Raw genomic sequence first — 72089 nt, 5'->3', positions numbered from 1 at the left:
ACAAAATAGGTGAGCAGCAATAACCAGTGTGATGCCAAGTGGAGCTTTTCTTGCCTCAAAGGGCAAGGCCTAGCAGGCGAAAGGGCATTTCTTGCCTCTGGGAATGCTTCATGCCTCTGGGGGCATCTCTTGCCTCAAAGGGCATTTCTTGCCTCTGGGAATGCTTCATGCCTCTGGGGGCATCTCTTGCCTCAAAGGGCATTTCCTGCCTCTGTGGGCATCTCTTGCCTCTTGGGGCGCTTCATGCCTCTGTGGGCATAACCTAATAAAGAGGGGGAGCTTTCTGCCTCTGGGACAGAGCCTGCAGGCGAGGGGACATGGTCTATAAAGTTTCAAGGCAATTGGCTGAAGTTAGTCTTTGAGAAACACAGCAGTGTGTACCAGTAAGTCCGATGGAGGTGTCAGTCCAAAGTAGCTGACCACAGAAGAAAATGCCGGAGGATGAAACGCTGCACGTCTGTCTCGATGGGGAATGTTGGCCACCAGAATTTTGCTTTTCTGTAGAGAGTGATCTTTGGAGTCTGTGAATCTGTTTCTTCAGGTCGTGCCAGGTCACCTCATTGGTTTCCGGGGGCGATGTCAGAGAACAGGATCCAAATGGATTTCCAGGAATTCCATTTGAGTAGATGCTTTTTCATGTGAAGATTTTGACAGCTGAAATTCACTTACTTGTCAAACAAAACTTGTAGCAGATTAGAAATTTACTATAATTGGTAACTCCATTATAATTGGAAGTCGTTTCTAGTATGATTTTAAGGTTGTTTAAACAGTTTAAACTCAATAATATGTGGAAAGGTAAACAGAAGAACCACGGTTAAAAGCCTCAAGCATGAGAATAATTAACATAATCATTGCACTATCTGCCCCACCCATAACTCATACAGTTTTCAGGATTAAACGTTTCAGATTCATGTCAAGACGTAAAAGAGAAATCAAAGGAGGAAAAAACAATTTTTTGGATTGTTTCTGGATGTCTCTAGAAATCATGGCTGTGTCCAGCATTTTTTTTAAGTCAATGTCAAACAAAAATTCAGTCATTCAAATCATTCTCTTATGAAACGCAACTTGAACCAGATTATCAAGATCTCACCATGTAGGATTAAGAATCCCCGGAGGGCGACCTAGTCCAAAAAGGTCCTCGAAATTCCATTTAGGGTGTTTCTGACTGTTCCTGCTGGATTGCTTCAGGCACCCATTTTTAAAAGCGTCTTCCCATCGAAGAAAGAATCCAATCAGGAGAGTAGAACTAACCACGTGTCTCCATACTTGGGAACTGCCAGGGTACTCGAGAATGCTCCTCAAACTAGAGTAGTCCTTCTCCACGGGAAACATTCGAGAAGAAGTCCAGAAAGTCCCAGGGGAAATCTCCATGCATATCCCAAGGTCTACGATCACGGTCATAAAGAACGAAATTATGGCCTGGAGCAAAAGGTAGTCCTTTTCCTCGGGAAACATGAGAGAGGGAATCCAGAAAGTCCAAGGAGAAATCTCCGTGCATCTCCCAAGCTCTATGATCCTGGTCATAAGAAACCAAAGTTCCCGGTCAGGGAACCGAAATGTGGCCCAGAGTAAAATGTTCCAGAGACAGACTAACTGTCTCATGATGAAACAATAGAGGCTTTGGCAAACCTCTTCATAAGTAGAAAGACAACCCATGGTGGATGGGTAGCCAAGTTTACTTATCTGGACGATGGGTGGGTAGGGTCCCACGTTGATGCTGGTCCATATTTCAGGGCTTATTTCAGTCCCTGTTCAGGCACCATATGTTGTTTTCGACGGGTTAGGTTGTTTTCGCCGGGCTGGCTTCACAGGCAGGTAACAGACGACCAGGGACTCATAGTTGAGCTGTAGGCAGTATCTCTTTATTCATGCAGGACGCAGCACAATCTAAGACGAGCTAAGTTAAACTCAAAAGTACAGTACAGTACTCTAAAACTCACAATGCTGTCTTTAAATATACTTCCCAAGTAGGGTGGAAACAAGATGTGACGACGTAGAGAGGGTGGAGAGAAAAGTGACTGGTGAAAATCAGAGTGTGACAAAGAGGGGATCAGGGTGTGACAAGGAGGGGGGGTGGAGCAAAAACATATCATGAAACAGTGGGGATTGAACCAATGCCCTGGAGGGAGGTGCTTGTTAACAGCAGTTATATAAATAGAATAGTGTTAAGCAGGGGGGATTTAAACCAAATGAAACAGAAGGGGTCTCATGCATACCAACAATCTGTAGGTGACTCTTTGTTTTTCTCTTGCAGCCTTCAGGATCCTTTCTTTATCCTTATTCCTTTCCACTTTCTTGATGTCTTTAATTCTGGGTTAAACTCCAGATCAGAGCAAATCAATGGGGTTTATAGTCAACAACATTTAAACAACTTTCCCATATTTGGGAGCTACTGTCTTCCCTGATACAGCTTTCTGTTCCTTTTTCCAGCCATGACATCATCTCCCCAGACAATAACTTGGTTCCACCTGCATATTAGATGTCAGGCTCAGAAAAACAAACAAACAAAAAACCAGACAAAACAGTAATACAGTCATGGGTCCTTTGGAATATAACTAAAATATGCCTACTAACTATCTATAAAACGGAGACCCCCCAAATCTTCACCTGCACTATTCCAGCCTTTAGGTTCCTGATTAGTTAACAATTTGTTCTGCTTTATTTGTTAACTCTTCTTTTAGCCACCAGGTTCCAGATGCTAGCATGATGCCAACTGGACTTCCCTGGAGAGGCAACTCCACTAATGTGTCCTGGAACTCCGATTCCCCAGAGCCCTACCCCATTAAGGAAAGAAAGAGGCAGGCTGGAAGTATGGGTCCACCTGTCAATGCCCATGTTCAGTGAGGAAGCAATTACAGAAGCCAGACCTCCCATGTTCTGCATCCCACAGTGACCTTGGGTCCATACTCCCAGAGGGTTAAAGAATAGGAAAGCTATCAGGGGAGAGAATAGGATACAGAATTCTGATGGTGGGAATTGTGTGGAGTTGTACCCCTCTTATCCTATGTTTTTTGTTAGTGTTTCTTTTTTATAAATAAAATTATATATATATATATATATATATATATATATATATATATATATATGTAAAAGAAAACCTAGCTCTTACTCCTACATCGATTTGTCTAACTCCACTCATGTAAATTAATTTTAGGTTTGTCAATTTCTATCCCTGTTTTTTTTAAGTTTACCAGTTAACTAATACTAATACAAAACTTGTGTCTGTCTTATAATTCTGGTAAAATATTGCTTTTCATAGTTATGCCAGTCACTTTATTCTCTACTCCCTTTCCTATAAATTTACAGTTTGTTTTATATTCAGATTGATTTGTCACAGTCTACATGTATTTTTGGTTCTCCCACATTTTAGTTGATTTAAAAATTTAAATACAGGGAGTCGGGCTGTAGCGCAGCAGGTTAAGCGCAGGTAGCGCAAAGCACAAGGACCGGCATAAGGATCCTGGTTCAAACCCCGGCTCCCCACCTGCAGGGGAGTCGCTTCACAGGCGGTGAAGCAGGTCTGCAGGTGTCTATCTTTCTCTCCTCCTCTCTGTCTTCCCCTCCTCTCTCCATTTCTCTCTGTCCTATCCAACAACGACAACAACAATAATAACTACAACAATAAAACAACAAGGGCAACAAAAGGGAATAAATAAATAAAATAAATATTAACATCACCCTGATACCAAAAGCTGATAGGGACAGAACAAAAAAGGAAAACTACAGACCAATATCTCTGATGAACATAGATGCCAAAATATTAAACAATATCTTGGCCAACCGGATACAGCAACACATCAAAAAGATTATTCATCATGACCAAGTAGGATTCATCCCAGGAATGCAAGGCTGGTTCAACATCCGTAAGTCAATCAATGTCATTCACCACATCAATAAAAGCAAAGCCAAAAACCACATGATTATCTCAATAGATGCTATCATCAAAATGAATATTCTCCCCAGAGCCATATACAAATTTAATGCAATACCCATAAAAGTTCCACCAAGCTTCTTTAAGAGAATAGAACAAACACTACAATCATTTATCTGGAACCTGAAAACACCTAGAATTGCCAAAACCATCTTAAGGAAAAGAAACAGAAATGGAGGCATCACACTCCCAGACCTTAAACTATATTATAAAGCCATCATCATCAAAACAGCATGGTACTGGAACAAAAATAGGCTCACAGACCAGTGGAACAGAATTGAAAGCCCAGAAGTAAATCCCAACACCTATGGGCATCTAATCTTTGATAAGGGGGCCCCAAGGATTAAATGGAAAAAGGAGGCTCTCTTCAATAAATGGTGCTGGGAAAACTGGGTTGAAACATGAAGAAGAATGAAATTGAACCACTTTATCTCACCAGAAACAAAAATCAACTCCAAATGGATCAAAGACCTAGATGTCAGACCAGAAACAATCAAATACTTAGAGGAAAACATTGGTAAAACAGTTTCCCACCTATACCTCCAGGACATCTTTGATGAATCAAACCCAATTGCAAGGAAGACTAAAGCAGAAACAAACCAATGGGACTACATCAAATTGAAAAGCTTCTGCACATCCAAAGAAACTATTAAACAAACAGAGAGACCCCTCACAGAATGGGAGAAGATCTTCACATGCCAGACATCAGACAAGAAACTAGTCACCAAAATATATAAAGAGCTCAGCAAACTTAGCACCAAAAAAGCAAATGACCCCATGCAAAAATGGGCAGAGGATATGAACAAAACATTCACCTCAGAGGAGATCCAAAAGGCTAACAAACATATGAAAAACTGCTCTAGGTCACTGATTGTCAGAGAAATGCAAATTAAGACAACACTAAGATACCACCTCACTCCTGTAAGAATGGCATACATCAAAAAGGACAGCAGCAACAAATGCTGGAGAGGATGTGGGGACAGAGGAACCCTTTTACATTGCTGATGGGAATGTAAATTGGTACAGCCTCTGTGGAGAGCAGTCTGGAAAACTCTCAGAAGGCTAGACATGGACCTTCCATATGATCCAGTAATTCCTCTCCTGGGCTTATACCCCAAGGACTCCATAACACCCAACCAAAAAGAGGTGTGTACTCCTATGTTCATAGCAGCACAATTCATAATAGCTAAAACCTGGAAGCACCCCAGGTGCCCAACAACAGATGAGTGGCTGAGAAAGCTGTGGTATATATACACAATGCAATACTATGCAGCTATCAAGAACAATGAACCCACCTTCTCTGACCCATCTTGGACAGAGCTAGAAGAAATTATGTTAAGTGAACTAAGTCAGAAAGATAAAGATGAGTATGGGATGATCCCACTCATCAACAGAAGTTGACTAAGAAGATCTGAAAGGGAAACTAAAAGCAGGACCTGATCAAATTGTAAGTAGGGCACCAAAGTAAAAACCCAGTGGTGATGGGTAGACATGCATCTTCCTGGGCCAGTGGGGGGTGGGAGTGGGTGGGAGGGATGGGTCACAGTCTTTTGGTGGTGGGAATGGTGTTTATGTACACTCCTAGCAAAATGTAGACATATAAATCATTAGTTAATTAATATGAGAGGGGGAAAATCAATTGTATGTCTCAAAGTTTCTCAAAACACAAACTGAATCTTTTTAATATATAGGCTGTGTATTTGATATGCGGACTCTCTCAAAAGCCTAGACCAAGTAGATTAGAAGCAACCAATAGCACAGCTATATACAATATACTGGATACTGTACAGCAAACCATAACAAAAGGACTTTTCAAAGTTAACCCAATTAACAAATAATGTGATGATAACATTAACTATCGATTGTCTTTTTGAACCCTAAGACAGCAGGAACCTCACATCTCCACTATAGAGCCCCTACTTCTCCCAGTCCTGGAACCCTTGGATAGGGCCCACTTTCCAGTATGCATCTCCCAATCCAAACCAAATAATATTGCATCCGCCGATCACAACCTAACCAACGCAACGATTGCCACCTCAACATGCTTCACCTCAGACTGCGTCCAGAGACTTCACATGTGGAATGACAACCCTTCGGCTTCATTACTCGGGTGAGACCTTTCCTTTTATAGTACACTCTAATTTCATCTCAGGTAGTTCACTTTCTAACAAAGTCCCATAACCTAGATATACACCAGTTTCTGTGAGAGAGAGCTTATGTGCACACGTATCCATAAACTACTGCAAAATATATACCTGAAAGCAGAAGTACACTAGAGTTTGCAGTGAGTACCTCCCTAACACTTCCTCTCCACTATTCCAAGCTTGGGATCCATGATTGCTCAACAAATTGTTTGGCTTCTTATGTTAACTCTCTTTTCAATCACCAAGTTCCAGATGCCACCAGGATGCTGGCCAGGCTTCCCTGGATAGAAGACCCCACCAATGTGTCCTGGAGCTCAGCTTCCTCAGAGACACACCTTACTAGGGAAAGAGAGGGCAGACTGGGAGTATGGACCGACCAGTCAACGCCCATGTTCAGCGGGGAAGCAATTACAGAAGCCAGACCTTCTACCTTCTGCAACCCACAATGACCCTGGGTCCATGCTCCCAGAGGGCTAGAGAATGGGAAAGCTATCATGGGAGGGGGTGGGTTATGGAGATTGGGTGGTGGGAATTGTGTGGAGTTGTACCCCTTCTACCTTATGTTTTTGTTCATTAATCCTTTCTTAAATAAAAAATTAAAAAAAATAAATATTAAAAAATTTAAATACAATATGTTCACCTCACAATGTACAGTTACATTAATTTTGACAAGTGCATAGTTTTGTACACACACAGATACACACACACACACACACAGCAGTAGTTATTTATATAATTCTTTCATCACCCCTCCATATTCCCTTGTGCTGTTTCTTTATAGTCATGCCAAAAAGCATTATTTTAACTATTAGGAAATCAATTTTTGAGAGCATCAGTTTCTACCAGTATTTTTGCACTCTAGGTGCTTATTCTTAATAGCTGCTCAAAAGATATTTGAATAGTCTGTGCCTTAACTGCTAGTATATATCTGGCACTAAAGTATTCTAAGTGAATGGCATATATATAGATGTATATGTATATGTATATGTATATGTATATGTATATGTATATGTATATGTATATGTATATGTATATGTATATGTATATGTATATGTATATGTATATGTATATGTATATGTATATGTATATGTATATGTATATGTATATGTATATGTATATGTATATGTATATGTATATGTATATGTATACACACACATATATATATATATGCTGCATTTTTATTTAGTGACTGAACAACTCAATTATTATTTCTACCAAGCCATACAAAAATTTAATGACTTAGAAGAAGACACATTTATTTAGTTTAGGTGTCTGTGGGTTGACTATATAGTTCTGGCCTTGGCCATGTTTGATTGATCTTGACTGACTTCATCCATGTACTCATAATCAAACTGCTGATTATCTGGATGCTGGCTATTCTAGATTAACCTTGCTCATCTGCTCTGAGCAGGATAGACCAGGCTTGTTTTATTTTGGCAGAATTAATAGAGTGAGTTATTGACGTTGTGTAAAATCTCTTGAGTCATAACTTTCAAGCTCCACGAAATCACTTTCACTGCTTTCTAATGGTCAAAGCAAATCACAATGTAAGCTAAGATTCAAGAGGTGAGAAATAATCTTTCTTATAAGTGGGAAGGGCTTCAGTGTCTGATTTCCACTAACAAGGGTACAGAGAGGAGTGGGGAATTACAGTCAGATTTATTTATTTATTTATTTTTAAATATCCTTTTTTTTTTACTTATTTACTTATTCCCTTTTGTTGCCCTTGTTGTTTTATTGTTGTAGTTATTGATGTCATCATCGTTGTTGGATATCCCTTTTGTTGCCCTTGTTTTATTGTTGTAGTTATTATTGTTGTTGTTGTAGGTGTCGTCGTTGTTGGAGAGGACAGAGAGAAATGAGAGAGGAGGGGAAGACAGAGAAGGGGAGAGAAAGATAGACACCTGAAGACCTGCTTCACGCTTGTGAAGTGACTCCCCTGCAAGTAGGGATCTGGATACTTGAACCGGGATCCTTAAGCAGGTCCTTAAGCTTCGTGCCACGTGCACTTAACCGCTGCACTACCACCCAACTCCCTACAGTTAGATTTATAACCAGTATACCACAGAGTATTTGAGATCCTCTTTTAGACAGACTCTTAAAAACAAAGCCATCCTGCCTATCTTGGTTTTGTGTATCGACTTTTCACAACTCGCTTTCCCTATTTCTTTCTTGTCTAAGGTGATACCCAAAGAAAATAAAATTGATTTTACAAAGGTTCATCAAGTTTGAAAAAATAATTTCTGTTTGTCCATCTTACTTCGTTCCTGTTGCTTACCCCATGAATTCTGTCTCCCTTTGGTTGTGTGCAGCTCTTTAAATGTAAATTCATAAGCTTACTGAAGATATAGTGAAGTGATAGGAATTTTCAGCAGTTGAGATCTTAGAGTTGAACTATATCTGAAAATGTAAAAGTTTTGTCTCATATTTTCTTTTATTGGTGATCACTTATCTACCAATGAGCTTAATTATTTGTACCCAGTCAGTTGCATGAATTAAATCATGTTGTGTGACATTATTTTTGTTATTTAAACTGATTTCCTCATAGTCACTCCTTCCTAATCTAGTTTCTCATAATGTTCATGTGTAGTCTTTAGGGTTCTCACCTTAACCCACAGCTCTTCTTACTGTGCAGTCAGCTCTGCTTTAGTGGTTATTTTAAGTGTTGACTGATAACAATAGATATAGCAGGGCCGACATGTTCCATCAAAATGAGATACTTGCAAAAGAATGGTTAAATCGATACCCCAAAGTTTGATTTCTGCTTCAATACTTTTTGTTGGTTTCAGCAAACTGCTAGGAACAGATGTCTCAAAGTCCCTAGATAGCCTCTGGGAAATTCAGCACATCCTGAATAAAAATGTTTTGGAAAAAAAAAAAAAAGAAAGTGATCCAAAGAGTCCAAACAGGTGCATCAGGCAATGCATTTAATGAAGCTGCTAAATTTTGATTGTATAAAAACAAAGCTTCAGCAGGGGAAGAAAAAGAGCCTCCAGGAAAGATGATAACTATATGATTTTTAACAACTGAAATATATGTATACTGCTGTCTTTAGGGAGCAATGAATTATCCTAATAAATCTCACATCTATCATGGAGAAATAATCCATTTTAACTATAGTTAATAGTATTAGTTTAGAGGCAAATGATATTAAAATGACTGAACATTTGGGAATAAAAACAAAAATGCCCTACACTTTAGATCTCTAGTCATTTGCTAAAAAGAAAAGTCTTTCTTATGCTAAAGCCATCCAGGAATTATACCTTTAAGAAACGAAGAAGAAAAAGCAACTGAGGCAGCATGATAGTTATTCATACAAGAGTAGGGTTATTATTTTTTTTTGTTATTTTTTTTAACTGAACTATAGGAAACCCTAGGGTGTTAAATCTTAGGGACAGTAATGTAGGGGTTATGTTGAAGATTCCCCTACTCATATTCCTCAGTTTTACCCACTAACCAACATCTTCAATAGAGAATGGGAAGTATAATTATTGGTTTGCATTTACATTTCTTTGAAAAAGTTTAAAAAGAGAGAAAGAATGAAACTTTCTATTTTGGAGTTATCAAAAACAATCTGAAGTCCCAATAGGCAATTCATCTAGTCTAATTATTTTATTTAATAAAGTTGGATAAAACCTGAAACATAGACAAATGTAAATAATAACATGGAAGAAATGTTCTTTTTCTTCACCAGAGCACAGTCAGCAGAAGTCATGGTCAGTGCACAAATGAAGAGCAGCTCTCCATTTAAAACCTTCCTATAGAGAATAAGTGCAGGAAGATTCAAGACTAGAGGAAATTTGAGAAATAATTTTAAAAGTCATTACAAGGGAAATTAAAAAATTAAAATAGAGGGGGAGTCAGGCGGTAGCACAGGGGGATAAGCACACATGGTGCAAAGTGCAGGGACCTGTGTAAGGATCCCGGTTTGAGCCCCCGGCTCCCCACCTGCAGGGGAGTCGCTTCACAGGCGGTGAAGCAGGTCTGCAGGTGTCTATCTTTCTCTCCCCCTCTCTGTCTTCCCCTCCTTTCTCCATTTAACAACAAGGGTAACAAAAGGGAGTAAATAAATAAATATTTTTTAAAAAGACTATTCATTTAAAAAATTTAAAATAGAGGTGGGGGTAGATAGTATAATGATTATGCAAATAGACTCTTATGCCTGAGGCTCTCACGTCCTCAGTATAATTCCCCACACCACCATAAGCCAGAACTGAGCAGTGCTCTGGTAAAATAATAATAATAATTAAAATATAAATTTTATTACATCAAATTGAAAAGCTTCTGCACATCCAAAGAAACTATTAAACAAACAGAGAGACCCCTCACAGAATGGGAGAAGATCTTCACATGCCAGTCATCAGACAAGAAACTAATCACCAAAATATATAAAGAGCTCAGCAAACTTAGCACCAAAAAAGCAAATGACCCCATGCAAAAATGGGCAGAGGATATGAACAAAACATTCACCTCAGAGGAGATCCAAAAGGCTAACAAACATATGAAAAACTGCTCTAGGTCACTGATTGTCAGAGAAATGCAAATTAAGACAACACTAAGATACCACCTCACTCCTGTAAGAATGGCATACATCAAAAAGGACAGCAGCAACAAATGCTGGAGAGGATGTGAGAACAGAGGAACCCTTTTACATTGCTGGTGGGAATGTAAATTGGTACAGCCTCTGTGGAGAGCAGTCTGGAAAACTCTCAGAAGGCTAGACATGGACCTTCCATATGATCCAGTAATTCCTCTCCTGGGCTTATACCCCAAGGACTCCATAACACCCAACCAAAAAGAGGTGTGTACTCCTATGTTCATAGCAGCACAATTCATAATAGCTAAAACCTGGAAGCACCCCAGGTGCCCAACAACAGATGAGTGGCTGAGAAAGCTGTGGTATATATACACAATGCAATACTATGCAGCTATCAAGAACAATGAACCCACCTTCTCTGACCCATCTTGGACAGAGCTAGAAGGAATTATGTTAAGTGAACTAAGTCAGAAAGATAAAGATGAGTATGGGATGATCCCACTCATCAATAGAAGTTGAGTAAGAAGATCTGAAAGAGAAACTAAAAGCAGGACCTGATCAACTTGTAAGTAGGGCACCAAAGTAAAAACCCAGTGGTGAGGGGTAGACCTGCAGCTTCCTGGGCCAGTGGGGGGTGGGAGTGGGTGGGAGGGATGGGTCACAGTCTTTTGGTGGTGGGAATGGTGTTTATGTACACTCCTAGCAAAATGTAGACATATAAATCATTAGTTAATTAATATGAGAGGGGGAAAATCAGTTGTATGTCTCAAAGTTTTTCAAAACACAAACTGAATCTTTTTAATATATAGGCTGTGTATTTGATATGCGGACTCTCTCAAAAGCCTAGACCAAGTAGATTAGAAGCATCCAATAGCACAGCTATATACAAGATACTGGATACTGTACAGCAAACCATAACAAAAGGACTTTTCAAAGTTAACCCAATTAACAAATAATGTGATGATAACATTAACTATCGATTGTCTTTTTGAACCCTAAGACAGCAGGAACCTCACATCTCCACTATAGAGCCCCTACTTCTCCCAGTCCTGGAACCCTTGGATAGGGCCCACTTTCCAGTATGCATCTCCCAATCCAAACCAAATAATATTGCATCCGCCGATCACAACCTAACCAAAGCAACGATTGCCACCTCAACATGCTTCACCTCAGACTGCGTCCAGAGACTTCACATGTGGAATGACAATCCTTCGGCTTCATTACTCGGGTGAGACCTTTCCTTTTATAGTACACTCTAATTTCATCTCAGGTAGTTCACTTTCTAACAAAGTCCCATAACTTAGATATGCACCAGTTTCTGTGAGAGAGAGCTTATGTTCACACGTATCCATAAACTACTGCAAAATCTATACCTGAAAGCAGAAGTACACTAGAGTTTGCAGTGAGTACCTCCCTAACACTTCCTCTCCACTATTCCAAGCTTGGGATCCATGATTGCCCAACAAATTGTTTGGCTTCTTATGTTAACTCTCTTTTCGATCACCAGGTTCCAGATGCCACCAGGATGCTGGCCAGGCTTCCCTGGATTGAAGACCCCACCAATATGTCCTGGAGCTCAGCTTCCTCAGAGACACACCTTACTAGGGAAAGAGAGAGGCAGACTGGGAGTATGGACCGACCAGTCAACGCCCATGTTCAGCGGGGAAGCAATTACAGAAGCCAGACCTTCTACCTTCTGCAACCCTCAACGACCCTGGGTCCATGCTCCCAGAGGGCTAGAGAATGGGAAAGCTATCATGGGAGGGGTGGCTTATGGAGATTGGGTGGTGGTAATTGTATGGAGTTGTACCCCTCCTACCTTATGTTTTTGTTCATTAATCCTTTCTTAAATAAAAAATTAAAAATATATATAAAATATAAATTTTAAAATGGAGAAATAGATTCAAGGTCAAAATAAAGATATAGACACTCAAAATTTCCTTCACCAAGCCTGCAGAAGATACAAAGTAAAAACATTTCCAACAATTACTAGGAGTGGGGTATATTTAATGGATTCCAGGATCAAAATGTAAGCCTGAAAGGTAGATTCTGTCATGCAGAAAAGAGGCGATCATGACTAGAGGAAGAAACGATTCCAACCTCAGAAAAGAAAGACTAGAAAAAATGTTTAGGAAACATGAAGCAACTGCGTGAGAAATAACAGACACAACTGAAAAAGGAAAAACAGATAGAAAGAAACAGAGGCCATATTCAAAGAAATAAAAGCTCTTTCCCCTGCTCCCCCCCCCCATTCAGTGGTACACACAGAATAAAGAAATCCAGGGAGTTGAGAGAACCTGTAAATTCCTGAATTTAAAGTAACCCACACCAAAACACATCATCATTAAATTATCAAAAGTCAAGGGCAGAGGCTGGATGACGGCTCACCCAGTAGAGTGTACACAGTCTCATGTTCAAATACCCAGTCCCCACTTTTGGGGGGGGGCTTCATGAATGGTGGAGCAGTGCTGCAGATGTCTCTTCTCCTGTCTTTATCCCTTCTCTTTTTGTTTCTATGCCTCTATCATAGGAAAAAGGAAAGAAAGAAAGAGAAAGAGAGAGAGAGAGGAAGAAAGGAAGAGAGGAAGAGATAATAAAAGAGGAAGAGGGAGTTGGACGGTAGCGCAGCGGCTTAGGGGCACATGGCACAAAGCACAAGGACCGGCTTAAGGATCCCGGTTGAGCATCCGGCTCCCCACCTGCAGGGGAGTCGCTTCACAGGCGGTGAAGCAGGTCTGCAGGTGTCTGTCTTTCTCTCCCCCTCTCTGCCTTCCTCTCCTCTCTCCATTTCTCTCTGCCCTATCCAACAACGACGACATCAATAACAACAACAACTACAACAACAAAAAAGGTCAACAAAAGGGAAAATAAATAAATAAAATAAAATAAAAATTTTTTTAAAAAGAGGAAGGAAGGAAAGAAGAAAGAAAGTGAGGAAGGAAGGAGTTAAGAAAAAGTCGTTAGGAATGATGGAGCTGTATAGGCACCAAGCTCCAATAATAACTCTGCTAACAGTAACTAACTAGATAAATAAAATGAGCCAGACCAAGGAGAACATTAAAATATTGAAGGTTTTGTTCCAGAGAAAGGAAGAAAGTGATAGATAAGGCAAGAGCTATCAAACTTTCATCAGATTTCTTGAATATATGGAAGGGCATATTCAAAGTACTAAAGGATAAGAATTGGCAATCACAGATACTCTACAATACTATTATTCAAAGATTCGGGAGAAATGAAAGTTTTCTCAGATATACAAAAGTTAGAGGAGGGGCTGGGTGGTGGCACACCTGGTTGAATGCACATGTTACAATGCATCAGGACCCAGGTTCAAGCCCCTGGTCCCCACTTGCAGACAGGAGGCGTCACGAGTGGTGAAGCAGGTCTGCAGGTGTCTCTCTCCCTCTCTATCACCTCTTTCCCTCTCAGTTTCTGACTTTCTATTCAATAAATAAATAAAGATAAAAAAGCTAGAGAAAATTTTAAATCAGAATTTTATCCGAATTTTTAAAGGTATCCCACAAGAAAAAAGCAAGGGAACACAAACAGAAAGATGATAAACAAAAGAACAAAAAAAGAACCAGAAACACACAAAGGTAACAAGAATGAACAATGAGATATTAAAAAAGAAGAAATCAACAGCAGCAGTACAATCTTATACGACAATGAGATGAGGCCTATTTTGAAAAGACTGTTGTAGATAGTATGTTGGACACAATACCAGTGGTAACCACAAACAAAATATGAAGACTCACAGAAGGTACAAATAAAGACAATGAGAAATATATTATAGAAAACCATCCATTTGCAATTATAGATAAGAATAAACAGGGAATGAAATATCAACAAAAAATATTTTCCTTTTTGTTGAAGTTGATTCTTCAATGATCTTTCTGAAGCAAACATCATGAAGTGTTCTACTGATGTTTGCTTCCATGTATTTGGTGGTTTCTAGTCTACATCCATGGCTTTGATCCATGTGGAGTTGACTCTGGTGCATGGTAATATATGGGGTCCTGTTTCATCAATTGGCACGTTTCAGCTCAACTTCCCCAGTTGAAAACACTTTGCCTTCTCTACTTGATGTTTGGATCTTCTTGTCAAAAATTAGTTGTCCAGGGGGGCCAGGTGGTGGTGCACCTGGTTGAGTGCATGTATTATAGTGTTCAAGGACCCTGATTCAAGTTCCTGATTTCCAGCTGTGAGGGTAGGAACATGGGTGGGGGTGTTACACAAGTGGTGAAACAGTGCTGTAGATGTTTCTCTCTCTTCCACTCTCTCTCTCCCTCTTCCTTCTCAATTTCTAACTCTATTCCAAAATAAATAAATATATTTGTGCATTGAACCCTCCACCAAAGCTTTGTTCTCCCACCCTCTCAGATATAATCATCATATTTCTCATAAATACTGTCTTGGAGACAGTTTGTTTACTTTGTTTTTCCAATGTGTTCCAGTTCTCTAGATTCAGCATATGAGTGAAACCATTTGTAATTATTTTTCACTTCTGTACTTATTTTGCTTAGCATAATAATCTCTAGTTCCATCTATTTTATTCCAAAGAACATAATATCTTTTATATTTTAATTTCAAAGTAGTATTCTATGGAGTATATATCCCATAACTTCTTTATCCATCCAGCTGATGGATAAAGGTTGCTTATATTCTGTCTACCCACTAGCTTTCTTTCTTTCTTTTTTTGAATGTTAAAAGGATTTTATTTAAACTAAGGTTATTATTTTGTAGATTACAATGTACTATTTTGTAGAGGAAATGTATATCAAGAAATGCTATCAAAATTCACAGAAAATAACTTTTTAAAAAGTTTTTATTTATAAAATGGAAGCACTAACAAAACCATAGGATAAGAGAGGTACAACTCCACACAATTCCCACCCCCAAAACTCCATATCCCCTCCTCTCCCCTGATACCTTTCCTATTCTTTGTCCCTCTGGGAGTATGGACCCAAGGCCATTGTGGGATACAGAAGGTGTAAGGTCTGGCTTCTGAAATTAAGCTTCTCTGCTGAACATGAGCACTGAGGGGTTGATCCATACTCTCAGCCTGTCTCTCTTTCCCTAGTGGGGAGGGGCTCTGGGGAAGTCGGGTTCCAGGACACGTTGGTGGAGTCCTCTGCTCTGGGAAGTCCGGTTGACATCATGGTAGCATCTGGTGGTTGCAAATCCTGCCCTTACTACACTCCCAGTGCTCAAGCCAGCTGCTGCTTTGCAGAGAGAAAGTCAAGAGTTGTAGTCACACCACCATCTTGACTCTGCCCCCTGCCCCCCATGCTTCCTTTAGTAGCCTTTACCTTACATACAGAGCCTTTCACATCCTGAATTTCCATCTGTTATTTTCTTTTTTAAGACTTCAATTTTTATCTTCTGCTTGGTACTTTTTATTTCTGAACTCATTAACTTTCTGACTTTTCTTGTATTTCCTTGGTTAGTTTTTCCAAGTTCTGTCAGTTTGACCTGATTTCCTGAGTTTTCTTTTATAGCAGTTTTGAATTCCATTTGAAGCTACAGTCTTCAAGTTGTTGAGGCTGGATTCTGGAGTTGTTCTCTCCCTCTGTTGTCTTATTCTCTTGAGGCTTCTGGTTGGCCTGTGAATATAGTCTGCCCATTTTGCTCCTTTTATTTTCACAGTTACATATTTATTCCTCTCTGGATCAGTAATTAGAGAGTTAAAACTTCTTTAACTTTTCTGTGGTGCTGCCTTAGATGAGATTAGATCCTACTTTTGGCCTTTGCTGACTGCAATAATTGATGCTTATTTCTATGGTTGCTGTGTCAATAGGATGGGGGTGGGGAAGGACCTTTATGAGTTCAGGGACTCTGGAGAACATGCTGGAGGAAGGGGACTGGTTTATATTTGTGATACTGCCATTATCCCTCTTCTGTAGGGACCCATATCTGAGACTCCAGCAGTCTCTTGTCAGTACATTTCACAATACCAGTACTCATCCTGAGGGATGTAGAAAGAAAAGTGTAGGCTAGATGGTTTTCTCTGTTGTCTTCCTTGCCATGGTCCTGACCTGCATGAAGCAACTCAACACCTCTAAATGTATTCTTTTGGATCTAGAGTGCTTACTTCAATGCCATTCATCTTCTCCCTGCTTTAGGGCCCCTGGCTGGGCTGACTGCTCTGCTCTCTGTGCTACCCACATTGGACGTCAACCTCCATGCATCTCCTTCTATCTACTTTCTGTCTAATAAAACATGAATCTGCTCACTCTTCAGTATGTCTCTATAGCACTCTGAGTAATTAGACTCTCTCAGTGTCTTGTGCTCTTGGTGAATTTTGAGTGGTTTTTCATGAGAGCTTGGCAAGAAACCTTCCCTGTTGCCATCTAAGTCTGAATATTCAGAATAATTTACATAATAGACTAAATTCTACACTTTTATTTCTATTTGTGACATAATCATGTGACTATATATCAGGAGAAAAAAAAACTGCCATCGCTTCAATGTGGACCTTGCTCATCTGATCTGTGAGGAGTACTCAATGTTTAGACTTTTTTTTTTTAAACCGAGGAATTTGTTTATATATCAATATATTTTTGTCAGTTTTTGATTCCATACCTTATTTCTTTGATATTTATTTTATGTTCTATCTATGTTCACTACCAAATCATAGTAATTATCTAATTATTTATTATGTCTGTTGAATTTTCTGTCCTAATAACAGATTTCCTCACATGAAAACTTGGACTGTGAAATAATAGTTGGGCTTTATCTTTGGGATAAGACAGAAGAAGAAGAAGAAGAAGAAGAAGAAGAAGAAGGAGAAGAAGAAGAAGGAGAAGAAGGACAAATCAATATTAGAATAGTCACACTGAATAGCTGAAACTTAAGAAACAAGGACAGAAATGGACAAGACAAAGTGAAACTTGGCTTGGGTGTGATGTCTTGCATCAAAGCAAAGGACTCTGGGTGAATTGGGGATGGGAGAGACTGGGAAGGGTTTTGAGCTCTTAGTGCACTATGGCAGAAAAAAAAAAGGAACTCAGTTGGGTCCTTCATTGGAGTAATGAGAAATTGTACCCATGTGTTAACAACTGTACTATAAGCCATTATCTCCCCAGTAAAATGACTTAGAAAAAACATGAATTGACTTCTGAGTAATTTGTATCCTTTAAATATTGGAAGAGATCCAGTTAAATTATAAACACAAACTCTTGACTAACAGGCATTTTTTTTGTCTTTGCATACAGTCTGATATGTGCATGTTATTGGTGAAATATTTTCTGAATACTCAATTCTGCTTTAAATAACTCTTGCAATGACCTTCTAGGTGAAAGTTTCTATCAGTAGAATTCTAGTGAGGTATTATTGCTGGAGTTTGCTGGAGAAGGGCAGAGACCATGCTCACAACTGTCTTTCCTGTATCTAGTAATGTGAAGTCTAAGTTGAATATTTAACCTACCCATACAGGAGTCGATGAATAAAATGATTTGGTGGCAGTTTTCCTTTTAGTGTGCCTCTGAAAATTAAATGTAAAAAAGAAGCTGATATTGGGCTGGCACAGAAGGGCCTACCTAAAAATAAAAAAGAGTTAAGTAGACAATAAAGTGCCTATGCTATAGTTTTTATATTTATTTATTTTTAATTAAAATTTTTATCGTATTTATTTATTTATTTATTTATTGGATAGAGACATCCAGAAATCAAGAGGGAAGGGGGTGACAGAGAGGGGAGAGAGACAGAGAAACACCTACAACACTGCTTCACCCCTCGAAAAGTTTTCCCCCTGCAGGTGGGGACTCAGTTCTTGATTCCCGGTCCCTGCACGTTGTAACAGATACACTCAGCCAGGTGTACTACTACCCGGCCCCTGTATTTATTTATTTAATTTCCACTAGAGTTATCACTGGGGCTGGGTGCCTGCACTTGAATCCACTTCTCCTGGTGACCATTTTTTCTTTTTTAATTTTTTCCTTTTATTTGATAGGTCAGAGAGAAATTGAGAGGGGAGGGAAAGATAGGGAGAGATAAAAAAGAGACACCTGCATTCCTGTTTTACCACTTGTGAAATATGCCCCCTGCAGGTGGGGGCCAGAAACTTGAACCTAGACCCTTACACACTGTAATGTGTGCACTCTACCAGGTGCACCACTTCCCGGCCCCTATTATATGTATTTTTTTATGCAAAGAGGATGCCTGTATAAAATCTGCTGTGGTCATCTTAATGTAGTAATAACAGTGATTTTTAAGTTATATAAAGATTAATGCTTTGTGTGATGCTTAATGTCAACCAACATAATTTCACCACCTTTATCTTTCCAACAAGGGAGAAATAAAACTGAACTAAGTTCTTCAGTTTAACAGGTGTCTTAAAATATCTGCCATATGAAATTCACCCTGTTGTGTCATGTTCCGAAATGAAAAACTGACAGTGTTCTCAGACTTTCGGCTATCTTGGCTTATTTTCAATAGGATAATTTTGAAGCTAGTAACTTCCAGAATTAGCAAAGGGTTGTGACTTTTAAAGAGGAATCTCAACTTATTATTAGTAGTAGGAGTTATTGTTATTATTTTAGCAAGACTGCTAACACATCAGGAGGTGGCTTACAGTGATTTCAAAGGATATTGACTTATTTTGTATTTCCAACGCACAGCTGACTTGAACTAAGATGTTGAGTTCTGGCTGAAGTTACTTAGCTAATGTCATTGTAGCCATTTCCTTCTCACAGCATAGCTTGCACTGGAAAACTGAACTTTACGTGCCACTTGATTATTTTTGGAAAAGCCTGAAACTCAACACATACAAAATAATAGAGAAGTGAAATTATACAGTAAGCAAACAAAATTTTCTACTGGACAATAAAGGCTTTTCAAACTGGAAAAGTACTTACCAATTAGGCCATTTACATTTTCCATGGTAATCCTTATAGGGACTAACCTAGGCTGAGTTTTACCTAACTTTATAAACATTTGAGGAACTATGTATGACAGATAATTTCATACATTATTCCATTTATAAATTCACTGACATAGCATTTATTATATCATAAGAGATCCTGTTTTGTACTTTAGCAAGTCTTATTGTTAAAATTCATTGTACTGTATGTTGTTTATCAATATAGGTCTTCTTGAAAATTACAATCATTAGTCCTAATTCCAATAGATTTAATTCTTCTGTTAGGTATTATATATTTAGCAAGAGTTATCAAAATGTACACTCTTTGAATTCTGACTAATTACATGTTTTGGAGCTCCCTAGAATAATATTAAAATTAGTATAGAAAGGATATAATGAATTATGGATTTTTACTTTTGACATGTTAAAAGAACACCTTTTAGAGAAAGGACTGAAGTCTATAAATGGGGAAAAAATCCGATATTCTGAAAACAAATACTGCTATATTTCAAATGTGCTGCCATTTTAAGCATCAATAAGCAGGTTTAGTAGCATGCAAACCAGAGATTATACCATTCTTTTATGATTATTCTTCTGTGAAATATGACAGACCTTGAATTGTCACTGACCCAAATGTTGTTCTTTTTTTTCTTTTATTTAAAAATAAGTTGGAAACTAGTTAGAGTACATTTCTTATTATCATGGATATCAAAAATGATAAAAATCTTTCTACACTTAACCTCTAAGAAAGATGGAAAATATTTAAATAAGGCAGGTGGATAGAGGGGAAAATGTTAGGGGAAGAGAAGCAGGTGACTCTGACCCTGATTCCACTGGCGCCTGGAACATTTGTGGCATGGAAAATTTGTTTCTGCACCATCATTTAGAGGGAAGAGATTCTGAGAACACTTGAATTTAAGTGTTGCTTCTTTTATCTGAGAAGAAAAAAGAAGGTCAACTATGGGATGATTTCACTAATAAGTGTAATATAGAGAATTGAAAAACTTAAACTTAAAAAAGAAAACAAATATACACACACACACACACACACATACACACACACACACACACACACACACACACACATATATATATATATATATATATATATATTACACCCATAATTATGATCTTGAGACAAATATGGTGGTTACTGTTGGGGCAGGGTGAGCACAGAATTTTGGTGGTGGAAATGGTACGGAATTATACCCCTATTGGCTTGTACTCTTGCAAATCATTAAAAGTAAAAATTGAAAAAAAATAGTAAGAGGGCAGGGGTAGATAGCATAATGGTCATGCAAAGAGATTCTTGTGCCTGAGGCTCTGAAATCCTAGGTTCAATCCCCCTCACCACCACCATAAGCCAGAGCTGAGCAGTGCTCTGGTGTTTCTGTGTCTTTCTGTCTCTGAAATAATAAGGCATGTGGTTCTGCTCACTCTTCCATGCTAGATATCAGGCATAGTTTGCTCTTCTCTTTGTGGGCTATAGTAATCTTGAAACTCTCAAAGTTTTGGTCTCACATTACACTATTTTAAAAATGAAGTAGACTGAATTGTTTTCCTCACATGCTTCCTAAACACAAGTCAGCTCACTCACATGATATTTATTGAGAAAATAATTATATCAGAGTTGGTGCAAAAGTACTTGCATTGGCCTTACTGGAGTATTAATGAACTGAATTTTACTTTGTGGCTAATTTGTAGGAATTTTATATTTTTAGGTGGTTTTGATTTTATCACCTCTTTCTTTTTGAAGCTTCCCCACAATTAAAAAAAGCTTTAATCTAAAGGTAAATGACTCCCCCTCCCCCTTTAAGTGATTAGATAGGGAAGCATGCCTCTAAAAACAAAACTGTGTTTAAAAACCCCACATCAAGGGGGCCGGGTGAGGGAGCACTAGGTTGAGTGCAAAGGTTACCATGCTCAAGGTCTCCACCTGCAGGGGGCCACTTTGTCGGAGGTGAAGCAGGTCTGCTGGTGTCTGTCTTTCTCTCTCCCTCTCTAGTTCCTCTTCCCTTCTCAATTTCTCTCTGTCCTATCAAATAAAAAAAAAGGAAAAAACAAAAACAAAAACATGAGGAGTGGTGGATTCTTAGCACCGACTTCCAGCCCCAGTGATAACTCTGGTGGCAGTAAAAACAAAAACCAAAAGCAAATAAACAATGCTTCTTGTAGAAATCATACAAAAGGATGTGACGATTGTTCTTATAATCATTAAAAGTGTGAACCTAAAAAAAAAAATAAAAAAAATAAAAGTGTGAACCTAAGTATTCGAGTCCTGGTTAAATCAGAGGAAGACGATCCCCCCCACACTTGAATCCAATATCATTTTATTTATTTACTTTTAATTTTAAAAAATATATCTTTATTTATTTACTGGATAGAGATAGCCACAAACCAAGAAGGAAGGAGGATGATAGGGAGAAGGAGCCAGACAGAAAGATACCTGCATCCCTGCTTCACCACTCATGAAGCTTTCCCCCTGCAGGTGGGGACTGGGGGCTTGAACCTGGGTCCTTGTGCACTGTAACATGTGTGCTCAGCGAGGTGCTTCACCGCCTGCCCCCCCATATCACTTTACTGAGAAAATGTTCATTTACAGAAATTTGGCTGTCACAAGGGTGCATTTTCACATCTCCCCAAGATAGGTATCAGTACATTTCACCTTCAGTCGAATAAGCATCCTACTGCCACCATCGGGATTCAGGTCTCCAAGCTTCTTTTAGTGCTACTCCCTATTGCCCTGGTCCCTGGATCTTCTGTGATGATCTACTAAGGACTGAGCCTGTTTTGTCCTTTGCTTTGCTTCTTGAGGTCATCTGAGAGTAAGATTATCCAGTATTTGTCCTTCTCCTTCTGTCTTATCTTGCTCAACAAGAGGAAGAGGTTTTATAAAGTTTCACATATTTATGAGAGCGACTGAAACTTTGTCTTTCTTTTTTTTCCCTAAAAAATGCAGAAATTTGTGGATTGGTGGCTGCCTTGGCATATTCCTTGAGAAGTTACTCTTCGGGATACAACGCTGGATGATATACTTCAAAAAGCAATATGCCAAAGTGGTTGCTCCAGGAAAGTTGGAAGATAACAAAAGAAGAAAGTACCTTCAATTCTTAAATGTCATTTCCTTTTGGGACTTGTGTATATCTTAGGAACTCTCAGCACTTCTCTGAGTGAGAAATGGAGACATGTCACTTTACTTGTCATTGTAATTTTTTGCTTATAGGAATTTGAGACATGTAAGTGACAAAGTGAGTATATAGGATAAAGAAGAGAAGTGTTGTTGAGTGATGAGAAGTGAATGGAGTGTTGTTTACATGCTTTAACCCAAAGGTTTTAAAGAAAAAATATTTCAGTTCTTTGTTTCATCCTTTATCTTTGTAGGACACCCAGGTTTTTAAAAGCAAAGTTCAATATCTTCGTTTTACATGCACATTAATGTACTTAATGACATTTTCTTTTTTATTTTGATATAATGAGCATTTAACAGTGTTTATCAGGTATCAGTCACAATTCTAAGGACTTAGTATTCATTACTTATTTAATTCATATAACAACCTTCTGACACAGGTTTTATTTTTTTCTCTTTCTTTCTTTCTTTCTTTCTTTCTTTCTTTCTTTTTTTTTTTGCCTCCAGGACGATTGTCAGGTCTGGGTGCCTACACTATGAATCCACTGATGCTGGTGGCCATCCTTTCCCCATTATTGTTGTTGCTGTTATTATTGTTGTTGCTGCTGTTGTTGTTGGATAGGACAGAGAGAAATTGAGAAGGGAGGGGAAGACAGAGAGGGGGAGAGGAAGATAGACACCTGCAGACCTGCTTCACCGCTTGCAAAGCAACCCATCCCCCGCAGGTGGGGAACTGGGGGCTTGAACTGGGATCCTTTCTCTTTGCACTATGTACTCTTAACCTGGTGCGATTAACCTGGGTGCGCTACTGCCTCCTCAAAACAGGTTCTATTCTCACAGCCACTGTACTGATGGGGAGCTCAGGTATGGAATGACTTTGCTGTGCCCAGTTCATATAGCTGGCAACTCACTTCCACTTGTTTTGGCCCCAGATTCCTTATGTGATACAATATTCAATGTAGATGAGGCTGTAATCAGTATCTTGTTTTATGCCCATAAAGATAGGTCCTTCAGCTGGGGGTAGATAGTATAATGGTTATGCAAAGAGACTCTCATCCCCAAAGGTCTGAAGTCCCAAGTTCAACCCCCTGAAACACCATAAGCTAAAGCTGAACAGTGCTGTGGCTGAAAGGTGGCAAAAGGTTATCAAAGAAAACACAGGCAACAGATCATTCATTAATCTTCGTTCTTCATATAAATAAATGATCTTTGAAAAACAGAAAAAAATAGGTCATGACTTTCCCACCCAATATTTTCTCCTAGAATGCCAAATGTTACTTTAAAATTTGAGTCCTAATTTAAAACATGGTCCTGTAGTAGTGCCAGAGAGGGAGAGAAAAATGAAAAGAAAAGAAAGCCAAAATACTAAAAGAAATTCTGCCATTAACAAAGAACTAAAAAAAAAAGAAGAAGAAAAGAAAAACAGAAACTAACAGACATTTAAATGCATGGTTGATGTCACAGGAAAGTAATCACGAGGTTGTAGAAAATAGCCCAAGTGGTGAGCTTAGTAGCTAACGCTGAAATTACTAGGTGTGGGAGTGGGAGAAAAATCGGTTGGTAGAGTTTATGAGTCCTGGTAATCCCCGGACTTCATTTCAAATGTGAAAACAAGGACATCGGTGAGAATTACGGTTTGTTCAAATAGGTGAACTGATACTGAAGTGTGTATTGAATGGATTTTCAAAAAGGCTAAAACTTTAATAAAAGTAGAGATAGGGGAGTCGGGCTGTAGCACAGCAGGTTAAGCGCAGGTGGCGCAAAGCTCAAGGACCAGCGGAAGGATCCCGGTTCCAGCTCTTTGCTCCCCACCTGTAGGGGAGTCGTTTCACAGGTGGTGAAGTAGGTCTGCAGGTGTCTTTCTCTCTGCCTTTCTGTCTTCCCCTTCTCTCTCTATTTCTCTCTGTCCTATCCAACAACAACCAACGACATCAATAACAACAACAATAACTACAACAATAAAACAACAAGGGCAACAAAAAGGAATAAATAAATAAGTATTTTTAAAAAATGTACAACCAATGAGGGTTAAGGGAGGTGGTGAGGCACCTTCTTAAGTGCACAAGAACCAGGGTTGAAGCCTCCTGTCTATATCTGAAAGGGAGAAGCTTCATGTGCTATGAAACAGTGCTATAAGTGTCTCTTTCCCTGTCTTCATGAAAATGTGAATGTTAAGTCTTCTAGTTGATAAGGCCCATGTCTGAAAATTATTCATTATACAGATGAGAGTAATAAGCTGGGATTTTAACAGTGGAAGAATGGAGGACAAAGTGAAAATTTCAACTTAAGATTAATGGGAATTCCAGGAGGAAAAAAAATGGAGACAATGGGAGTTTCCTACTATCACAGGAAGGTACCAAGGATAATAATGAAAATGTTTACACATTTGACTCTTTGTATCACCATGAAACTGCAAAATACCAAAGACCAGGAATAAATATTTTAATGTAACAGTAGATAAATAAAGAATTCCATTTAGATCATGTCATAGACTTTATAACAGTAGTAATAAACTAAAAAAAGGAAAGCCTTTCAAATGGCGAAAGGAATTAACCATCAATGTAGAAATTTATATTCAACTAAACTTCTCACTAACCATGATTTAGAGAAATAATAGTAAAATCCAATGAAATAGTAGCTATTATTGCAAGAATATTTAGCATAAGAAAAAGAGTTGTTATAAGAATGTTGAAAATTATTTTCAAATTATTGATTCATGTTTATTTTAATTAGTGAGTTAGTAGTGAGTTACAAGATTGTCAGATAATAGGATATATAGTTCCACACCATATCTATACCCACTACCGACAATAACCATCATAGTTCTCACAAAGTCTAGGAAACAGGTTGGATGCTTATTTATTATTTTTTTTTGTAAGTTCATGTGTCTCAATTTTCTATATGCCACATATGAGTGAAGCCATCTAATAGGTATCTTTCACCTCCTTAATCATTTCACTAAGTACAATTACTTAAATTTCTTCATCTGTCTGTAGACCATGTGCCTCTCTTTGGAAAATCATATTCAGATCTTTTGTCCATTTTTTTCTTTCATTTAATAGTGATTGACAAGACCGCAGGATAAGAGGGGTACAATTCCACACAATTCTCACTACCAGAGTTTCATATCCCATCCCCTCTACTGAAAGCTTTCCTATTCTTTGTCCCTCTGGGAATATGGATCCAGGATCATTATGGGGTGCAGAAGGTGGAAGGTCTGGCTTCTGTAATTGCTTATCCACTGGACATGGGTGCTGGCAGGTCGATCCATACTCTCAGGCTGTCTCTATCTTTCCCTAGTGGGGAAGGATCTGGAGAGGTGGGGTTCCAGGACACATTGGTGAGGTCATCTGACCTGTGAAGTCAGGTTGGCATCATGGTAACATCCACAACATGGTGGCTAAGAAAGCATTGAGTTATAAAACAGAAAAAGTTGGTTAACAATCAGGAACCTAAAAGTAAGAATATAGCAGATGAGATTTGGGGTCTCCATTTTGGAAAAAGCTAGTCAGTCTATTACCTTAAATAGGTATATTCCAAGGGGCCCATGACTTCACTAATTTTTGCCTGTGGGCTAAAGGTATTGCTGGGGAGATGGTGTCAGAGTTGGAAACAGGACTAGAAAGCTGGATCAGGGAAGAGGGTAGTTCCCAAATATGGGGAAAGAATATACATATTGTTAGCTATAAACCCCATCAATCTGATCTGGGGCCCATATTCAGTGCAGGAGTCTGTGTAACCTTTGCATCCCTGTAGGTCTGAGCTCTCATTCTGTGGTCATAGCTAGGAACATTCTAGGCTGCACTTGTTTCAGGACCTTCCTCGAGTGGCAGAATATGTTGACTCAACCTCCCTTTGGAGAATGGTTGCCCACTTTTTGTTTTTAACTGGGTTATTTTATTGTTGTTGAATTCTATGAATTATTTGCAGGTATTTGATAGCAATCATTTGTCAGATGTGCAGATATCTTCTCCCAATTACTGGATTGACTGTATCCTGAGTAGTCATATTCTTTTAATGTGTAAAAGCTTTTTAGTTTGATCTGGTCCCATTTATTAACTTCACTTTAGTCTCTTGTCCATGGGGTTGAGGTTCTAAGTATATTATTGGTGTTGAGGTCCTGAAGTGTTTCATCAATGTTTTATCCCATGAAATTCATAGTTTCAGGTCAAATAACCAGGTCTTTGATCAAGTTTTAATTAATTTCCTTGTATGGTATTATAGTGCTGGCTTAGTTTTATTATTCCACATGTAGCTGTCCAGTTTTCCCAGAACCATTTGATGAAGAAGGCTTCAGTTTTGGACCTTTTGTTATATATTAAATTTCTATATATGTGCATTTATTTTGGGAACTCTGTTCTGTTCCATTGAGCTGAGTACCTATTTTTGTGCCAATATCAGTTTTAATTACTAGAGAAACGTAATTTTAATTAATTGTTCTTCACCAGAGCACTGATCAGCTCTTGCTTATGCTGCTGCAGGTGATTGAATCTGGGACTTTGGAGCCTCAAGCATGAGGGTCTCTTTGCATAACCATTATGCTATCTCCCTCCACCCTAAACTGATCCTTAAATATAGATAGATATTAAATTTAAATTAAATAGCAGATATTCATTAATTTGAAGGTTATTATTTTTTCCACTTCATTTCCAACATCAACTCAAATACTCTGTTCATCAGAAGATCTGCTTTTGTTTTTGTCAGCTCTAGCCTTTACTAAACCTATTGCCTATTGCCCTTCCTTCCTTCCTTCCTTCCTTCCTTCCTTCCTTCCTTCCTTCCTTTCTTCCTTCCTTCATCCCCCCCCATTAACTAGAGAATTACTCAGCTCTGGTTTATGTGGTGATAGGGATTGAATCTGGGACCTTTGGTGCCTCAGGCATGAAAGTCTTTTTACTATGAAAAGAAAGGTCTCACCCGAGTGATGAAGCTGAAGGGTTATCGTTCCACACCTGAAGTCTCTGGACACAGTCTGAAGTGAAGCATGCTGGGGTGGCACTCATTGCATTAATTAGGTTGCAATCAGCAGATGCAATATTATTTGATAAGAATTGGGAGAAGCATACGGGAAAGTGGGCCCTACCCTAGGGTCCCAGGACTGGGGGAAATTTAGGCTTTATAGTGGACATGTGAGGTTCCTGCTGTCTTAGGGTTCAAGAAGACAATGGATAGTTATTGTTATCATCTCATTATTTGGTAATTGGGTTAATTTTGAAAAGTCCCTTTGTTAGGGTTTGTGGAGTATGGATCGACCAGTCAATGCCCATGTTCAGCGGGGAAGCAATTACAGAAGACAGACCTTCCACCTTCTGCAACCCAGAACGACTCTGGGTCCATACTCCCAGAGGGATAGAGAATGGGAAAGCTATCAGGGGAGGGGATGGGATATGGAGATATGGTGGTGGGAATTGTGGAGCTGTACCCCTCTTATCCTACAGTTTTGTTAATGTCTCTTTTTTAAAATGAAAAAATAAAAAAGAAAGTATTTTTATATAACCATTATCTCTCTCCTGAGCCTGAGCCTACTGCTTTTTCATAAAAGGAGTCTTAAAGAAGCTACCTCTGAAGGTCTATTTCCTTTAAAAAATATTCTTTATTGATAAAACGGAAATATTGACAAGGCCCTAGAATAAGAGGGGTACAATTCCCACCAGCAGAATTCTGTATCCAGTCCCCTCCCTTGATAGCTTTCCTATTCTTTATCCCTCTTGGAGTATGGACTCAGGATCACTATGGGGTGCAGAAGGTGGAAGGTCTGCCTTCTGTAACTGCTTCTCTGCTGAACATGGGCCTTGGCAGGTTGATCCATACTCCAAGTCTCTCTCTTTCCCTAGTGGGACAGGGATCTGGGGAGATGGGGCTCCAGGACACAATGGTGGGGTCATCTGCCCAGGGAAGCTGTGTTGGCATCATGGTAGCATCTGGAACCTACCTGGTGGCTGAAAAAGAGTTAAGATATAAAGCAGAACAAATTGTTGACTAATCATGAACCTAAAGGCTGGAATATTGCAGATGAAGATTTGGGGTCTCCATTTTGGAAAAAGCTAGTAGGTCTATTTTAGGTATATTCCAAGTGACCCATGACTTTACTAGTTTTTGCCTGAGCCTGACATTTAATATGTAGGTGGACCCAAGTTACTGTCTGGAGAGATGGTGTAATAGTTAGAAAAAGGACTAGAAACCTGGATCAAAGAAGATAGTAGCTCCCAAATATGGGGAAAGTATATAAATATTGTTAACTGTCAACCCCACTCATTTGAGCTGGGGCCCATCTTCAGCAAAGGAGCCTATGTAACCTCTGTATTCCTATAGTTCTGAGCTTGCATTCTGTGGTTACGGCTAAGAACTGAAGTTCTATTTCTGAGAGTTTTATTATATGCTTGCCCATAAATTCTAATTCCAGTGTTGGTCCTGGATTTTAAATGGACAGTGAAAATAAATAAAGGAAAGAGAAGGCAAATTATTGATACAGATTACTGTCAACATTGTTTACTGAATACTATATTCCCATGAGTAATGTAATTTCTAGAAGAACTAAAACCCACAGAGCATCATGCTACTCTATGGGCTGATCCTGCTGATGATAATGTGCTGTCTGGCAATAGTCCAGAATGTCGAGAACAGAGCACCAGCCCATCATTTTATGATGTGCCAAGAATTGAACCCAGGGTATCATGTATTCAAGGTAAGCACTCAACTGCTAAGACACCTTTCTAGCCACTACTTTAGTATTATTTGTATTGTGATTTAATAATGACTGACAAGATTGTGGGATAAGAGGGGTACAATTCCACACAATTCCCACCACCAGAGTTCTGTATCGCATCCTCTCCATTGGAAAGTTCCCTTTTAGTATTACTTTTATTAATGATTTAATAATGATTAACAAGATTATAAGATAACAGGGATGTAATTCCACACAGTTCCCACCACCAGAGTTCCATGTCCCTTCTCCTCCACTGGAAACTCCCCTATTCTTTATCTCTCTGGAAGTATGGACCAAAATTCTTTATGGGGTGCAGAAGTTAGCATGTCTGACTTCTATAATTGCTTTTCTACTGACCATGGATGTTTGGTAGGTCAATCCAAACCCTCAGACTGTTTCTATCTTTCCCTAGTGGGGTAGTCTAGCCTCTATTTTATTTATCTTTAGGTGGAGAATAATTGTAGGTTAGTCAGGGGACTACCTTATATAGTCAGACCCAGATACCAGAGTAGTATAAGTCTCCTGTTATTTTGTGCTGGCACAATAATACAAAAAGTTGTCCAATATTAATTTTGATGAACAGTTAGCTTAGGGTAATTTTTTTGTATGGATTGCAGTCTTGAACTGAAAAGCTGAAACTGAATGACCTCAGCACAGTTGTCTCAACGCCAATATAAATCAGACATATCTAACTAGTAAAATGGGTTGAATACATGACCTGCAGGTGTGGGGACCAACAAATATTTGTGAGCATGAGATCTAAATTCCTTTTTTTCCTATTAATCTTATTATCTAAATTCTTAAGTGAAGGGATTTATGCAAGTTATGTAGATTGCAACCAAATTAAGAAACAATTCTAATTTGCATAGTACTTGAAGGAAGAAGAAACAAAAATACATTTTTAATTAGACTAACATTTTCTATCTTGAAATATAACTTGAATGTTGTAAAGAATAAAGCTCCTAGAAAACAATGGCTAAAACTAGTACAGATTAGATTGGCCAAGAGTTTTTCCCCTCCTCCTCCTTCTACAAACTAACTTTCAGACAAAATCCTAGGCTGAAGTTTTTAAGCTGTCTTTAAGCTGTCTGCTTCAGACAATTGACACTTTCCAAGTACAAACTTCCAAGTGCACAAAGAGCAAAGTTTAGTCAAAGTTCATTTTCAGGTCATCCACTTTGGAACCATCAATCTGGACAACCTCTGAGTAACCTTTTCCAATGAGGACTGAAGTGGAATCCTTTGTAGCCTCATTAGAGCATGCAACAATTAATTTGTCTTAAATAGGAAATTAAACAGTCATGTACAGTGTAGTGAGGAGATCAGAAAGTGGACCTTGAGGTGCATTTATAACCTCTGTTTTGGAGGCTCCCAGGCCTGCAGGGGCTGGGTAGGGCAGATTCAGAAGAGAAATAATTTTATAGGCAAACATGGCAAGACCTCGACAACAGAGAATACATAAATAGGAATGAAACTTGTCAGTTGAAACAAGTCACCAGTGTTTTTTTTTTTAATTTAAAAAAATTTTGTATTTATAAAAAGGAAACATTGACAAAGCCGTAGCTTAAGAGGGGTACAACTTCGCACAATTCCCACCACCAGAACTCTGTATCCCATCCCCTCCCATGATAGCTTTCCTATTCTTTATCCCTCTGGGAGTATAGACCCAAAGTCATTGTGGGATGCAGAAGGTGGAAGGTCTGGCTTCTGTAATTGCTTCCCCGCTGAACATGGGTGCTGACAGGTTGATCCGTACTCGGTTGGCATCATGCTAGCATCTGGAACCTGTCACCAGTGTTTTTTAATGTTCCTCAAGCACACGGTCTTTGAGAAGACTCAGGGTGAGAACTTAGGCAAAGATGACTTCACAAATCTAGTGGGTATTAACCCAGAAAATTCACTGTTGTCTTTAAACTTCTCATTGTATCTTAGACTTAAATTCATGAACTAAGAGAATCTATCATGAGGAAATGGAAAAAAAAAACAACCCAAAAGGTCTAAAGTGGTGGTCTATTGAGTCAATGCTGGTTGTGAATTCATAGTGAATTGAACCATTGTCTTCCAAGATAGTATTTTGACATAATTTGAAAAATTGAATGGTGAGCATTAACAATACACAAAGGAAATTCTGAAAAATGGATAAAATGCTATTTATTTCTTAGCAACAGAAGATTGTAAAGTTCTCAACTTCTATCTTATCTAAAAATTATAATATCTGTCAATCTATCATCTACCTATCTATGATTTGACTTTAATACAGCTCAGTAGATGAAACTTAATTCTTACACAGTAAATTAAGAATTAAAAATATGATTACTATATTACTTATTTACTATAGTTGAAGTTGTGGTCAGACTTAGAAAGTCTTTTGATCTTTATGTTTTTGGTCCATAACGGCAAATTAGAGATTTACTAAGTAAAAAAACACATTAACATAATATAAATAATAAAATAAACCTAAATATAGACAGTTAAATATGAGAGCTGCTCCGAGTTACAAGTTAGAAATTAAGTAAAAGTTTATAACATTTCTAGGCTATTAGATAATAATAGCAAGAGAAAGAATAAAACTGTTATTTAGATCATTTTATTTTGCCACATATCTGAAAAATCTTGGACCTTAAAACGCTGACCATTAAATGACAACTTAACATTTTTTTATTTGTGATTAATAGTAGGCTTCAATATTGAAAGATTGCAGTACATAGTTCATACCATACCCACTGCCAAAATTCACCCTCCCACCTTCCAAAGATAATAACTATAGTCCTTGAAAGTCTTAGAAACAGTTCATTTTCTTCTTTTTTATTTCCTTCAGTTCATATGAATTGGATTTCTAGATTTCATGTATGAATGAAACCATCTGGTAGTTGTCTTTCATTTCTTTACTTATTTTGCTAAGCAAAATCACTTCCAGTTCCATCCATTTTATTCCTAAGAGTACAGTGTCATCCTTTTTGATTGCAGAGTTGTTTTCTGTGGGATATATAATATAGCCCGTAACTTCTTTAGTGAATCATTTATTGATGGGAATTTAGGCTGTTTCTACTCTTTGGCTATTGTGAATAATGCAGCTATGAGCATAGGGGTGCATATGTCCTTTTGAATTAGTGTTTGAGTGTGCACTGGATAAGTGCCTAAGGGTGGTATTATTGTATCATAAGGTAATTCCATTTTCTCTCTTTCTTTCTTTCTTTCTTTCTTTCTTTCTTTCTTTCTTTCTTTCTTTCTTTTCTTTTTTCTTTTTGCCTACAGGGTTATCGCTGGAGCTCGGTGCCTACACTATGAATCCACTGCTCCTGGGGGCTATTTTTTCCCTTTTGTTGCTCTTGTTGTTGTTATTATTATTGTTATTGCTGTTGTTGTTGTTGGATAGGACAGAGAGAAATGGAGAGACGAGGGGAAGACAGAGAGAGGGAGAGAAAGACAGACACCTGCAGACCTGCTTCACTGCTTGTGAAGTGACCTTCCTGCAGGTGGGGAGCTGGGAGCTCAAACTGGAATCCTTGAGCTGGTCCTTGCACTTTGCGCCATGTGCTCTTAACCCACTGCGCTACCGCCCAGCCCTTGGCTACTCCATTTTTATTTGTCCATGCAGTCTTCTAAAGGGCTGCCCTAATCTGCATCGCCACCAGCAGTGTAGCAGAGTTCCTTTTCCTCCACAGCCACTCCAACACCTGTTATTTTCTCATTTGTTGTTGTCAGCCTGTCTTTGATTTGCATATCTCTAATGATAAGTGAGGTGGGGCATTTTTTCATGTGTCTTTGGGCCTTGTGTGTCTCTTTAGAAAACTGTTTAGTTTTTTGGCCTAGCTGTTTTTTTTTTTTTTCTATAGGTGCCTTGCTGTACAGTTTAATAAGAGCATAACCTACTTCAAAATATTTAGACCCATTAGACTTTGAAAATAATATATGCCTGGGTTTTGTATCTATAGCTATGCTCCATTTTCTCTTTGAGGCTAGACATAAACATCATTTATGTAATTACCAAAGACTACAAGGCAAAGGGAAAGATAGACACCTACCTGAACATTCATGTGTGCTAACAGACTGGGTAAAATATATGAAATCAGATAACAGGTCACTAGTATTTATGGTATATATATATATATTTATCAGAGTACTAATTGAGCCAGAACCTTGGAACATCAAGCATGAAAAACATTTGTATAAGCACTATGCTATCTCTGTAGCCCCTGTCTCCTTTTTTAGTAAAAGGAACTTTGAGATGAATCATAGATTTAGGGCCAAGAATAACAAATTCGGTTATTAACACTGAGTTTACAGTACTCCTGGGACACTTAGCTGGAGAGAGTCAACTTGCAGGTGGGTCTGCAGCTCCAAGGAGGGGGCAAAACACCCTGGACAATGAATATTTCCTTTAAAAAGAAAGAAAAACTGAAGCAAATACTGGGAAATGTTAACATCTGTTACATTTTATTCACTCACTTTGTATTGGCTCTGACATCAGTTGCTTATCAGATGCCTGATGAGTAAATATCTTCCCCATTTACTGGGTTTCTTGGTTATCCTTATGTAGTTAACTTTCAGTGTGTAGAAACTCTTTAATTTCATGCAGTCCTATTTATTTACTCTTGATTTCATTTCCCATGCCCAGGGTGTTGAGTCTCCAAATACACCTTTGATGTGAAGATCCTACAAAGTTTCATTGACCTTTTCTTCTTCTTCTTCTTCTTCTTTTTTTTTATAGATTTTTTATTTATTAAAAGGTAACATTGACTAAACCATAGGATAAGAGGGGTACAACTCCACACAATTCCCACCACCAGGACTCTGTATCCCACCCCTCTCCTGATAGCTTTCCTATTCTTTAATTCTCTGGGAGTATGGACACAAGGTCATTGTGGGATGCAGAAGGTGGAAGGTCTGGCTTCTGTAATTGCTTCCCCACTGAATATGGGCGTTGACAGGTCGATCTATATTCCCAGCCTGTCTCTTTATTTTCCTAGTGGGGAAGGGCTCTGGGAAAACAGAGCTCCAGGACATATTGGTGGGGTTGTCTGTCCAGGGAAGTCTGGTTAGCATCATGCTAGCATTTGGAACCTGGTGGTTGAAAGAGAGTTAACATACAAAGACAAACAAATTGTTGACCAATTATGGACCTAAAGGCTGGAATAGTGCAGATGAAGAGTGTGTGTGTGTGTGTGTGGGGGGGTTCCTCCATTTTGTAGATAGCTAGTAGGCATACTTTAGTTATATTCCAAAGGGCCTGTGGCTATACTAGCTTTTTTGTTTGTTTGTTTGTTTGTTTGTTTTTCTTTTTCCCCTGAGCCTGAAATCTGATATGCAGGTGGATCCTAGTTATTGTCTGGGAAACTGACTTTTTCTTTTATAAATTTTATTTTCTGGTCTAATATCCATATCTTTTATTTTTCTGGTCTAATGTCCACATCTAATATCCATTTTGATTTGACTTTGGTTTATGGTGTTAGGTGGTGATCTAGTTTCACTTTTTTACATTTCTACATGTGGCTGTCCAATGTTCCCAACACCATTTGTTGAAGAGATTTCCTTTACACCTACTGAATGGTTTGGGCCCCTTTGTTATTTACTAGGTAGTTGTATACGTGCAGGCTCATGTCTGGGCTCTCAATTCAGCTCCATTGATCCATGTGTCTAGTGTTAGTGATTTTTTTGAAAATATTATAGAATTTGTTAATGATGATGTCTAGTCCTGGGCTTTTATTCTTGGGAAGATATTTGATTCCTGATTCCATTTCTGTACTTGTGATTGGCTTGTTTAAGCAACTTACTTCTTCTTGGGTTAGGCTTGGCAGTTGTTATGATTCTAGAAGTGCATCCAACTCTTCTAGGTTGTCCAACTAGTTGTCGTTCAGTGACAACTTAACTATTAGCTTTACTTCTATAAGTTTTTTTTCTGGAATATAATAAAGTATGATCTTTTATATGACTATTTATGTTTTCTTTTACATAACATAATGCGTATGTATATTCAGTTCTTTGTTCATTTAAACTTTTTTTTATATTTATTTACTGTCTTGTTGCCCTTGTTGTTGTTATTATTGTTGTTACTCATCTTGTCATTGTTGGATAGGACAGAGAGAAATGGAGAGAGGAGGGGAAGACAGAGAGGGGAAGAGAAAGATGGACACCTGCAGACCTGCTTCACCACTTGTGAAGTGACTCCCCTGCAGGTGGGGAGCCTGGGAACCAGTATCCTTACAAAGATCCTTGCGCTTTTCGCCATGTGCGCTTAACCCGCTGCACTACTGCCCAACTCCCCCTTTGTTCATTTTTATTGGTGGATACTACTCCACTGTATGGATGTACAACAATTTATATGTTCACTGCCTGGTGGACATTTTGATTATTTCCACCTTTTGGTGCTTTTGAACAAAGCTGCTATTACCATTTATGGGTATGTCTTCGTGTGAACATAAACTTATGTTTCTGTCAGGAATGGAATTACTCGGCCATATTGTAAATATATTGTAAGTGTGTGCTTAACTTTATAAGACTTTATTAGAAAATGCCAAGCTATTTTATAAAGTAGCTGTACAATTTGGTATTCCAACGAGCAATCTTTGAGAGTTTTAATTATTCCATAGTTCTGCTAGAACTTGATATCTTCAATATTTATTAATTCTAACTTGGTTGTAGTAATATATCATCATAGTTTTAATTTGCATTTACTAGTGTAGCTGGACAATTTTCATGTGTTACTTCGCCACCTGTGTTTTTTTGTGAAGCCGAAATACTATCAAGTAGTCAATAATTACTTGTCTCCAAACTTATTTTAAGTGAAAAAAATAAAACTTCATTTGTCTTATGTCACTGGGTTGTACACATTAGGAAGGAGGTGTTTTCTTTGGTAAACTATCTCACCAGCCTTTGCATGACATTTACCTCTCCATTTTTTGGTCATCCACAGTTATTTGTATACATCCATAAATGAAGAGAATACTGGACTTGAACTAGAGGTTATAGAAATACTGAAAATTTCCTGTTCAAATTCAAACTTGCTTTGTTAAGAATCCTATGTGTGGATATAATAATACTGCTGGAATCTAATATTTTTGTAAAACACTGTTAAATCACTAATAACCTTGATTTTTTTTTTATATAAAAGATTCTGTTACAGAGTACTGAAAAGAAAATAGACAAGTACAGAATTCTTGAGCCCAATTGCTTAAGGATTTAATAGAAGCGATGCAAAGAAGTCTGAAAAGAAATGGTCAGAAAATTGGAAAAGAAATCAAGAAAGTAATTAAGACAGGAAGTTTGAGAGCTCAAATTTAACGGAAAGGACCTGGAGAAATTAATATAAAATTTGTCTATAAGATTTGATCCATAAAAAACTTTGCTTGAACAATTTTCTGACTTTGATGGCATCATTAGTATTAGATAGGTCTGGGAGGGATACTTTTTATTTTTTCTCCTCTAGCTCATAAGACAATCAACTTTGGATTTTTAGTGCTTAGAGAGTGAATCCTGTAACACAAAAAATAACCTTGAGGCCTTTTATGACCATAAAACTACTAGTCTCATAAAATGATTAAGAGTGATAATGTTCGGTCTATAAATTAGTGAGAAGGAATGGGGGCATAAATTTTAGCAACTTTATGTCATTAAGAGTTTGTGTAAAGGAATTTGTTAGAAGAAATAAAGACTTAAGACCATGTGATATGTGAACTATATTTTCAGAAAAAAAGATGGCTAAGCAAATGACTCCTTGTTTAATCACCTGTTCTATTTTTTATGATTTAATATATGAATCTCTTTTACTTGATTGCATTATAGATTTGATTGATTTTGGTTTTTAATTGTTAAATATGGAATTGATTATACTTAGCTTTATGGGAATTTAATTGGATGTCAATTATACTTTGGTAAAAAATTAAACTAAAATATATTAAGAAAATTCTATAACCTTTTTTGAGATGGCATACATTTCTTCTTTTGTAAAAATAAACTTGATGACCTTTGAGGTCCTTATAAGACTCAATACTTATGTAGAAGAAATAGCCATGTAGTTAATCAACTCCTTCATTTTTCAAGTAATTATTTTGGGTTCTGAAAGCTTGTAAGAAATTCTGTAATTTATGGCTATTTGTAGCCATTAACCAGACATGGTCTTCTTATAATGTGCACTAGCCATCACATAATTCCCAGTCGGGAAAATGATGTCTTTCTTGGTAGAAGCCAAATTTTAAGCATCAGTGAAGGCATACTTTGAGCGAGGAGTACTATCTGACTTACCTATATTGAATTGTTGAAAAAACATATCATTTTCTAGATTTGTGTAAAATCTTGAGGAAATATAATCTGATATGACCCATCAGGCCATCCAGCCTAAGAGGTAGAATCATTGCCTGCAGCTTGGTGCAGTGTTGTAGAGTTCTTTCAATCCCTTAGTCAAAGTTTCTACTTTTCATGTAACTTGGTGAACTTGTCAGAGTTGCATTTTCAAGTGTAGAATATGCAGAAACTGAAGCACAGTATGGTATCATTCCATTTTTTTTTTTTTTTTTTTAGTAAAGGGAATTCTAAGATGTAACAATTTGTTATTTACTTTTGAAGAGATCTTCTAGCAGACCTCACAGCACTTAAGCCTCCAATGTTAAATCTCCAATGTTAAATCTCCAATGTTATATGAGGCCTTTGAATCTTTGTAAAGTTGACTGTTCATTCTCTGGAGTACAAGTGTCTTTCTAAGACCTACCACATAGCAATTCTTGTCTTTATAGTCTGATTAACATTATGTCACCAGTACAGTGGGCCAATGTGATATTTGCAAGATGTCCAAATGACTTAGATGATTCATTTGGATTTTTGTGATACTGGTGCAAATCTAATTGTGTCTGATTGTTCAGCTTAGGTGAGTATAAACTGGTTCTGATCCACTTCCCTGAGTACAGTGGAAAAGATCACACCTAACAATTACGTAGTTTACACCTTAAGCTACACTAATCTGCTGAAATATATATATATATATATACATATATATATATATATATACATTTGAGGCAGCAGGATACAATTATTAATTTTTTGATTACCATAAACTGTATATAGGATTGATCTAGTTTTGAAGAATTTATTAGGGCATTAGGGCTATAATGAACTTGAATGGGGGTATGACTGTGAACACAGCATCTGAGTTCTTTAGCTTTATCTGACTGTCATTAACCCTTGCCAACTGTCATTAAGATGAAATGTTATCTTTGACTGCGAAAGGGAGATTTCAAAGATTCTCATTGGGCTTTCTCTTTGATAACTTTATTCTATGTGCAAATCACGAAATGTGGAGGTTTTTCAGACTATCAGTATTTCCTCTCAAATTATGTACTTAGAGAACGAAGCAATGAGCATCATGGACTTAGCAGACGTGCTGTGCGTCTGACTTAGTTCAGGGTCTACTTCAAACTATTTCCACACATCTTTAACAGGGGGGACATGATGAGCCTTTGAACCCAACTTATCAATATTAATTTGAACCATAGGTCCAACAATGCTCAGAAAATGCATGTTTTTCTTTTCTTTTTCTTTTCTTGTCTCATATTATGGTTATCTAAGTAAACAGATGAGTCCTTTTATGTCAGGTCTACCATATATGCACTTGAGCTCTTGTAAGGTACTTACTCCAAAGTTTTCTTAAGAATCATTATATTGGGGGCTGGGTGGTAGTGTAGAGGGTTAAGCGCACATGGCAAAAAGTGCAAGGACCAGGCGTGAGGATCTTGGTTCGAGCTCCAGCTCCCCACCTCAGGTGGGTCGCTTCACAAGCGGTGAAGCAGGTCTGCAGGTGTTTATTTCTCTCTTCCCTTCTCTGTCTTCCCCTCCTCTCTTGATTTCTCTCTGTTCTATCCAATAACAGTAATAATGATACTAATAAGAACAACAACAATAAACAACAAGGGCAGCAAAAGGGAAAAAAAATAGCCTTCAGGATTTGTGGATTTGTAGTGCAGGCACCAAGCCCCTGCAATCACCCTCTAGGCAAAAGTAAATAATTAAACAAATTAATTAATTAAACAAAAGTCATTATATTTTAAATCTGAAAACTGACTCGGCTTTCCAAAATGAGATATTTTTTTGTTTTTGTTTTCTTTTTTTTTGTTTTTGTTTTTTTATTTATAAAAGGAAACACTGATTGAATTTGGGACTTTGGAACCTCAGATGGGAAAGTTCCATTGCATAACCATTATGCTATCCATCTACCTAGCCCCACAATGACCCTGGCGGCTCCCGGTGGAAGGCTGGCTTTACCACCCTCCATTGGAATTAGCAGTAGAACCTTTTTTACTTTTAATCTTTATTAAAAGAACGAGAAAACTTGAGAGAGAATGGGCAGATAAAGAGAGAGTGAGAGAAAGATAGACACCTATAGACATACTTTAGCACTCATGAAGTAGTCTTTTTGCAGGTGGGAAGTGGGGGCTCAAACCTGGGTCCTCGAGCTTGGTAATATGTATGCTTAACCAGGTGGGCCACCACCCAGCTTCCTTCTTTTGGTTTTTAAGAGCTTGAACTGTTATGAGAGGTTTTGCTTGCTGTTAAATTCTTTTTTTTTTATCTTTTCTTTTTAAAATTTTTTTTATTTATTGGATAGAGACAGCCAGAAATAGAGAGGGTAGGGGGAGACAGACAGGGAGAGAGACAGAAAGACACCTGCAGTCCAGCTTCACCACTTGCAAACTTTTCCCCTGCAGTTGGGGACTGAGAGCTTGAACTGGGATCCTTGAGCATTATAACATGTGCTCAAGCAAGTGTGCCACTACCTAGCCCCATCTTGCTACTGAATTCTGTATTATGACAGAATGCTTCTATATCAATAAACCCTCCATTATGTAAATTTCTCTTCTCAGCTCCCTGTTTCAACACCATCAGGTGTTGTTTTCGACGGGTTATGTTGTTTTCGCCGGGCTAGCTTCACCGGCAGGTAACAGACGACCAGGGATTCATGGTTGAGCTGTAGGCAGTATCTCTTTATTCATGCAGGACGCAGCACGATCTAAGCTGACCTAAGCTAAACTAAAGTACAGTACAGTACTCTAAAACTCACAATGCTGTCTTTATATATATTTCCCAAGTAGGGTGGAAACAGGATGTGACATAAAGAGGGTGGAGAGAAAAGTGACTGGTGAAAATCAGGGTGTGATAAAGAAGGGATCAGGGTGTGACAAGGAGGGGGGTGGAGCAAAAACATATCATGAAACAGTGGGGATTGAACCAATGCCCTGGAGGGAGGTGCTTGTTAACAGCGGTTATGTAAATAGAATGAAGTGGTTATATAAATAGAATAGTGTTAAGCAGGGGGGATTTAAACCAAATGAAACAGAAGGGGTCTCATGCATACCAACAATCAGGATCTATTTCTACTCTCCTGGCTCACACTAGCATATATTTCTAGGCCGCTTGTCTCCTTAACATATTTTTCCTTTTGTTTCTCAATAAGCCCAAACATTCTTAACAATTGATTTGTTGACTCAAGAAGAATCTAGGGATGGATTTTGAGTAGGGATCTTTCAAGACAGGGACTTTGTGTTCTTTGCAAGAAAGCGCTGATTTTCAACACAAATAATCCATAAGGATAGTGTTAAGAGCACTACAACAAAAGAATTCAAGGCAAGAAAAGACAACTGCTAGACAAATGACAAGAGAATCTACTAAAGGTAGTTTTTTTTGTTTTTTTTTTTAATCTGTGGATGCAACACTAGCAGACCCTAATACCATATGAGAGAGCTATAGCAGTTGAGGGAAGCTTCATGATATTTCGTGATGATGGAGCAATGTTACAGTGTTTTTCCCTCTCTTTTTCTCTTTTGGAAATAAAATGAGGGGAAAAAATGAACTCTGGTGGCTATCACTGAAGACTTGGAGGCACAGGAGTTTGGTGATGGGTACAGTGTGAAACTATGAGCCTATAATCTTCTAAACCTTTATTCAATCACTGATTGAATAACAATAACAGCAGTGGGGCCGGGTGGTGGCGTACCTGCTTGAGCACACATGTTACAATGCTCAAGGACCCAGTCCACCCCTGCAGGGGGAAAGCTTTGCAAGTGGTGAAGCAGTGTTACAGGTATCTCTGTCTCTCCTTCTCTATCACTCCCTACCCCCTTGATTTCTGGCTGTCTCTATCCAATAAATAAATAAAAATAATTTAAAAAATTTAAAAACAGTAACAGTGTCTTCATAGACCCTGGAAATGATGGTACTGTACACACCTCAGGTCCTGGCATTGCTTTAAAGAAACAAGAAATTCTTGTATCTTCACTGGAAAAATGATCCATTTGACAGTGAGAGTAATTAAAATTTGCTTGGAAAAAATTCTTTTTCAAAAGGGTTTAAAAGCACAAACGTGGAAGGGGGTGACTTCTTCCTTTTTTATATGAAGAAACAATAATAAAAAAAGAACTTTCTCAATGTCATCTCAACTGTAAGTCAGCAAGTTCAAAATGATCAAGGAAGAGGAAAACATGGTGAAGAAAACTCTATCTTGAATCACATTTTTTTCCCCCTTTTGTGCCCTTGTTGTTTTATGGTTGTTGTGGTGGTTATTATTGTTGTTGTTATTGCTCTCATTGTTGTTAGATAGGACAAAGAGAAATGGAGAGAGGAGAAGAAGACAAAAGTGATAGCAGTAGTTACCTTTCTCCTTCTGGTTTATTTTATTTTGTTTGACACCCTCCATTTCCACTAACATTGCAGCAAAACACAGGCTATCATCTCTCTTATTTTTTTTAACTGCTGAGTAATACTCCAACGTGAATATATAATAGAGCTATTTTATCTATTCCTCAACTGTTGGGCATGTGAGCTATCAGCAAATCTTGATTATGTGTAGTACTGTGATGGACACAGTATAATGTTTTAAGTCTTAAAAACACGTTTCTTCAGGATTGAGATATCCTTAGTGTTTTCATTATACACAGTTGAAACTGTATAAACTTATTGTTGATATTTTGTATAAATTATTGAATAATATATATTTTATTAGAAGTGCATTTTTGAATTTTGGGAGTAAATAGTCAAAATGAAAGATGATTTGATACCAGTTCTAGTCATGCTATATATGAGATAATGGAATAGATTGAATAGTTTGAATAGGAGTTAAAAAGATTTATTTTTAACAGCTACCTCTTAGAATTAATTCTAAGTTAGACTCTAAGAAACTCAGTAATATATTACCCAAAATTATTTTAACAATATTTTACTATGTTACTCTTTAGTTTTATTGAAAGCAAAGAAGTATAGAATAATTAAAAATAGCCTTTCTTCGTATGTTAACTCTCTTTTCAGTCACCAGGTTCCAGATGTCATCAGGATGCCGGCCAGGCTTCCCTGGACTGAAGACCCCACCAATGTGTCCTGGAGCTCTGCTTCCCCAGAGACCCACCCTACTAGGGAAAGAGAGAGGCAGACTGGGAGTATGGACCGACCAGTCAATGCCCATGTTCAGTGGGGAAGCAATTACAGAAGCCAGACCTTCTACCTTCTGCAACCCACAATGACCCTGGGTCCATGCTCCCAGAGGGATAGAGAATGGGAAAGCTATCAGGGGAGGGGGTGGGATATGGAGATTGGGTGGTGGGAATTGTGTGGAATTGTACCCCTCCTACCCTATGGTTTTGTTAATTAATACTTTCTTAAATAAAAAAAACAAAAATAAAAAAATAGCCTTTACATTTATTTAGTTTCTGAACTTCTGATAAACATAAAAAAAAGTTTCCACAAAAACTCATTGTTAAGTATTGTACTCATTTCCCTTCCATTTAAAGCCACCTTTAAAAAAACAATTACAGCAGGGCAGGAGGGTAGATAGCATGATTATGCAATGAGACTCTCACCCCTGAGGCTTCAATGTCCTTGGTTCAATCCCCTGCACCACCATAAGCCAGAGATGAGCAGGACTCTGGTTAAAAAAAAAACAAACGGGGTCAGGTGGTGACACACTTGGTTGAGCGCACATGTTATAATGCTCAAGCACTCAGATTCAAGCCCCCAGTCCCCACTTGCAGGGGGAGAGCTTTGCAAGTGGCAAGGCAGTGTTTCAGATGTCTCTCTCTGTCTCTCTCCCTCTCTATCACCCCCAACCCCTTGATTTCTGGCTGTCTCTATCCAATAAATAAATAAGGATAATTTAAAAAAATTGAAAAAAAGATAATAACTCTCTTTTGGAGGCCAACTACATAATGAAATTGTATGCGTATGTCAATGATTACACTGTAAAGTATTAATTCCCTTAATAAAAAAATAAAATAAAATAAAACTGTAACATTAAAAAGAAACCATTTCCTGAAACTATTGGGGATACTGAAACATCAAATTTAATACAATACAGCATATTTTGGTTAACTGAATTTTAATATTATATGCTTTGAATATTTTTTCATCAAACTTTTGAAATCATGGATTTAATTTTTCAACTTATGGAATATGTGTCGCACAAACACATCAGCAAGAACAATTTTCATTATCAGATCAACCAAGTAAATTATACTTAATTTCTCTCAGACAATTAAAAATTTTTTTTTTTTTTTTTTACCAGAGTACCATTCAGCTCTGGCTTATGGTGGTGCGGGGGATTGAACCTGGGATTTCACTGCCTGCATGAGAGCCTCTTTGCATAACCATTATGCTATCTATCCAGTACCAGATGATTTTTTTATTATTAGGTTTTATTTTATTTTTTAAATTTTTATTTATAAAATGAAAATATTGACAAGACTATAGGATAAGAGGGGTACATTTTCTCACAATGCCCATGCCCAGAGCTCCATATCCAATACCCTCCGGAGGCTTGATACCTTCCCTATTCTTTATCCCTCTGGGAGTATGGACCCAGGATCATTGTGGGGTACAGAAGGTGGAAGGTCTGGCTTCTTCAGTTGCTTCTCCATTGAAAATGGTTGTTGGCAGGTCGATCCATACTCTCTCTTTCCCTAGTGGGGCAGGGATCTGAGGAGGCGGAGCTCCAAGACACATGGTGGGGTTCTCTGCCCAAGGAAGACAGGTTGGCATCATGGTATCATCTGGAAGCTGGTGGCTGAAAAAGAGTTAAGATATAAAGCAGAACAAATTGTTGACTGATTAGTCAACCTAAGGCAAGAATATTGCAGATGAAAATTTGGGGTTTTCATTTTGAAAAAAGCTAGTAGGTCTATTTTAGATTTATTCTAGAGGGCCCATGACTTTACTAGTTTTTGCCTGAGCCTGTCATCTAATATCCAGGTGGACCCAGGATATTGTCTGGGGAGATGGTGTAACAGTAGGAAAAAGGACTAGAAAGCTGGATCAAGGAAGAGAGTAGCTCCAGAAGTCTCCCAATATGATGCTTCTAATCTTGTTCTCTTTTTTTTTCTCAAGATTGCTTTTGCAATCCTAGGAGTTTTCTGCTTCTCCATGCTCTTAAAAGAAGTAAATATAAGACAAAAGAAAACACAGAGCCTAGCAAAGATTCATTGGTAGTGAAGGCTTTGCTATCCAAATTTAAGTGTTTTTTTTTTTTTTCTTGGGGAACATATCTCAAGGCACTGTAGTAAAGTAATTTGGGAACAGGCAATTTTATTTACAGATCCACTTATCTATTGGTATGTGCATGTATTGAATACCTATGTATAAGAAAACATCTAATCACAGCTTTAGTCATAATCTAGCTTAGACTTTTCTATTCTCTGAGATATATGACATATATATGATATATTCTGTTCACAAACACTGAAGTGAATGCTACCAGGTGAGTAGAGCTTATTGTTTGAAGATAAATGAGGGCTTGGCAAAACTCATTGAGGACAGAGAGTGCTATCACTGCTTATATTATACCTTGAGTATCAATATGAATAACAGTGATGTATAACAGATTATAAAATGTTTAAATTTCATACATAAAATTTTAAATTATTTTTGTACTTTAACTGCTGGTAGGAGTGCAAAATGGTCCAATCATTGTGGAAAACAATTGGAGACTTATGGAGACGCTAGGAATGGATCTACCATGTTACCTAACAATTCCTCTCCTGGAGATCTACTTAAAGGTAACAGAAACACCTATCAGAAGGCATATATATATATATATATTAAAAATGATGAGGTTGTCTCCTTTGCATCTTCTTGGGTGAAACTTGAGAACATCATGTTAAGTGAGATAAGTCAAAAAGAGAAGGATGAATATAAAATTATCTCAGTTTTTAGTGAGACTTAATAAAGTCCGGAGAGGGAGGTAGGACACAAAGTGAAACATGGACTGGACATGGTGTATAGCACTGAAGCAAAAGGGCTCTGGAAAGGGAGGGAGAAGGAGGAGAGGATAAAACTTTGGAGGTCTGATACATAATGAAATTGTATGCATATGTGGATGACTGCATTGTAAAGCATTAACCCTCTCCATTAAAAAAAAAAGAGAAGGTATGTATAGCTCAGAATTCTACTTTGCTGTTCGCTTATACTTTTCATATACTTTGGAAGTACTACTTGAAGTTACCCAAAGGTAGCAGTAAATACTTAATTCAGAGACTAGATTAGACCTTCTTGTCTAGTCTAGTGGTCTTAAAGCCCTCAAAGCATATTTGCATTTAGGAAGGATTTTTTTTTTCTTAGAACACTCTGTTGGGAGAAATGTTAGTTTACAGGATTGTTGTCACAGATACTCAGTTTCGTATCTCTCCATAATAGATGTCAGTATTTTGCATTAGAAGGAATAATTTTGTTTTCAAGACTCACTGGGAACAAGAGTACCATTTGATTTGGCTGTGACATTGCCATGCCAAGTTGAGAAGCAATATTTTTGTTGGTTGTGTCTTGATGTTTTTTTCTGAGCTGTAACTTAGGCAGCTGGACATGCTACCTAGTTAAGATCATTAAAATAATAAATTTTGGCTCCTTGGAAAATTTCAACTTCTTTTTATTATTATTATTACCTTCGTTTACTAGATAGAGGCAGCCAGAAATTGAGAGGGAAGGGGGAGAAAGATAGAGAAACACCTACATCCCTGCTTCACCACTTGTGAAGCTTTCCCCTGCAGGTGGTGGCTGGGACTTGAACCCAGGTCCTTGCACACTGTAATGTGTGCCATTAACCAGTTGTGCCACCACCTGTCCCCCTCAACTTCTTAAATAGGAAGCTCAGTAGGAGTGGGCAAAGGCAGCTATTGTTCTTGAGGGAAAAAGATCAAATGATTACAAAGAACATTTCAAGAATTTTCTTTGGATTTTATTTCAATATTAATTACAGAAAATAATTTTAGATTCAGTTTATGGGAACATTTGGACAACTGAAGTGCTGAGAATAGACATTTTTAGTATCTGAATGACATGTTTCTATTGTTGACTTTTATTTGTTTAAACATATTTTTTAAATTTATTTTTATTTTATTTATTTTTATTTATTTTTTCTTTCTCTTTTAAATCTTTATTTATTATTGGATAGAGACAGAGGGAAATTGAGAAGTGAGGGGGAGATAGGGAGAAAGACAGAGAGACAGCTGCAGCCCTGCTTCACCACTCATGAAGACTTCCCCGGCTGGTGGGGACCAGGGGCTTGAACCCAGGTCCCTGTACACTGTAACGTGAGCACTTAACTGGGTGCACCACCACCCGCCCCGTTTATTTATTATTTTTATGAGAGAGGGGTACGCCTTTGGTGATGGAGGTGGTAAATAAAAGGACTGTACAATAAGCTATTACTCAATAAAGCTCTAAAGTTAAAAAACAGAAGGAAAAAAAAAAGAGAGAGAGACCAGAACACTGCTTAGCTCTAGTTTATAATGGTGCTGGGGGTTTAACCTGGGACCTCAGAGCCTTAGGCCTTAGGCTCTTTTTGCATAACCATTATTCTGTCTTCCCAGCCCTGCTTACTTTGTCTTATAGTGGAAAAACCCTTAGTTTCTTATCAAGCAAATATAGTTATCAGCACTCCATGTACCTACTCCAAAGTCCCTCCTAAAGTCTGGTCACCCTTTAGCCTCTCTCACTCTTCCTCCAGAACAAATCAGGATCACTCATAAGAGAAGATGTGGTAATTATTTCATTTTAATAAACACATAAAATAGCACTTTCAGAAGTAGAGGAAACCATTTCCATTTAAAAAAATTATAGTAAAGAGAGTTGGACAGTGGGTTAAGTGCATATTGTGCAAAGCACGAGGATTGGAGCAAAGATCCCTATTCGAGCCCCCGGCTCTCCACCTGCAGGAGGGTCTCTTCATGAGCGGTGAAGCAGGCCTGGTGGTGTCTATTTTTCTCTCTCCCCTCCCCTCTCGATTTCTCTCTGTCCTATCCAACAATATCATCAATGGTAACAATAACAACAACAACAAGGGCAACAAAATCGGGAAAAAATGGTCTCCAGGAGCAGTGGATTCTGAGCCCCTGCAATAACCTTGGAGGTAATAATAATAAAAACAGTAAAAGTTTTCGTTTTTATTGTTAGATGACTTAAGAGAGGCTTCCGTGCGATGCCACCTGTAACAGGAGATTAATGAACATACTTTCATCTCACCAAAAACTATTTAAAAAAATTAATGATAGCTGTTTGTTTTTACTTCATAAAAATCTGGAGAGAAATATCAGCATGACAGCAACAGAAAACAGATATCACTATGCTGATGTATTTTCAATATTTTGAATTATTAAAAATAGGTTATCTTATAACATACATTTTAGGCAGCATGCATCAAACACAATTTTTAAGTGAGGATGTCAGGAACTCATATATATTGACATCAAAGTTAAAAGAAAAAACAAAAAAGAACCCACCAAAATGACAAATGACAAAAAAGCACTGTTACAGCAAATACTGACCTTTTGAGGATATGATCAGCCTGTCAGCACTAATGGTTTTCCATGTTTATAGCAAAAAGCTCTGAGGGTCTGTATTTCAGATGGAGGTCAGATGATATCTCAATAAAAATATTAAATAGTATCCTGTCAGACAGAAACTCAACCCACAATTATTTTCCTTTCGTTGCATTTTACCACATAAATGCACACATGCCTGCATGACATGAACAGGTGCAATGAGTCCCTGTCTCTCTCCTTCACTGTCCCAATTTGTCCAGCCGCGTGCGGAGAGGAGTCTTTTAAATTTTTTTTTAAATTATGTTTTATGTATGCATTGGCTAGAGATGGTCAGAAATTGAGAGGGAAGGGGTGATAGAGAGAAAGAGAAACAGAGAGATACTTGCAGCCCTGCTTCACCACTTGCAAAGCTTTCCCTTTACAGGTGGGTGCTGATTGGTGCGAACCCTGATCCTCGTACATGTTAACATGTACGCTCAACCAGGTGCGCCACCACCCAGCCCCTCAGAGAGGAGTCTTAATATCTCAAAGATTATCATGGTATTATGGAGTGATTATTAGGATCAGGAGGGTTTTTTGTTTGTTTGTTTGTTTTATTTTTTAAGTTCTGGCATAGATTAAGGGCCAAGAAATGGAGCCTAATGGGAATCCTGAGCCAAAGTAGTCAATTATGTATCTTTATTACACTCTTTCAGTTATTGTCTTCTGAAATTTTCTATTCAAGAGTTTATTACAGTTACAAAACATCCCATTGACACTTATCTTTAAAAAGTCTGCTTCTAAGTTTAGGATTTTTGAATTTATTTATTTATTCATGAGAAAGATAGGAGGAGAGAGAAAGAACCAGACATCACTCTGGTACACGTGCTGCCAGGAATCAAACTCAGGACCTCATGGTTGAGAATCCACTGCTTTATCCACGGTGCTACCTCCTGGAACACTATTTATTTATTTTTCATTTTTACGAGAGCACTGTTCAGCTCTGGTTTATGGTGGTGCAGGGGACTGAACCTGGGACTTTGAAGCCTCAAGCATGAGAGACTCTTTGCATAACCATTATGCTATCTCCCCAGCTCTGAATTTATTAAAAAGGTTTTCATTTGTTTGTTTTTGTTTATTTGTCCTCTTCTGTTCAAGCAAAACAATATTTTTCTGACAATATTTATTTTCACTAATTGGTCTCACGAACTGATAGCTAGGAGCTCACATGGAGTGCTGTCTTGATTTATATAGGAAGTATGTGTAACATGGTAGGGAGCCCACTTAAAGTTCCCTTTTGTGTGTGGTAAGACTTGACCATGGTTGGGGGGTGGGGGTAGGTAGCATAATGGTTATGCAAACAGTCTCACATGTCTGAGGCTACAAGGTCCTAGGTTCAATGCCCTGTACCACCATAATCCAGAGCTGAGCAGTGCTCTGACTTAAAAAAAAAAAAAAGAATTGAAAATGGTTATCATTTCAAAGGTAATGAAAAAGAGAAGGTTTTGCAGGATGAATTCCTTTTGAAAGTGAGAAAGAAATAAGCCTTTAAGGTATTCACTGCTATACAAGAGTGTATACTATCAGCACGTCCGAAACTTCATAAAAAAATATTGGAAATATTTACAGTTGATGGCCAAAATTAAAAACCATGAGAATTTTATGCCTGAGCCTCTGAAGTCCCAGAATTAATCCCTGGTACCACCATATACTAGCTCAGAGCAGTATTCCTCTCCCTCTCCCTCTTTCCCCTTCTCCCCCCCCTCACTAAAATAGATAAACCTTAAAAAAAATTCAGGCAAGTGGTCTGGGAGGTGGTGCAGTGGATAAACCATTGGACTCTCAAGCATGAGGTCTTGAGTTCGATCCCCTGCAGCACATGTACTAGAATGATGTCTGGTTCTTTCTGTCTCTCCCTTCCTATCCCTCTCACTGATAAATAAGTAAAATATATTTTTTTAAAAATCAGGCAACATGTTGCTCTGAATGATTTTCCATCAGCAGGAGCTGTAATTTAGGTGCTATGAAATGTTGTCTAGATTTGAGAAATGCAACAGGATAAGCTGTTTTAAATGTAAAGACAATTAGTCCATCCTTCCCTAAACCCTAATCTTAAATTCCCCAAAATGAAAACACTAACATCACTGAATTGATATAGAAAGTAGGAAATAGGGCCAGAAGGTGGTGCACCTGGTTGAGCGCACATGTTACAACTGAAAGAACACTTCTTTTTTATTTTTTATTTATAAAAAGGAAACATTGACAAAACCATAGGATAAGAAGGGTACAACTTCGTACAATTCCTACCACCAGAACTCTGTATCCTGTCCCCTTCTCCTATAGCTTTCCTATTCTTTAACCCTCTGGGAGTATGGACCCAAGGTCATTGTGGATGCAGAAGGTGGAAGGTCTGGCTTCTGTCATTGCTTCCCCGGTGAACATGTGTGTTCACAGTTGGATCCATACTCCCAGCCTGCCTCTCTTTTTCCCTAGTGGGGAAGGGCTCTGGGGAATCTGAACTCCAAGGCACATTAGTGGGGTTGTCTGTCCAGGGAAGTCTGGTCACATCTTGCTAGCATCTGGAACCTGGTGGCTGAAAAGAGAGTTAACATACAAAGCCAAACAAATTGTTGAACAATCATGGACCTAAAGGCTGGAATAGTGCAGATGAAGTGTTGGGGGGGGGGGGTGGTTGCTCCATTTTGTTGATAACTAGTAGGCACATTTTAGTTATATTTCAAAGGGCCTGTGGCTATACTAGTGTCCTTTTTTTTTTTTTTTTTTTTTTTTTTTTGCCTAAGCCTGAAATGTGATATGCAGGTGGATCCAAGTTATTGTCTGGGGCGATGATATCATGGCTGGGAAAAGGACCAGAAAGCTGGATCAGGAAAGACAGTAGCTCCCTAATATGGGAAAGGGGTATAAATACTGTTGACCGTAAACCCCATCGATTTGAAAGAGCACTTCTGATCTGAACCCACACAAACTGACATGACTCCCATATATAAGTGAAGTATAAGGAATTTATTCTTATGCTTGAAAGAGTGAAAATAAGGCCAGTACACAGACTTACACAGACAAAGACAAGAGACAAATCCTAGCTAGGAGATCCCAGGCCAGTGTGCCAATGTGGCCCCATAGCTCTGAGATGTCGGGGTCTGGAACTTGTCTCCCTTTTAAAGGGAATGGGAGTGGGGGGTCACAAGGGGGTCACATAAGTACATTCCTAGAATAAACATTCTGAAACTACCATGAGGCACCGGTAAGCAAGCAAGATTACAGAAGTGAAAACATGCCCCTTCTGTTCTCAATTTCTGGATGTCTCTATCTAATAAATAAATAAAAATAATTTAAAATAAGATAGTAGGAAACAATCAAAGAACAGTTTAACCCACATAGACTTCCTGTCTATACATTAAGTGCTGTAATCATCAGGTACAATGTCAAAAATTGCAAAATCTCAAGTTTCCATTAGTAATATTTTTGCTTGCTTTCCTCAAGTCCATCAGTTCTACACTTATTATACCTGTCATGTCATGGACCTGACTGAGACATATTTCTATTTCTCCCAACCCGCCATATAAATCAAGTTAAAACTGAGGTTTTTTTTTTTTTTTTTCTATTTCTTCTATTTCTTCTCAGCTTCTTAAGGCAGGGGCAGTGCTGTATGAAGAGAAAGAAGGTAAGAGAAAGTTCAGTCAGATCTCTGAATTCCAGAAAGGCACTGTTTCAGGTCTTAGAAGGATCTCCAGGGATTTCCCATTCTCAGTTTGCATTAAGTCAAAGATTTTCATTTAAATTCTATATCTCAAAGGATAAACTCCATATTAATCGCCTCTGTGGGTCATGTTCTGCCTGGCATTTCTCTTATTCCCAGTCATTTGACATTTCCTCCTCAGGGTAGCATGACATACATGAGCTATCTCAGAATTTCTTGAATAAATATCCACTATAATCATTTCAAGAGAGGCAATGGTAAGTCATTGGCCCAACAGGTTCTTCTGAATTTTCTTGAATTTCAAGACAGTTTTCCTTTGTGATCCAGTAGATAATTAGGGTACATTTATGGATCTTCATACTGTACTTAGCCACTAATTGTTTTTACCTCAGTGATCGCATATGTAAAATGGGAATAGCATCACTTTTTTTTTGGCTCTGTAGAGGGGGTCAGAAGATTAATTCATTTTTTATTTAGAAAATACACATACTTTATGAGGAAAATATGCTTTGACTAGGAATTGTTATTAGAATGATTCTCATCATAAAGGATTTAAATATATTCTTTCTCAAACACCATGCTAAAAGTTAGAATTCAAGTTAATAAATTAAAACAGGCTTGAGGGGATATGAAAATGGATGTCTGTCAATGACAACTGAATACAGTGAGTAATCTAATTTACCTCAGGAAAGATGTCGCTGTGGCAGGGGTGAGAAGGAGCTAAGAGAATTGAAGACTAACAAGGGAGTCTATAGCCATTCATCAATTCCTTTAGGAAACAGTGGGAGGGGAAGGGAGGGCTAGAAGACATATTTACCAAGACAGGAGAGAAAAGAACTATAAAGTAATAAAATAAGAAGAAAAACTTCACAAGTTAGAATCCCTCTGAGAAGCTGATGAAATTCACCAAGCACAGAATTGGATGTTCAGGAAATGCCAACTGACTGACAGACGCAAATGAAATTCAAGGAGAAATCAAGGACCTGAGGAGAAATTTAGGAAACCAAAAAAAAAAAAAAAAAAAGCTACCCAAACTCTTCCACAGCTAGAACTAAAGTTTTGCTTAGGACAAAAAAGAATGGTGGAAAAAATATAAAGTTGGGAGAAACAATTTAAATGAACTCTGACATCAACAGTCCCAAGTCAGTCTTCAAGTCTAGAGAAGAACCAAGGTGTTCATGAGGAAGAGGGTACTGTCCTCTGGTGACAGACTGATAAACAAGGACTCTTTCTCTGAAACAAGGGCGATAACATATACATTGTCACTAATATCACAGATCATTTCTATGGAGAATACACAAACTTATTTTTTGAGTACCAGAGCACTGGTTGAAGGATTTTTAAAAGAAACGTATTAGTGATTTAGTCATGATTAACAAGATTGTAAGATAACAGGGGTACAATTCTATACCGTTCCCACCACCAGAGTTCTGTATCCCATCCCCTCCACCGGAAGCTTGCCTATTCTTTATCCCTCTAGGAGTATGGACCAAAATTCTTTATGGTGAAAGGTGGAAGGTCTGGCTTCTGTAATTGCTTCTCCACTGAACATGGGCATTGGCAGTTCTATCCGTACCCCTAGCTGTTCCTATCTTTGCCTAGTGGGGTAGGGCTCTGGAGAGGTGAAGTTCAGAACACATTGGTGAGGTCGTCTGCCCAGGGAAATCAGGATGGCATCAAGGTTAGCAACTTGGTGGCTGAAAGGTGGTCAGATATAAAGCAGGGCACATTGTTTAATAAACAGAAACCCAAGGGTAGAAACAGAGCAGATGAAACTAAAAGTCTTCCTGTAGGAAGAAGCTAGGAAGCCTCTTTTAAGTATGTTCGTAGGGGCCCGTGACTATGGTTATTTTTTCTGGAGCTTGAGAGCTAACTTGGAAGTGCACTAAAAATATTGTCTGGGAAGTTGGTGTTGGGGTTGATAATAGGACTAGAAAGCTGGATCAGGGCAAACAGAAGCTCCCAAACTTGAAGAAAATATATAAATACAATTAACTGTTTACCATGTCGATCTGACCCGGGGCCCATATCTATTCATATTTATCACAGGAGCCTGTGTAACCTCTGAGTCCCTGTCAGTTGGAGCTCACATTCCATGGTCACAGCTGGAAACATTCTAGGCTGCACTCATTTTAGGACCAGTCTTCCTCAAGTGGCAGAGTAAATTGACCCAGCCTCCCTTCAGAGAGTGGGGCAGTCCCTACCATTGCTGCTCTACCGTGAAGGCAAGGTTCGGAAGAGGCCCACATGGGGGCTTACGGTGATGTTCAGATCAATTTACATGTTACCATTACTGTTAATCAATGGATTATTAAGCTCTTTTAATACTTTCTTTCCTTTACCAGCTTTCCAAGTAAATTTCCTTTAGCCGGTACAGATCTTTGGTGCCAGCTGAAGGAAATTTACTTAGAAGTCTGGTAAAGGAAAGGAAGCACTAAAAGAACTTAATAATTCATCTATTGATAATAATGGTCATATATAAATTGATATGATTTGAAAAGAAAAGACAAATACACTTCTTTGTTTTTCTTTATCTGAAGTACATATTCCATTTCCATTTTTACTTCCAGAAATTCTTTTTCTTTGCTTCATATGGAGACAGAGAGACACAGAGAAAGAGACAGAAGAGTCAACACAACCTGCCTTGATGCCACGGTGCCTTTCCTCGCACTGAGGTCCAACGTGAGCTGTGGACACGATGAGGCGTTCACTCCATCTTGCTGGTTTGGAGATGAATTTTGATAAATACTTTTAAAAATCTTTCATAAACTTACATTTTTACTGTGAGTGAGGTAATTAATACTGGATACAAATTCTTGATTGAATATGAATGAATAAATTGGATTTAAATTGAAGCATTTTTATCACAAAACAAAAACAAATATCCAGAAAAATAATACCAAACCAATTAATAGCTAAATTATTTATTTCAAGTGATAATCTTGAATCACTGTCAAAGTCAAGAACCAAATATTTTCTATCTCCTCTCCCCATGCATCTTATCCTAATTTTGTCTCCACTCAGAAGTCACTACTATCCTGACATTTCAGCAGTTGTTTCAGAAATGGGTTTTTGATATTAAAGTAGGCTGATATGGTTTTTCATTAACGATTTCTGTTGTATTTTACTAGGCCCAATCCTATAACCTGCATGAAAAGGAATATATCCAACTGTGGGTATCTATAAGTATTTATACTCTAAGTCAGAAAACAGTAGTTCTTTTGCTACAAGGAAAGAAAAGGTCAAAAGTCCTCTAGTTAATATAATAATTTTTGTTCATGTATAACTCTTGGACACGAAACAGTAGTGGGAGAAGAGCATTTTGGTTTGCCCTTCCCTCTGGCATGTCCTGAATGTGCACACTGGAGGTGGAAGCTAGTTGTTAGACGGTACCAGATGATATTCTGTGGCTAACAAAGTTTAAGCTTAAATAGGAAGATACAAAACCAGTAAACATAATGCAGACTTTGAAACTTGGTGGTGGGGTTAGGTGGTGCTACATCTGACTGAAAGCACAGGTTACAGTGTGCAAGGATGCAGGTCCCCATCTACAGGGGGAAATTTTGCGAGTGGTGAAGCAGTGCTGTAGGTGTCTCTCTTTCTCTCTTCCCATCTCCCCTTACCCTTTAGATTTCTGGCTGTCTCTGTCCAATACATAAAGATTATAATAGAAAGGGAGAGAGAGAGAGAGAGAGTAGAAGGAGGAGGAGGAGGAGGAGGAGGAGGAAAGGGAGGGAGGGAGGAAGGAAGGAAGGAAGATGGTGGCTATTACAGGGTAAAGGGAAAGAGATGAGAAGGATGGGCAGAAGGATCACTTTGATAGTATGATGTCACTATGTCTTTGGTGTCTGGTTCAGTAAGCTAAAACATAAAGTATTGTGATTAAAAACTCCACCTACTCACATCTGCAGATTTGCAAAGATAGGTACTTTAGAAATTTGGAGAAACTTCATTCCTGGCATGCACCATGAATGCATATGATGCCCTATCATCCAGAAATTTCTCTACTGTTAAAGTCTATGCAAGACTTCTATGAACAACAATATGTCACCAAGTTAAAGAACTTAGAACAGATGGAAAAAACCCTAGAAGCAAATATCATTCCAAGACTGTGCCAAGAGAAACACGAAAACATGAATAGACTGATTACTGTAAAAGAAATTGAAAAAGTCCTCAAAATCCTCCCCAATAATAAAAACCCAGGCCCAGGGTGGGGGATACAACATAATGGTTATGCAAAAGACTCTTATACTTGAGACTCTGAAGTCCCAGGTTCAATCCCTAGCACCACCACAAGCCAGAGCTGAGCAATGTTCTGGTCTCTATATCTTCCTTTCAGTCATTAAAATAAAATAATAAAAAAGTCCAGGGCCAAATGGTCCTACAAATAGTTTCTACAAAACCTTTAAGGAAGAACAAATACTTTCACTTTTTAAACTATTGCAAGATACGTAAAATAGAATTGAGTCCAGAAATAAGCTCTCATACCTATAGACATCTCACTTTTGACAGAGTCCCCAAACAGTAAATGGAGACAAGAGTCTCTTCAACAAACTGTTGGGGAAATTGGGTTGAAGCATGCAGAATGAAAGTGGACCATGACATTTCAATCTGCACAAAGTAAACTCCAAGTAGATCTAAGATTTGATGTTAGACAAGAAGCAATAAAATATTTAGAAGTAGAACTCTTCTCAATGTAAGCTTTAAAAAACACTTTGATGACTCAAGTCCAATTGCAAGAAAAACAGAAACAAAAACCAATGGGAATCTATCAAACTGAAAAACTTCTGCACAGCTAAAGGAAACATCACCAACACAGAGACTGTCTATGGAATGGAAGATCTTCACATGCCATACATTAGACAAAGGGTTAATAACCAAAATAGATAAAGAGTTCTCCAAACTCAGCAAGAAAAGAAACAAAATAAAACAAACAAAATGAACCAATCAAAAACTGGGGAGAGGGGAGTCGGGCTGTAGTGCAGCGGGTTAAGCGTAGGTGGCGCAAAGCACAAGGACCAGCATAAGGATCCCGGTTCGAACACTGGCTCCCCACCTGCAGGGGAGTCACTTCACAGGCGGTGAAGCAGGTCTGCAGGTGTCTGTCTTTCTCTCCTCCTCTCTGTCTTCCCCTCCTCTCTCCATTTCTCTCTGTCCTATTCAACAACGACAACAACAATAATAACTACAACAATAAAACAACAAGGGCAACAAAAGGGAATAAATAAAATAAATATAAAAAAAAAAGAAAAAAAAAACTGGGGAGAGGATATGGACAGAATCTTTTTTTTTCCTACCAGAGCACAGGTCAGCTCTGGTTTATGGCCTTATGGCAGTATGTGTGTGTGTGTGTGTGTGGGGGGGGTGAGCCTGGAACTTGATAGCCTCAGGCATTAAAGTCTCTTTGCATAACCATCATGCTATACTCTCACCCTAGACAGAATCTTTACAAAAGAAGAGAGTCAAAGGACTGAAAACACATGAAAAAGTGCTCAGTCTGGGGGAAAGTGGGTAGCATAATGGTTATGCAAAGAGACTCTCATGCCTGAGGCTCCAAAGTCCCAGGTTCAATCCCCTGCACCACCAAAAATGCTCAATCTTTCACTATCAGAGAAATGTAAATAAAGACAACCATGAGATATGAGAATGTGAGAATGTCATTCATTAGAAAGGACACAAAGAGTGTTGATGAGGGTGTGGGAGGAGGGGATCCTTCTACATTGTTCATGGGAATGCAAATTGGTCTAATCCCTTTGGAAAACAGTCTGTAGACTTTTCACGAAGTTCAGAATGGACCTACCCTATGGCATGGGAATTCTTCTCCTAGAGCTATATCTAAAGGGATCAAATACAACCATCCAAAAGTATCTACATGCACCTATGTGCATAGTAGCACAATTTGTAATAGCCCAAACTTGGAAGCAACCCAGATGTCCAAAACAGAAGAGTAGCTAAGAAAAATTGTGATTATATATATATGTATATATATCATATAATATATATATATGAATAATACTCCACTCTTTAAAATGATGAGGCATTTTTCTTTGCTTTATCTTGACCAGAGCTTGAGAGAATCATGTCAAGAAGAGTTAAGCCAAAACAAGAAGGGAGAATAAGGGATGATCTCACTCAAATATGGAAATTAAGAAACAAGGACAGAAGGGAAAAACACAAAGTTAAAACTTGAGGTGGGCTTGGTGTATTACACCAGAGCAAAGGACCCTGAAGAAGACAGGAGGGTGCTAAGGTGCTCTTGGGGTCCTGGTGCATACTGCTGGAAAAAAGACCTAAGTTGGGGGGTGAGAGTGTTTTGCAGACATCAATTACAGGGAAATAAGGGATCATACCTATATGCTAACAACTGTACTGTAATCTCAACTCCCAGTAAAGAAAAACTAAAACAAACTAACATTTAATAAGTCTGAAAAACACATTTAAATAGTGACTTCTGGGTCTCTGGTACATTTTTCAAGATTAACAAAAATATCAAGATGGAAAAATATATCTGATACCTTGGCTTTCTCTGACTACAAATCTTCAATAGGAATGATGCTATTTGTGCTCTTATTCATTAAAGACAGAACTCTGCACTGACCTGGGGGCTCTCTGCATGAGTATCATCAATATTGGAAGACTTCCCAGCATGCAAAGGGAATCATCTGCTGATGATTAACCCAGAAGTAACCACTGATAGGCAAGCACTTCTATGGTGGTAGGTTCCCTGTTGTGTAGACAATAGGTCTAAACTAACCTCGAAGGGGCAGTTTGGGGGCACAGGGCTGAGGGTATAGATCTTTCAGAAGATACAGCTCTGAAGTCCCTTAGGGAAGAAATTACAGGTCACCTTCTTTGCTGCTTTTGCCTACATCTTTCAACCATCTAAAACTCCAGGGACACTGTTAAAGTCTGGTGTGGAAAAGTCTAATATTTTGGCATCCTTAGAAACTGTATGCCACTGGTAAAATAGTGAAGCACTCTGTCTTAGCAGGCACTGAGCTCTCTTGTATTGCCTGTTACTGGAGAGATACATGCGCTTCTATTTTAACCAGAGATTTACATACAATTCAAGATGCAGATGGTCTTAGGTTCTTATCACTTTCTCAGGAGAAATGTTAGGAGGCTGTAAACATCTGGGGATTTGCATCCTTTGGCAAAACAGAGATAAATGCTTTTCATCTAGTTAACTACAGATAGTTTTATCTCAGGGAGGCGCTCTTCCTTTGTGGCATCTCAGCAAGAAACTGACGGTGTCTACTTTTCTCCAGAGTAGAATGCTTTGCATTGCTATGAGGTTTATAATTACATGTTTGTGACTTGATCCCCACCAGCCTCGCCCCATGAATACCGATAACATCTTACAAAAGCAGAAGCTGGATAGGAGTCAGACAGACAAGGGAGGAGGAGAGGGAGCTGATTGCACAGTGACTATCTCTTGGTGAAGCTCAGGACAGTCAGTGGTGATGGTGGGGGAGGGAAACCCAGGTTTCTAGAGTGACCTCTAGTCAGAAACACTGGCTTTCTGTTTCACTGGCTGGGAAGAAGAAATACTCAACTGAAAGTTGACATTTTATTTATATCTCATCCCCTTGCTGAATCATTCTGAAAAACCCAAGGTGGTCGCAGCATTCCTTCTCTTTATTCGCTTGGTTACAGTTTAAAATTTGAATAGCTGTTTATGCTGGAAGGCTGAACACCCAATCAACAGTCTTTGAATTGAAGCTGCATTGTTCACTCATGGAAATCCCTGTTTCAACTGTCAGCTCTCTTTTATAGGAAGCCTAATAATTTATGCTTGCTAAAGATGTTTTCTGACCTGTGATTCCATTGCCAGTTAGGAAAGGGCTTTGGCAGCATTCACACTTCCTTTCGTAACAGGGGGCCACTAAGGTACAATTTAGTGAAATTACTGCTCCAATGCACTAATGGTACCCAGACCCAGACTGGGGGAGGGCAGAGGGGTAGGAGCGAGGGACCTTATGCTTTAGAGAGGACTAGAGAGTCTGAAGAAGGGTACCCCAGAAAGGGGCCTCTTAGGCAGCCTCCTCTTTCCCTAGAAATCTGTATATGACCTGTGGTGCTCTTGCAGGCTGAAATCCTTAGCACACACAGCGTTCACTAACACGAAGGAGAAATGGATCATTTTCATCCTCAAAGTATGTATGGTTCCAAGATAAATTTTAATTTATCTTGCTTGAAAAAAGTATTGTGTCTACTTGATTGAGTGGCACATTAATATATATATATATATACGTGTATATGTATATATATACATACATATATATATATATATCACATGTGTGTGTGTTTTAAAACCTCTTTGTGCACTTAAGACAAAAGAGGGTATATCAATTGAACTATGAATTCTTATTACTATTGAAAACACATTCTGTTAGATGGGACTTCTTTAAATGGGTCACCTTGCACTGTATAATTATTATCTTTTCAGATATTTAATTTGCCAGTTATTGGCAGACCTGGTCTGAAAAGAACTTTTATAGTGGCAAATGGAATTATGCTCTAGGTGATATATATCGTTACCATTTTGGTTCTCTTAAATAAAAATAAACAACACACCACAACTTTGTTTATCTTTCCATTAGGGCATTTATCTGACCTTTGGTATCAATGATCACTAAGCCTCTTTTATACTTTATCACCTTTTTTTAAAGCCCATAACTTAATCTTATTCACTTTGTATTCCTGCAACACATATTGGAGAAATTATCTCAATAATATTTTTTAATAAAACATCCTACAATGGCAAATAATCTTTCCCAACATGTTATAATTTGCTAGAGAAACTGAGAAATTTGGATAAACAGAGATGCTATGTACACTTGTACATTCAGGAAAAAATACTTTTCCTTAGACATATTTAATATAACTAAATGACAGTTATAAACAAATCCCTGAAAGAGGAAATTTCTATAGATTATTTTTTAATTTAAGTAAATATTTTAAATACAATGTTTTCAAGTTTTACTCTTAACTTTTGATTCTGATCAGTCTGGATACAAAATTGCTGACATATCTCTGGAGAAACAGAAAAGTTAAGAGCAAGTCAATGATGTGAGTATAACTATCAATATATTCAGACAGTAATATCTGACAAAGTTACAGCCATTTGAAATTCATAGAGGACTTCCATACTGAGGTAGACCTTCACAATGTCTATGAATGACTTCAGAAAACCTCCTTATCTTCTTTGGAGTCAATCAGTTAGTAGGAAACAATGCTGCCACTGATCAGGAGATGCAGAGGGTGGAAGTTGCTTAGTCACATCCACTTCTTATGGTTAACAATCAAAATACAGTGTCTGTCATCTTATTTAACTTAGACTTCTGTTTTACAGAAACAGAATTTTAGAGTTCAGGAAAACTACATAACTTCTGACACAAAAATGTTCATTCTAAAATTAAGGGCAAAAGATGCTATTTTGTGTGTGTGTGTGTGTGTGTGTGTGTGTGTGTTGGTAAACACATGAGATTACAAGAGTTACTAAACTCATACTTGTCTTCTGTCACTAAATTCACAGATCTGTTATATAGATGACACTTCTCTTCAACTGGTAAACAAATGAACAACAAACTAAGTGCAGAAATGGTCAGTAATTTTCCAAATATCACAACTACACACTGACAAAAAATAGTCTAGATGTACTCAAAACTAGGTACAACAATTCCAATTTATGATAGAGGCATATATCAATTATAATTATGCAAATATTTATTAGTATAATTTTATATTATGATGGATTATTTCCCCTACCCAGTGGCGATATATATATATATTCAAACAGAATTGCTTAGTGTTTCTGGTCTCTATATTCGAGTCCTCTTCTCCAGTTGAACTTTTTCTTGAGATGCTCTATAATAAAAATGAACCTAAATAATTGGTTTTAGTTACGTATTTTTTTTTAACTTAAAGTTTTGGTCTCATTATTTTGGACTAGGATGTGATTGAATTTTTCTTTTTCTTTTTACGTAGTTCAAAAGTACATTTGCACTTAAACTTGCATAATAGAAAACAAAAAGCAAAGCTGAAATAAGAGGACTTAAAGGTATTTTGTGAAGGTTGATAAACTAAGAAACTAGATCTGACTTTGGTCTAAAAAGATGAATGTTATAAATGTATGTAACATTTTGATCAGAGATAAAAATTGCTTTTTTTTTATACTTTATGTAATCTATGTGAAATTTTCTAAAATATACTTGGCCCATGAGCATTGCAGACACTTTTCAATGAGGTTGCTTCTTCCTAAATAACTAGAAGTCTTCTGATCCTTATTTTAGCACTGTACTGGTTACTATTCAAATACTTAATAAATATTAACTTAATTGAACTGAATTATAATTTTTGATAAGGCATTGTTTTATGGTTGTTAATATATTTATATATGTGTGTGTGTTGTTACATAAGAAATGTTAGGCTTAAGTTCTCAACAATCAGGAAAGTTATATGTAGGTTAAATATTGGCACACCTATACTTTATTGTTAAGGAATTAGTCATATTTGAAGAAGTAAATTACCTTTGGAGGTGTGAACCTGAATGATAATATGTTCTTTTCCATAGAATGGATGCCTCTGGCATCCCCTGGACCAGACAATCCTTGGTCTAACTTAATAGGACATTATCTTTACTGATATTTTTATAGGTTGTCGTAATGTGTGTGGAAACTTCACCTATAAATTTCTTTTTCTTTTTTTTTTAATTTAAGAAAGGATTAATTAAGAAAACCATAGGGTAGGAGGGGTACAACTCCACACAATTCCCACCACCCAATCTCCATATCCCACCCCCTCCCCTGATAGCTTTCCCATTCAATTTCTTTTTCTTAAACACCCAGCCAGGTCATACTCATTATGAAATACTATCATGATGGTTGTTCTACCTGGCATTTGATTAACCTCAGTAGTTCAGCAGTTTTTGTTGGATGAGGACTCTGAGAAATTTAATATGTTAGCATATTATTAACTAGTGTTAACAACAGATATGTAGGATTCTGTTTTTTCTTTCCACCCAGTATCACAGATTTCTTCAGTTGGAACTTGGCTATGATCATGAAGTATCCTAGGAAAGTCCCACCCAACCTGCTGACACCAGAGGTAGGTAGCGAAGAAAGATTTGTGAATAGCTTCCGATGATTTGTGATAGTAGTAGATCGATCCTGTTACTTACCCTCATTTTTCCCTCCCTCTCATTGTCTTGGTCTTTTGTAGGAATACAAACACCACAATTAATAATAAAACAATCTGACTTTTTTACTTATGAGAATCCTCTGCTGCTATAAAGATGTGGAAAGATGTCCTTGCTGCTGATGAATGAATGTGAAGTAGAGCAAAATCTTCCTCATAACTCTATGATGAGTTTATCATTCAGCATAGCTTATGATGCTCAGGTCCTTAAACTTGGGCACAATATAAGAATAGACTATGACTGCTTATGAACCACCATCTGCCACTGAAAAGTAGTTACTGGGGCTGGTGGTGCACCTGGCTGAGTGTACATGTCACAATGTGCAAGGACCCAGGTTCAAGCCCCTGGTCCCCACCTGCAGGGGGATGCTTCATGAGTGGTAAAGCAGTGCTGCAGGTGTCTCACTGTCTCTCTTCCTCTCTATCTACCCCTCCCCCCTCGTTTTTTGGTGGTCTCTAATAAAAGAAAAGATAATAAAAAAAATTAAAATGTTTAAAAAAAAAAGAAAGAAAAGTAGTTATCAGTAGGCTGGAGTATAGATCGACTTGTCAATGCCTATGTCCAGGGGAGAAGCAATTACAGAAACCAGAACTTCTACTTTCTACACCCCAAAAATAATTTTTATCCACACTCCCGGGGGCAGGTGAAGTGGTAGGAGGAAGAAGATAAGAGGACCCTGAACTCCAACTTCATCAGGATCTGGAGAGAGAAGAGGAAGAAGAGAGGGACATTTGGGTGTAGTAATAGGGTTATGTGCAGCTTGGAAAGGAAGAGATGATAGGACCTTTATAGTAAAAAAAAAAAGGGGGGATTACATACAAATATAGATAGATAGATGTAGAAATATTAGTTAGCCTATATCTGCAACCTTAGGAAAACTACTGTAGCTTACAAGAGAGGGATGAGGTGTTCAGAACTCTGGGAATGGTATGGAATACCCCTGTTGACATATGATTTTGTAAATCAATATTAAGTCACTAATAAAACAATGTAGTTACCAGTAAAAATATCCATCATGAAAATAATTCTCTTCCATTGATTTGAAAGAAATAATGCAATTCCAGTTAGAATATTTACACACATCAAAGGTTACCAAACAAATACTAGACACTTATCACTGAAAAGATGCATGAAAGAGGGCTTCAGGGCACTCTGATCGCTTCCAGGTGACTTAGACTTAGTTTCTATAAAATTTCTATAATCTGTGAGACTCTGAAGAAAATTGTTCAGTATGTGTTATTTCCTCAGCTGAAAAGGTATTTTGTAAATCTGAATCATTAATTTTTATTATCATGCTATTTCTATTCTTCTTGGTTCTACAGGCTAGGCAGTGTGCCATGCTTTCCTCTGGGACAAATATCCCTTCTTCATAAACAAAATCCTTTGGCTATCCTGTTTTGGTTAGCTATTTGATGAAAAGATTAAAGAAGAAAGCTGTATTTGAGACCCATTCTGTAGCCTACATACATTTACATAAATTCTTTGAAAAGTAAATAAAAAGAACTACATGAGTAAAATGGCAAAGACATGTGAGACCCAAAGGAACTACTTATTTGAAGGGAGGGGGAAAAGTCGGTCTTGTGTTGTTACAATTAAGCCGAGTACACCAGTTCATTCACTATTTTTGGTAAATTTTAATTGAGTTGTGTCTCATTTTTATAAATGTTGTCAATCTTCATTTTCTCTGTCTTTCATCCATCAACTTAGACACAGATATACATGGAGGCCTATACAAAGTGTTTTGGAAGATTACTGTTTCTTCATATGTGCATGTGAATCACATATACATATGTACATGTATATGTGTGTGTGCATGTATATATATCCTAGCATCAACTTATACATAGTGACAAATTATGATATAAACATTACATAAACATCCAACCTTGAGAAAACACCTTAACACTGGAAAAAAGAAAACCTTCTTTTTTTTTTTTAAAGCATTTATTTTATGGACACAAAAGCTCAGCTAGTAATCAGTTTTGATAACTTTAGATGTCTGTTTCCCTGATGTAATGACTAGACTGAGGCAATAACAATACTTCATTATGCTATTCAAAGTGTATAGCACGATTCAGTCAGAGCTACACTCAAAACCTGGCCCACAGCTGAAAGCAGAGATGATGCATCAATACACAGCAACACCCTCTCCCCCACTGCTTCCCGCGGCACTCAGCCACTAATAATGGATATCATTTTTCTTCATAAAACTAGTGGTACTTGAATCAAGCACATGACAGTTAAGGTTTGTTTAGTCTTTCAAGCAGGTGATTACAGGATTGAACTTCCCAAGTGAGAAGCCCGATGGAAAACAAATAGTTAAGAACACATTTGAAGGGGGAAAAATTGTCCAACCCCATCTGTCAAACTGTGCGTATGACATCATCAGATATTCTGCACTTGTTTGCAGCTATTCAAGCCGACCCGCCCCGCAGTCTCTGCTTTGTGTTCCAGTTTCCTTTACAGGGCCAGCGGGCTGGAAAATTACCACATGCTGTCACAGTTAGCTCAGCCAGGTCTTGTTATCATTGTTTCCAAGGAATCCATTCACTCCGTTATTTTACATATTGGGCAGACGTCCTGCCACTGAGGCTTGGGCTGCAGTAACTTGAAGGGCCAAACGTTAATGGGCCTCTATTGTTGGCAGAATGGCAGTGCAATACGTGGGAAAAAATACCCAGACAGCTCCCTGACACTGGTTTAGGACCTCTAGACTTAGGGGGTAGCCTGTGAAGATCTTTTATGTAAACAAGCCTTCAGTAAACAATGAATATCTCCTGTGTCAATATTCATAACCCGTCAATAAAAAATATATAAATCTTCAACTTCAATCTAGAAAGAAGCCCAAATGTATTATGGATGACAGAGATTTTTCTTATAGTAACCCAGAGAATGTGGGCAAGTCTTCTAAACACTAATTTATGGTGGTGGTGGTGGTGGTAGTGGTGGTTGTGGTGATGGTGATGGTAGTGGTGGTGGAGAGTAGCATTGTTGGGGCTTTGAAGAAAGAAAGGCATTTGATTTGGGGACAGGCAGTATTTTCACTGCAATAGATAATACAGTGTATAAGTTTCCGTGGCTACTCCTATTACCAGACAGAAATGAAGACAAGGACCTTGGTGACATGTTACATCTTTACCATGCTAGCAATTTAAACAGAGTTGATGAAACACACCGGAAACATTGCTTAGGAGAAAAACCTAACTTTAGGGAGAATTATGTTATCTAGATTACTTACACAATAGATAAGTATAAAGTTTATAACACTGACAGTTACTGCTAAAAGAGGAAAATCTATTCTTTATGGTCAATACAGAGAAGTGGCTCTTGTTATTACCTTTTTTTTTTTTTTTTTTTAAAAGAGAAACATCCAGTTTCCTATTCCAAGATGAACCTGATTTTTTGACCATATAGTACATTGGAAAGGAATCACAAACAGATATAGGTGTACTAATTTTTGTTACTAGCTCAGAAACTTCTCCACCTGATTGTCTTTGCCTTAGACAGGAGAAGACTTGATAATAAGACCATGATACCCAAGCTGGGACAGATATGGTAATTAGTTCAGTTCACTGGCATTTAGAAAAACTTTAATTCAAGTCTTATCATTTTAAACATTCTCATGATTACCTCAGGTGTTATTTCAGTTAATTTGTTTCATTGAATCTCCACAGAGCTCCAGCTCTCTCTGTATATATTTACATCAAACTATTTCTTATCCCAAATCATTTTGAAGAAGCTGAATATGGGGTTGAGCCCTTGGAGTTGGCAGAAATGAGAATTGATTCTGACAAACACAGCCCTACATTTTATTTAAGATAAAATAACACTGTAATAAAAAGCTTGCCCTCGCCAAAAGTCAGTTTTGTCACTTTGTCTTTTTTATAAAACATTTTCTAATTTCAAGTAAGAGGATTTTTTTGTGTCTGGCAGCTAATTTTAAATGGTTCTTTTTCAGCTGACATTAAGAGCCAATTGAGATAAATTTATTTTTCCATAAAAGTAATATATGTCAGGACTGGATTTCCTAAGTCAAGTCCTTCAAGCAACCATTATCATTTTGTAAACCACTGATAATGTCACTTTTCAGGAAAAGGGTTTCTTCAATGTTAAAATGTTACATTAAGATAAACATTAAAATGTATGTGTCTGTCTTCACTCAAATATGCTTGAGAAGATTTAAGGGAATCTTAAAGAATTTTGAAATCAGTATTTTTAAAGATCTAAATATCATCCTTTACAGTCAATTATTTTGTTTTTTACAGATTTTTTTTCTCTCTCAACTTGATCTATCTACAGAGGTACTCCAAACACAATACCACAAGTTTAGATGATGTCTACTTGGACTATAAGGTAACACTAGAAACATTTCTTCTAATAACTGAGAGTATCATTCATATACTCAAATTAAAAATGGATCTTAGGTTTGACTACAAATTATTTAACAATACAGGCTGGTGAATGCTATATGTCATATTTACAGGTACAATACATTAAAATTGTTTTCACTAATCACTGACATCTCTCCCCTTAGCTTAAGCAAGACCCTTCATTTAGTATCATTTTTTAAATATTTATTTTATTTATTTATTCCCTTTTGTTGCCCTTGTTGTTTTATTGTTATAGTTATTGTTATTGTTGTGGTCATTGTTGGATAGGACAGAGAGAAATGGAGAGAGGAGGGGAAGACAAAGAGGAGGAGAGAAAGATAGACACCTGCAGACCTGCTTCACCACCTGTGAAGCGACTCCCCTGCAGGTGGGGAGCCGGGGTTCGAACCGGGATCCTTATGCCGGTCTTTGTGCTTTGCGCCACCTGCGCTTAACCCGCTGCGCTACAGCCCGACTCCCCATTTAGTACCATTTATAAATGTCAAGCCGTATTTTATAAAACAAGTACTAGCTTCCTTTACTTGACTCTAGGAGCAAAATGAAGGAAATCAAAAATAAGTAAATGGAGCTATGTCAAGCTAAAAAAAATTCTGCAGAATGAAAGAAATGACCATCAAAACAAAAAACATCTCATTAGACGGGTGAAAATATTTGCACATCATATGTCCAGCAGAGGGTTAATATCCATAATATGCAAATGACTTATAAAACCCAATTACAAGAAAACAAACAACTCATAAAAAATGAATAGACGTTCTGAATATTAGATACTTCTCCAAAGAAGACATACGGATGGCTAATAAATATATGAAAAGTATATGTTCATCATCATCATAGGGATGGGATGAAGGTCTTGGTGCATGATGGTGGCAAAAATATACCAGTTAGTGAGGGGTGAGAATATTTTGCAGACACCTATCATGAGAAGATAAGAAATTGTATCCATACATCAATAACTGTGGATGATAATATATAAAAAATTAACCTCCCAATGAAATGAGAGAAATGGAGAAAAAAACCCACCAATATAGAACTCTACTAATCAATACTCAGAGTTATTTAGAATGGATTTTAAAAAATTGTGCAAATTATCCCCTACCTGGAAAGAAATATTTTTCATTTTTTGCATCCCGTCCATGTCCATTTTCTCCTTTGTTGTTACCAATATTTCCAAGAAATCACAGTAAAGTAACTTTAACTTTTTTTGTTGTTTTATCAGATGGGCTTTCACATCACATTAGAAACTTTTTATAATATTAACAATTTTCTTTCATCTTATATTAGAATCATATGATTTAAGAATTTGAGTTGCCTAACAAGATATGACCATGCAATTATTTCAGCAATTTTCATATCATGTTAGTGAAAACAAATACTCACATAATAGGATGCTAACATGAAAGACCCTAATAAAATATGACAATTTTTTTCATATTTTATTTATGCATTCTGGTTCTTTGTCGCCATACTACCATTCATTACTGCAGTTTATGGGAAAATTGCATTGTTCTGCATGTTTTTGAATATCAGTTAAGTGAAATTGTAAAATAACAATAATTGTAAAAGTTAAATAAATGCTATCATTTTGCTATAGGATCAATATACCTTTCTGGGTCCTCAAGCCATTGACAGAATAATAATGCCTTCTTTGCTTTTGTTATTTATTTAAATTTAACTTGGAATCTAACTCTTTTATTTTTATTTATTTATTTTTATTTTTTAAATTTTCTTTATTGGGGGATTAATGATTTATAGTCAACTGTAAATAGTTTATACACGCATAAATTTTCTCACTTTTCTGCACAACAATACAACCCCCACTAGGTCCTCTGCCATCCTGTTCCAGGACCTGAACTCTCCCCACCTCCACCCACCCACCCACCCCCAGAGTCTTTTACTTTGGTGCAATACACTAACTCCAGTTTGAAGTTCAGCTTAGTGTTTCTCTTCTGATCTTGTTCTTTAACTTCTGCCTGTGAATGAGATCATCCCACATTCATCCTTCTGTTTCTGACTTATTTCACTTAACATGATTTCTTCAAACTCCATCCAAGATGGGCTGAAATGGTGAAAACACCATTTTTATTCTGAAAATGCCCAGCAGCTCTAGTTTATCTATCTCTTCAATTATCTCCTTTGTTTCTTTCTTGATTATCTGCCTGGATGATATGTTAAGTTGAGAGACTGAGCTGTTTAAGTTCCATACTATGACTGTGTTGCTGTTAATACATTGCTGTAGCTCTTTCAGTAGATGTTTGATATATTTAGATGGCCTCTCCTTGAGTACACACATGTTGATGATAATCATTAAGTCCTCATGATTTATTGATCCTCTGAGCACTAAGTAATGTCCATCCCTATCTTTTAAAATTTTATTTATTTTAAGGTCTATCATGCCAGATAGGAATATAGCTGTTCCTGCCCAGTGTGTGTGTGTGTGTGTGTGTGTGTGTGTGTGTGTGTGTGTGTTTCATTGACTTGTATGGTAGTTTTCCATCCTTTCAAATAAACTTTCTAATTGAGCATTAAGATGTGATGATTTAAAGAAATAATACAAACATGTAGGTGATTTACTGCCTCTATTGCATTCTAAGTTTCCAAGTAATAGAATAAAGGTAAGGGAGACAGGCTGGTAAGTTATTACTGTGCTCAAGGATCTGGGTTTAAATACCCAGTTCCATAGAGCCTATATTTCTCCCAGTCCTGGAACCTTAGGATAGGGCCCACTTTCCTGCATGCCTCTCCCAATCCATATCAAATAATATTGCATCTGCCGATCACAACCTAATCAACGCAATGATTGCCACCTCAACATCTTCAGCTCAGACTGTGTCCAGAGACTTCACATGTGGAATGACAACCCTTCAGCTTTATTACTTGGGTGAGCCCTTTCCTTTCATAGTATTCTCTAATTCCATCCCAAGTGGTTCACTTTCTAACAAAGTCCCAAAACCTTGATATACACCAGGTTCTGTGAGAGAGAGCACATGTTCACACATATCCATAAACAAGTGCAATATATATACCTGAAAGCAGAAGTACACTAGAGTTTGCACCACCAGGTTCCAGATACCATCAGGATGCCAGCCAGGCTTCCCTGGACTGAAGACCCCACCAATATGTCCTGGAGCTCCACTTCCCCATAGACCCACCCTACTAGGGAAAGAGAGAGGCAGACTGGGAGTATGGACCGACCAGTTAACATCCATGTTCAGCGGGGAAGCAATTACAGAAGCCAGACCTTCTACCTTCTGCACCCTCAATGACCCTGGGTCCATGCTCCCAGAGGGATAGAGAATGGGAAAGCTATAGGGGAGGGGATGGGATATGGAGACTGGCTGGTGGGAATTGTGTGGAATTGTACCCCTTCTACCCTATGATTTTGTTAATTTATCCTTTCTTAAATAAAAAATAAATTAAAAAAAATAAATACCCAGTTCCTACCAGCAGGAGAGAAGCTTCCCAACTAGTGGAGCAGAGCAGCAATTGCCTTCCTTTCTTTCTGTTTCTGTCTCTGTCGCTGTCTCTCTCCTTCTCTTTCTCACTCTCTATCAAAAAGGATGAGATGTTTTTGCCTTTAAGTCTCTGATTGATTACTTCATATACTCTGATTCTCTTTCTTTGTGGGGATCACATCTATCCAAATACTTTCTTTTCTTTTTCTTTCTTTCCTTCTTTTTTTGTTAAAAGACTTTCATGCTTGGCACTCCAAAGTCATTTTTTACTTTTTACTTTTTATTTTATTTATTTGATAGAGAAAGAGAGGAATTGAGGGGAGGTAGAGAGGGAGAGACAGAGAGACACCTGCAGCCCTGCTTCACTACTTGTGAAGTTTTCCCCCTGCAGGTGGAGACCAGGGACTTGAACCTGGGTCCTTGCACACTGTAGTGTGTGTGTTTAACCAGGTGCACCACTGCCTGCCCCCCCATTCTTTCTTTTCTTTTAATTCATTTCTTTGAACAAGATTGCTAGCAATGTCTAGTTGAGGAAGCTATTTGACAGAAATAGTCACATGTCTCATCTCTGGACTATACCAATAGACAATAAAAGTGACACACTGACCAATGTTTTTCTGTGGTTCATCTTATCTGTAGCAAGAATTGCACTGAGGTTAAAAATAGCACTCTCCCAGGTAAGAAAAGATTTTTCTCTAACGGTAAAATGCTTTGATCTTTTCAAAATTGCTTGTGTGATAAAGATATAAACTGTGCTCAATGGACATAGCTTTTAAAAAGTGAAATATGAACTCTACAGTGTTTCCAGAACACATGATCTACCCACTACACTTCACCTGGTGACATGTGAGCTATGAAATTAGAAAACATTTTGGTCCCCTAAGTGACAGAGACTTATCTTTTCTAAGTTATATGAGAATATTACAACATATAGACGTCATTTATATATTTCAGTAAACAAGATTCAAACAAGGTCATAATCACTCTTAAATTTCTACAAGTAAGACGTTACATTGAAAGGCACATTTATTTATTTATTTCTTCTTTTGCCTCCAGAGTTATCACTGAGGTTCGGTGCCTGCACTGTGAACCCACTGCTCCTAGCAACCATTTTTTTTTCCATTTTGTTGAAGAGGACAGAGAGAATTTGAGAGAGGAGGATGAGATAGAGAGGAAGAGAGAAAGCCAGACACCTGAAGACCTGCTTTGCTGCTTATGAAGTTCCTCCCTTGCAGGTGGGGAACAGGGGCTAGAACCCTAAT

Source organism: Erinaceus europaeus, chromosome 11 (assembly GCF_950295315.1).
Source record: "Erinaceus europaeus chromosome 11, mEriEur2.1, whole genome shotgun sequence".
Lineage (NCBI taxonomy): Eukaryota > Metazoa > Chordata > Mammalia > Eulipotyphla > Erinaceidae > Erinaceus > Erinaceus europaeus.
The sequence above is the reverse complement of the archived record's forward strand: the minus strand, read 5'-3'. Positions refer to the sequence as shown.